Source organism: Mytilus edulis, chromosome 3 (genome assembly GCF_963676685.1).
Source record: "Mytilus edulis chromosome 3, xbMytEdul2.2, whole genome shotgun sequence".
Taxonomy (NCBI): domain Eukaryota; kingdom Metazoa; phylum Mollusca; class Bivalvia; order Mytilida; family Mytilidae; genus Mytilus; species Mytilus edulis.
The window spans coordinates 37,889,636-37,961,724 of NC_092346.1; the positions used below are offsets into that span (position 1 = coordinate 37,889,636).

At 32.3% G+C, this 72,089-nt stretch overlaps 4 protein-coding genes across 5 annotated transcripts; all 4 read left to right on the forward strand.

Annotated features, from left to right (window-relative positions):
* The first annotated feature begins 2,087 nt into the window (after positions 1–2,087).
* Positions 2,088–38,129, forward strand: LOC139516430 (selenoprotein N-like). Of its 2 annotated transcripts, XM_071306534.1 has the most exons (7): positions 2,088–2,264; positions 19,232–19,351; positions 26,550–26,902; positions 30,426–30,577; positions 33,323–33,567; positions 36,385–36,594; positions 37,385–38,128. In XM_071306534.1, exons 2-7 carry the CDS (start codon positions 19,292–19,294, stop codon positions 37,604–37,606), a joined length of 1,242 nt encoding a protein of 413 aa, XP_071162635.1. In that variant the 5' UTR covers positions 2,088–2,264; positions 19,232–19,291; the 3' UTR covers positions 37,607–38,128. The 2 variants fall into 2 exon arrangements, with proteins under 2 accessions (XP_071162635.1, XP_071162636.1); XM_071306535.1 differs by lacking the exon at positions 36,385–36,594 and having other exon boundaries at positions 37,385–38,129.
* On the forward strand, positions 13,085–14,026 carry LOC139515234 (uncharacterized). The gene has a single exon (XM_071304798.1). It carries the CDS (start codon positions 13,085–13,087, stop codon positions 14,024–14,026), a length of 942 nt encoding a protein of 313 aa, XP_071160899.1.
* Positions 14,086–16,421, forward strand: LOC139515235 (uncharacterized). Its single transcript, XM_071304799.1, has 2 exons — positions 14,086–14,229; positions 14,316–16,421. Exons 1-2 carry the CDS (start codon positions 14,086–14,088, stop codon positions 16,419–16,421), a joined length of 2,250 nt encoding a protein of 749 aa, XP_071160900.1.
* A 10,068-nt stretch (positions 38,130–48,197) lies between the features above and the next one.
* Positions 48,198–57,732, forward strand: LOC139516427 (tripartite motif-containing protein 2-like). The gene is made up of 2 exons (XM_071306531.1): positions 48,198–48,323; positions 54,696–57,732. Exon 2 carries the CDS (start codon positions 54,706–54,708, stop codon positions 56,371–56,373), a length of 1,668 nt encoding a protein of 555 aa, XP_071162632.1. The 5' UTR covers positions 48,198–48,323; positions 54,696–54,705; the 3' UTR covers positions 56,374–57,732.
* Positions 57,733–72,089: the final 14,357 nt, after the last annotated feature.

The window sequence follows — 72,089 nt, forward strand, 5'->3', positions numbered from 1 at the left end:
GTGACAAATATTTCATGAATGTTCCGGAACAAATTAGCAATAAATGCAACAGGGAGAGAGTGTGCATAATGAAGACATATAAAACCTTTCAATTAGTTTAATTGAGGTCTGGAGCTGGCGTATGGCAGTAACTGCTAGCTTTATATGTAGTGTAGTTCTTTGTTAATTTATTATCATTGTCATTTTGATTAGTTTCTTTTGTTTCCTATTCTGACATAAGACTTGTATTTCCTTTTCAAGTGCGCTTTACTGTTCGTATTACTGTGTGTTTTTCATTCTTTATTGGCTAGAGGTATAGGGGAGGGTTGTGATCTCACGAAACATGTTTAACCCCGCCGCATTTGTGCGACTGTCCCAATTCAGGAGCCTCTGTCTTTTTAAGTCTTGTACGATTTAAATTTTAGTTCATTGTTATATTTCGGAGTTTAGTATGACGTCTATAATCACTGAACCAGTACACTTTTTTGTCTAGGGGCCAGCTGAAGCACGCCTAACACAACTTTCATTGCGACACTATACATTAAGTATTCCTTCCGTATCATTTCTTGGAACTGAAATGAATCATAAAAGGCAATATATTATCGTCATGCAATCGATAAAAAAGAAAACAAAACGTTTAAAGTTGCATGCGACCGAAGCGCTTTTTCTGGATCTACCTTCATCGGGAACATCAAAAAGGCGAATAATACTATTTGGTTTACTGCGAGTTGGTCAGTTTTCACTGATACTTCTAAATGTTTGGCACTGGGAACACCAAATAGCTCTGAATTATTGACCTCAAACGCTAACCTTATATAAGAGATTTAAATCAACTTATTTGATTCCGGTTTAAATAGGTTTAATTTTTTTTTGATAGATGCACAACCTTAAAATTTCCGGATACTGTTATCCCATGTGATGTATAATATGTTTCATTAAAAACCCGACTTCTTCTTTTCATTATTTATTTTGTAATTAAAAATGATTTGATATATTTCGTGCTATTTATTTATAACTAAGAATGATTGTTATCAGAGCCGTGTTAACATCAGTGTTTACAGGTACCCCTCTTTTTGCCCCTTTTCTATTTTTGATATTAATCATATTAAATTTAAAAAATCAAACTTTCAAAAAGTGAAATAATCAAAATTGCACGTTAAGTTTAGTATTTTAAAAGTTTGATCAAATTCCTAAACTATCAAATTTATAAACGATATTTAGAATTTTAATATTTTAATAATTTGGTTAAAATTTCAAAATTTCAAATTTTTTACACAATTTGAAATTTTGATATTTTAAAACTTTGATCAAAAATCCAAAAATCTAAAATTTCAAAACTTTTTAAAACTTTGAATTGTTACACGGACCCTTTTACACTAGAGTATAATCAATTCTAAATTAAAAGAGCAATATTGAAAGAACTAGTCAAAGTGTTTCATAAAAAATTTAGGAAGGAATATTCATACTTTGTAAAAATAAAACACCAGTGATTCGAGGAATAAATATCTGAGGGGGAGGACAGGGGGTACCCTTCTCCCTTCTCCCACCCTCTTCTCCTTTCTCCTACCCCCGTTCTCCTTTCTCCCATTAGAATAAAACATCCCCTTTTGAGATATTTTTTCTTGAAATATTAGATCATTTTTTAAAAGGAGAGACATTTTATTTTTTCTCCTTTCTCCCAACCTTCCTCTCCTTTCTCCTACCCCTTTCTCCCTGTCTCCCTTCCCCCTGTCCTCCCCCTCATATCTGGTACTGATCACCTCATCAGCATGCTTAAATTTCTCATTGACAACATATTTGTAACGTTTCGAGGAATTTTTTAACAAACAATCGGCATGCCAATCTGAACTTATTTTGTTCCTTTGTTTCATAGAGAAAAAACTTTATACAGGAGTTTCTTTTGAAGAATAAAAAGAATTTAGCTTTGTTTTTAACTTCATCAGACAATGCTTTAGCTGCCTGATATCTTGAATTCTAACAACAGACCATTGAAAACTGAATAAAATGATAAACTAATGTGACCTTAATTCATTTTATTTTGTTGACCCACATCAAATTGTAGCGTATCACCGGTCACGTGATCTTTTACGTTAACGTCATACCGCCAACCGACAGCGTTTTCACGTTGTGCACAAAGGACGTGTTTGTTCAGAAACTGTACCGTTAAAATTATCATGGCTATCAACCAACTGTTCGGTTAGTCTTGTGAATGTGCATTCATTCTTGACAATGAAGTGTGTGTGTTATCTGTACGGATATTGTGTTTCTTTTTTCCGACTTTAAAGGTAAGTTTGTGTTTTGTTTGTGTATTTTTCTTACATCTATCGTCTCGTATTGTGTTTTTGACGGTCTGACGTTTTCGACCTAATTCTACTTTCACTTCCCGTATGCTGCGCATGCCCGCATGACGTCATATTCGGCTGCTATACTTAGTAACAATACACCTTATCGCTATTTGTCCGCCATTGCTGGAAATCACACAGGTTCCCGTAAAATTTTGACGTCATAAAACAAAATGTCTGACGCCACAATGGAAAAGTGATTGTTGTTGACGTCAAAAGTTCAAGCGGACGGGTCAGCCGGGAATAGCGATAAGGTGTATAGCAAATGATACGGTGAAGATTTTTCAAATAAAGTTATTATATTAAGTATTTACGTTTTTTTATTTGATATCACATTTTTGTACCCTTTTCACTAATGCTAGTTTTAGCTTCCAAAAGAATCGGACTAAAATAAACGAATTTTCTAAACTTATGGCAGGTCTTTTTGCATGCAAAGTTAACTTCAAGGTCATTGAGTCACATGACTGTCAGGTGGTTAGTTGTAATACTTGAAGTTAATTTGAATACGGAAAACGCATGCTCCTTACAGCTTTTTACCGAAAAAATAAAATATCAGTTAAATTTTATTTACAGAAAAAACAGTGTCAGTGGAAATCACAGACAATACTCACCAACCTCACTTCACAATGGATTAACCAAAGTATTTAACAAAAACATGAATGTATACAAGACCATATACGCTTCCAAAGTGCCTCATTCTGAAATGTGTACAACATGTCCAAAAAAGACATCAAAATAATATTTTATATCTCTTATAGTTGTATATTTAACCATTTAATTCTTTAAGTTATAAGTTTGATCGCCTCTAACACTTTGATATAAACTTTAGTATCAAATTTATAACCAATTCCGGATTTGAACGACATGTTGTTTCCGACTTTTGACCCGTTTTTTTTTTAGATAGGTCGAAAACACAAGACGCTTGTTTTTGTCAACAAAGGTGCCATCAATCTAATGAACTCAAATGAAAAAATAAATTAAAGATCGAAAAATATTACCGATACAATTATTTCATGCACAAGTATACTAGCGACTCTCAAAATATTAGGTATGACTATGTTCAAACATATAACAGGGAAATTCGGAAAAATATGTTAGTAGTCGAAAATACAATACACGAGGATATTTCATCCCCTGCAAACTCGTAAACTTGTTTGCTATACGGTGTTGAACTTTTTTGCTCAATATATTTATCCTCCGGTCCAAAATGTCTAAGCTTAGAGTTGAGAAAAACGTTTTAGCTGAAGCCATGTTCAGTTTGTACAATATAAAATTCCAATTTTACAGCATGCAATATTTTATTTATTTCCAAACTATAGAAAAATAAATTTTCACACTGTTTTTACAAATAAAATTCTTTTAAGATCACCGGACGAGCCCCCAATGTCATGGGAATCACTATTCCCGAGTTCTCTGATTTTAAAGAATCAAACCGAGTAAAGTTTCAATGATGATTTATTTGACATTCTACAAATGGAACATTTGTAATACACTATAATTAAAGCATACAAGTTTACGGGAGTGCATGGTGGTGTCTTAAATAGCTTAAATATGCTTAGCTGGTGACCTTATAAAACTAAGTGTTTATATTGTTGCTTCTGTAATAGTTTTCACTGGTGTATCGATCGTCTGCTACCGGGTTGGAACTGCCGGTCACAATACACCTTTCCGCTATTTGTCCGCCATTACTGGATATCACACAGGTTCTCGTAACATTTTGACGTCATAAAACAAAATATCTGACGCCACAATGGAAAAGCGATTGTTGTATGTGTCAAAAGTTCAAGCGGCCGGGTCAGCCGGGATTAGCGATAAGGTGTATTTTGCTCCAATATATTCTTTGCCATAATACTCATTAGTTACTAAAATGTTTTTCAAATGTGTAACATTTTTATATACACCGTGTATCATCAGTACACCGGATATAGGTACTAACCAGGCGGGGATGATCAATTTTGACCTTACAAGGTAACGAAGATCTTTGTTTTGCTTTATCAATATTCAATGAACATTTTTCAACATTTGAAATTCCTGCTCCCAAATAATTTTTGCATCGATTTTTCCTATTCATAAAACAACTTTGATATTCAAATAAGAACAATTAACTTATTCATGCGCAAATAGTTGTGAAAGTCAACACCCACTTTCAATTTCGATACAGTTGTTGAGACATTTACATGTTTTATCTGAAAGAAGCCTAGCTAATACAGGGCTACAGTTATAGTTACTAATCATAAACCTACCTGTGATTACTCATTCCTTGAAACTGTTTTGGTAATAAACGAGTACTCATTCCTTGAAACTGTATTGGTAATAAACGAGTATGAAAATAAAATTTTTGGGTGTACAACAACTTAACTATGCACCGTACATAAGGATTTATGTGGTCAGCTAAACACCGTACACAACGCATCTTTAGGGATAAAATATCGAATAATAACATATGTATGAAAGATTTCAATGCCAATTATTGAAACAGCTATACTTATTACACACACACATTGACCTTCTATCAGAAAAAAAAGTTGCAATGAATATAGAATTATATCGGATGAGACGAGGGCCAACTTCTTTTCAGGGCCGTAACTACATTGAGGCAAATGAGGCAATGCCTCATGTAAAAAATTATTTAAAAAAAAATGAAACAAAAGGTTGTTTTCATATCAAATTGTTTTCACGGAAAGTGTCTTGCAAGAAGCAAGTTCTCTTCACTCTCTGGTGTATCCCCTGGATGTTTTTCGTTATCCATGTTTCTATTTTCCTTTTAGTTTTCAGAGTTGATGGTCTATTGTTTGTACTTCTGTGTTCCGGGTTTGTCTTTTGTTCATTTATTGTCCTACTTTATGACTATAGTCTGACCGTTGGTTTTCATTTGTAAACGTGGTTTTGCAATGTTGCATGTCCACCGATGTCCAGAATTGTGCGAGAAATATATTTTAAGAACATGCGAAGTTACTCCGTGGACAAAAAAAAAATTGTCCTTTCTGCATGGATAATTGAAATTGATATCAAAGAATACAAAAAAGTTTGTTTTATTGTAAATAAAACTAGATAGCTGACATGGTTTGAATTAAAATAAGGTCACATATTTCACGGTATCAAATAATTTGAAGAAAAAAAACAAGGTATTGCCATATATGACCTTTTACATCGAAAGGTTAAACTTGCATTAAGTCGTGTTGCGACCGTTTAACAGATAATAAAGGAGTATGGGGACATAATCGCACACAAAGTCAATGCATAGAAAAATACAAATGATCAATGGTCAAAGTTTGTGTTCCTGCTCTTCATCTTGATAGTTCTTCAACAATACGTTTAAAGAATCATTAATACCGTAAAAGATCGTAAAACAAGGTGAAGATGGTCCCTAGTATGGACTTGAGCAGTACTTGTACTTAAAGTATAATACTGCAATGTCACTATATTTAAATAAGAAAAATCACCAACGTCTAATCACAATACAAGACAAGAACAGACAGACAGATACGGTATTAATAATTATGAGAATTACGAATTTTGCTTTATCCTACATATCGGTCTTTTAATGTTGTCTCTGATACCTAAAAGTCTTAATTTACAATGAATCTTTGTTTTTGCTTTGGGACCTGATTGTCGAAAAAATATCTAAAAATTAATTAAACCGTTTCAATGCAAGAAAGAGTCTGGGAAACGCTTAGAATGCACGATTTTGAGCTATTTTTCTCAGAGCTTATGGGGGCGCCCCCCCCCCCCCCCCCCCCCCCCCCCCCACCCAGACCCCTCGCCCAAATTTTTTTATTAATATATATTTGCCTCACTATAAAAAGAGGTTAGTTACGGCCCTGCTTTTACAAGTATTTGCACATGCTTTTAGTAATCCTTCTTGTTGTGGGAAAATAATGAGGCCCCTCATGGGGGGTCCTAGTAATCACATAATCACCATTTTTTTGCCAATATAATCACATAATCATTAAATATTCGCTTATCTTTAGTAATCAAATAATCATAAACTAAAAATACAGTCCTAGGTAATCAAATAATCATGAAATATTTGGCTTAATAATCAAATAATCATTAAAAAAACGGCCAAGTAATCACATAATCAAAAACCCCATGAGGGCCCTCAATAATGAGACATCTCTAATCATCAACCTACGACCATATCATTTCTTAAAACAGCAATTATGTTTAGATTGAAGTTGACATTGATATTATGTGAACAAAACAAAGATTTTTTGTTACCGTGTAAGATCAAAATCGCTCACGCCCGCTTGGTTAGTACCTATATCCGCTGTACGATGATACACGGTGATATGCAAACATCAAAATACGCACGACGATATCAATGATAAAACGTGCTTGGTATTTTTAAATATTCAAAGCTTAATACACCTTTGTTTCGTTACACCTTTTTATACTGTACGCTTCGTTGACACAATATTGCGTTTTTCAATGAATTTTGCATATATTAAATTATGCTTTGGTATTATGATAACCAATATGCATGTTTGAAAATAATAATTTACCACCATAACATGCAGACAGCAACCCATAATATCCGTTATATTGTCGTTACACTCTTGGAGGAAATTTGTACATGTAAACAAATCCTTATGTATACGAAATTCGAAAGTGTAATTGGTAGGAATAGTTATCAAAGGTAGGAAAATACAATAACCCGACAGGTGCAAATATGGCTAAGCATACAGATACACACGTCCGATTTCTAATATGATAGTATTTTTGAAAGTGTTTACCATACGACATTTAATGTATGGTTAGGTGGTGGGTTGAGTGCCCGCTAACTGAACATGTTTAATCCCGCCATACTCTGTATGTGCCTGTCCAAAACCAGGAGCGTGAAATTCAGTGGTTATATATTTTTTGTTTACTGTTTTGTGCATAAATTGGGTCGGTAGTTTTCTCGTATGAATTGTTTTACATTTGTCATTTCGGTGTTTTATACCTGACTATGAGGTATGGGCTTTGTTCATTGTTGAAAGCCATACGGTGACCTATAGTTGTTCATTTTTGTTTCGTTTGGTCTCTTGTGAAGAGGTATTTCAGTACTACATTTTTTTTTATATAGACAGCAATCAAAAACAATCAATGGGTTATAGGTTAAGCCTTTTGGCCTGAATCTCCGAGGCGGGTTCTCGGGGTCACAGATTACAATAGAGTTACATTAAGGCTAAAGAATATATGTGTATACAATAAACATGTAACTAATAGTCATCAACATTTACTTAAATTATGTGAAGATATAAAAATGAAGAGATAATTCTTCATATTAACTGGTTTGCTTTTTCAATTATGTTTTTTTCTGTTTGTTTAATTTTTAAGGTATAAAAGATTATGCTTAATTTCCTCGATTATTACAGTCTTTCTACTGTGGTGCCAAAATCTAAATGATTGGTCATTCTGGTTATTATAAGCACCTTAAAGTCTATACCCACCCATATGCATTTCATTCAAATTTTACTTATTTCGGAGAAGACCAAAGGGACCATATTTATATTCCCCAGTTACCCTTGGCGTCATGGGTCAATTATGCAGATGAGCAAAGCATCAATCATAAACCTCACCTTAGACATTTGCTGTGTTTCTTCTTTCATGTCCTGATAGTTAGCAATAAAAAATGAAACGTTTCGCATTTGGTATACTGAACAATTTCTGGACCCCTTTATTTGTTAATGACATGCGTACGTAATGGTTGATTGTTAGTTGCTTAACGTTCACTTGCAAATATGTCATGCATGTTCAGGATCAGCACAAAGTAGCAACACATACTAAATGTAGGTCCTGGAAGGAGGCCCTCCGGAATTACGTTAGGGAAGTTTGGACTGCCACTGGATAAAATGAGGTATATTGAATAAGGACACAAATGTTGCCTTTCAACAGGTCATTTATGGACCTCTCATAAACTTTTTGCAGGGGTTCGTACAGTGTAGTTAGCATAGTACTCTCTTTTCACAAGACATTGGATCTTATATTCCGATTCGGACTGGACGTGACTGCGTACTTTTACATCCCACACATCTAAACGGGTGGCCAACTTCGGTCAGGTTTTACTGCCGGTGTCATATGGTATTTTGAACCCCCTAAAAAGTTAACCCGGGGTCAAATTACCATGCGGTATAATGACCCCGGGGTCATTTTTCACATATGGTATTTTGAACCCCCCTGCGGTATATTGAACCCCCTGTTTTAGATAAATAGTATTGCAGATAATCTAATTTTCAATATGTTGGCTATTATTTTTTTTTTGATTTGAGGTTTTTAGTAGGGGGTTCAATATTACCGCAGGGGGGTCAAAATACCATGGCAGAGTAAAATTTTCAAAATATCTTTTCCAGCATGTTAAATTCATACAAACTACTTATTACAGTATTATTACTATGTAAAGGGGTTAGAATAGCTTGATTTTTTTAAATTCAAGGTCTATCGACGGGGTTCAATATACCGCATGGGGGTCAAAATACCATGGCAAAGTAAAATTTTCAAAATCTCTTTTTCATCATGTTAAATACATACAAACTACTAATTAGAGTATTATTACTATGTTAAGGCAAAATTCAAGGTCTATAGTAGGGGGTATATAGATATTTTTAAAATTTTACTTTGCCATGGTATTTTGACCCCCTGCGGTATATTGAACCCCTTATCTAGACCTTTAATTAAAAAAATTCTGGAAATTTGAACTCTTTTATGTAGTAAGAATACACCAATAAATAGTTTATATGTATTAAACTTGCTGGAAAAGATATTTTGAAAATTTTACTTTGCCATGTATTTTTACCCCCCTGCGGTATATTGAAATCCCTATATTAGACCTTTTATTTAAAAAAAATTCTGGCAATTCTAACTCTTTTATGTAGTTAGAATACACCAATAAGTAGTTTGTATGTATTAAACTTGCTGGAAAAGATGCTCTGAAAAAAGTTTACTTTAACATGGTATTTTTTACCCCCCACCTGTGGTATATTGAAATCCCCCTACTCTAGTCCTTTAATTCAACAAAATCTGGCAATTCTAACTCTTTTATGTAGTTAGAATACACCAATAAGTAGTTTGTATTTATTAAACTTGCTGGAAAAGATATTTTGAAAATTTTACTTTGCCATGGTATTTTGATCCCCCCTTCTCTAGACCTTTAATTTCCAACAGTCTGGCAATTCTAACTCTTTTATGTAGTTAAAATACACCAATAAGTAGTTTGTATGTATTTAAGTCTCTGGAAAAGATATTTTTTTAAATTTTACTTTGACATGGTATTTTGACCCCATCCCCCTTTTTTACCATTGAAAATCAAAACTACCCCTATATATATAATTAAAGCATTCAAGCTTCATATGATCTAATTATGATGTGCCAATAAGTGTTTTGAATAACATTTTGTTGGTAAAGACTTCAGAGCATTTATACCAAGCAAAGATATTTCTTTTAATTAAGCATGGAAAATGTACCTCCCCTCCTTGTATGAATGATTTTTTTCCTTGTATGAATGATTTTTTAATCTATGATAAGCTTTAGAATAATGTATAATGTTCTAATAATCATCTAGGATGAAAAAAACAGGGGGTCAATTTACCATGGGGGTTCAATTTTCCATACAAGGGGGGTCAATTTACCATGGGGGTTCAAATTACCATAGCGGTTCAAAATACCATATATGACACCGGTTGGAAAAAAAACCAAAGTGACCATATCTAAAAGTATATTTCCCAGTCACCCTTTACCAAATTCTTTCATGAATAAAAAAAAATGGCTACAATATAATAAGTTATGCTGTACCGGTTAATCACTTAACATTATTTCAATATATGCACACTTATGAGAACTCATAATACCGTACATCCTCTCGATTCTGTTTATATTTGGCATTGCACAAGTTCATGCGTTTTATTACATCTTTACCTAAAAGCATTGGATATATACTGATTTATACTTTAGATATATGATTTACCTCTTAGTTGTAATTCGCTTTGAAATAGCTATCAGTTACTAAAATTACTCCTTTGTCGATATTGTATATGGTTTTTGTGCCCTGTACCAACATTTTGAGTTGAGCCATTTGCAACTTACAGGTTTTTTTTATCACATTGTGCTGTTACACTAGTGTCCCAGGTTAAGGACCAATCTCCCATGCAGAGTTGTCGGTCCTTGCTCTCTCTCAATTGAGAGAGAGCAAGGACCGACAACTCTGCATGGGAGATTGGTTAAGGACAGGGTTGGGGGCTCACGTGTTTAATCCCGCCGCAATTTTTGTGTCGGTCCAACGTCAGGTGCCTGAAGTAGATTGGTTATATAGATCTGTCATTTTTTCTTCTTCTTTAATACATAATTCATAAGTTATAAAAATATAACCGTCAGTTGCATCGTTTTAATTTTTTTTTTTGTATCGGGGCCTTTTTTAGCCGACTTTATGGTATAGGTTTTCCTCCTTGTTAAATGTTGTACATTGGACTATTTTTTTTTATCTATTTATACATGTATCCCATGTTTATATCTGAAATAAAAAAGAGATTTTTGGCCTTAGTTCTGTTCTGATATCTACATTTTTAAGTGCAATATGCCAGGCAATGGGCTAAGCGCGAGAAGGAAGACGTAGACACTCTTTCCGAATGGATTAAAGCAGTCAGGTCGTTGATACAAATCAGAATTAAGAAACTGAATGGGTCTATCAATGCCCATGCTACGTCAATCTTTAAAGACCCAAATGTTGCAAAACACCTATCCTACTTCCATGACAAATAATGTTGTTGTCCCCGCAGATATTATAAAGCCCCAAACAACATCGTTTTTGTATGTAAAACTCATTACATTAACTGCTTGATAAACGAATTAGGTATTGACAATTCACTTGGAAACTCAACATATACCCTCACGACACTTACCAAAGAGGAAATCCTGGATAATCATAGGTCTGTTCTGTGTTCCTTTGGAATTTCAACCAAAGATTAAATACTGGATCTGCCATCACTGTATTTGATACTTAAACTACATAAGTGTCCTTACAAACAACGGTATATTGCTGGGTCTTCCAAGTGTTCATCGAAACCTCTTTCTAAATTATTAACATCTATTTTATCAGCAATCAAAGACGGGCTTCAAAGTTATTGTGAAAACTGAGGGGGCGTGAATCAGATGTGGATACTTAAAAATTCCAAAGATCTTTTAGAGTACATACAATCTAACTCTCTTTCATCTTGTAACAGTATTAAAACATTTGACTTTTCTTCTCTGTACACTAGTATTCCACATTCCAAACTAAAAGACAAATTGAAAGAGTTGGTATTGCTTTGCTTCTTAAAAAAGAATGGCCAACGTAGATACAAGTATCTTGTCTTAGGGAGGGATAAATCCTACTTTGTAAAGGATAACTCTGATTCGAACAAAAAAGTCTCTGAAACTGATATTATCAAGATGCTTGATTTCTTGATTGACAACATATTTGTTACGTTCGGAGGACATGTTTTTCAACAGACTGTCTGCATTCCAATGGGAACAAACTGTGCCCCTCTACTTGCCGACTTGTTTCTTTATTATTATAAGGCTGACTTCATGCAGGAACTTCTTAGGAGGAAGAAAGATAAGAAGTTAGCAATATCCTTTAACTCTACTTTTCGCTATATAGATGATGTCTTTCACTAAATAATTCAAAATTTGGTGACTATGTGGAACGCATCTATCCAATCGAGCTAGAGACAAAGGATACTACAGATACAGTTAAGTCGGCCTCATATCTTGACTTACATCTAGAAATTGACAATGAGGGTCGGTTGAAAACAAAACTTTACGACAAAAGAGATGATTTCAGCTTTCCAATTGTGAACTTTCCATTTATAGTAGCAAAATTCCAGCAGCACCTGCATACGGGGTATGTTCACTTCAATATTTCCACTTACCTGCCTCCTTAGCTAATTGCAATTTCCCTCTACTTCCCCATACGTTCGTGGAGTTTTTTAATATAAATACGGTGACACCTCTAATTATCTCCCTTGCGTAACTTTTCAGTTTCTCTCGGCGGCAGCCATTAAAGCACATGCGTTGCTTTCCCTGTACGTTTATTTGGATTATAAGAATTTGTATCGTAAGATGGAGAAACAAGAAGATAAGTTTAAGAAGTGTGTAAGGTGTCCGGACAGGATGAATACTCTGGATGAGCACGATGAATGTTACAAACATCGTATTTGTAACGAGTCATTCCCATGCAAAATTTGCAAAAATTGGTCAAAGGAGCATCGGAGTTTGATCATGAAAATGATTGAAAAAAGTGTTCAGTAGACAATTAAATTGAATAAACTGTCTCAACCCGTCTGTGTAGATGGGTTGACAGATTTCAAAGACCACCTGTGGAGGCGGCAGTCGGAGCTTCAAATGACGACACTGTCACTGAAAATACACCTGACAACAGCACTTGTATGGTCGATATTTCGGCCATTGTACAAGAACAGGTACAATTACAAATACAAAACTTATTCAAAAAGAAATTGATTGATATCAATGCTAATGTTCTTGAAGTTCAACCTCTTGAAAAGCCTAGTTCTGTAACTTTGCAAAACCAAAGGCCACATTTTGACAAATTCAAAAGCTATGACGATCAAATGTCTTTAATGACAAATGTTGATCAAGATCAAGTTTCTTATCTTAATCCAGAAGAAAAGATTGATGGGTCTGCATCGCCACGATCTAGTCAAATGTATACATGCACCCCAGTGGAAGTACCATAAGGGGCACCTGGTGCTTCTGATCCAACTGAGTGGGTTTATTTTATTAATAAAATGGCAATAGTTCTAAGTATAGAGTCTGAAGCTTCAGAGACTCATCAGGAACGCCCTTCTTTTGTTTCGGCAAGACTAAAACCTGACAAGAATGATAAAAAATCAGCAATTAAATTACCTTTGGAAGAAACAATTATTGACATGGTAAAATCTGTAGAAAAGAAAGCTATCTCTGGTCATTTGAAAAATAAGGCTTTCATGGTTAAGAAAGATGATTTTAATGCTTTCTGTAGTCCTCTTAAGTTAGATGACAATATTGAGGAAGGGCTACCTATTGGTCATAAAGGCAATTCTTTAAAATCTGGAGTTAATATTCCACCTTTTCACAGAGAATTAGATAATGATTTTCGTCGTATGGACAATTCTGCCAGGACACTTTTTAGAGCAGTTTCATATGGTACTATGATTTCTGCCTTTTTGGATGAGGCAACTTGTGAAGATGATAAAATTGAAGGACATAAAGCATTAATTTATTGCTTTAGAAGTATGGCTGATTTATCAGGCAGAATCATGGCAAATTCAGTATTAAGTAGAAGAAAACTTTTTCTGAAAAATGTTAACTTCATTAGTAAGTCGACAGAAAAGAAGTTGTTAAAGTTGCCCGTTTTTGGCAGTCAACTTTTTAATGGAAAATACTTTGACACACTGCATACATCAGCAGAAAATTTACGGGATGCTAGAGAAACCCAGAATGTTTATAATAATACTGGTAGTTATAGCAAGAACTTTAACAAGTCTAGAGATGATCGCACTCCGGTAAATGACTTTAACAGAAAGAGGAAAGGTGACTATTCTGAAAATTCTGAAAGTGGAGCTAAAGTTGCCAGAACTAACACTCACTCCAACAAAGATAATTTTCGTCCAGGAAATTTTTCAAGGAAAGGAAATTTTTTTCGGAAAGCAGCTGGGAGCCCAAAGGGTTTCCCAGCTCCAAGGAAATAAGTTCAAAGAACCTTGTACAAACTGTAAATATAAGTCCCCAGGTAGGGGCACGTTAGCTAATGTTTCACAGGAAGTGGACAAAGATCACAGGAGATCAATGGGTTTTAGAAACTTTACTGGAAGGACTTAAACTGGAGTTTATGAGTCATCCATGTTTAAACATAAAAGAGACAAGTGTTTCAAGATATGGTATTCACGAGTCGGTAATTTTAACAGAAATAAGTGTTTAATTTGAAAAAAATGTTATAGAACATGTTCCTGTTGGCCAAGAAAACTTGGGTTATTATAGCACAGTTTTCGTAGTTCCAAAACGACAAGGAGGTCTGCGACCGATTCTCAATCTGAAACCTCTAAACCAAATAGTAGTGCCTCATCATTTCAAGATGGAAACACTCCGTTCAATTATGAAAGCTTTAAAAAAGGGAGACTATGCAGTAACTTTGGATTTAGCAGATGCATATTTTCATATCCCAATTCACACAGATTACAAACAATTCCTGAGATTCCGATTTCTAGGTCAGAGCTACCAATTTCGAGTAATGCCATTCGGGCTCAAATCTGCCCCAAGAGTGTTCACAAAGATCATGGCTGTATTATCAGAATACCTACGAAAGTTAATGATTCAGATATTCATGTAACGAGACGATTGGCTGATCAGCAATTCAGACAGAACAGCTCTTGTAAAGCAAATGCATTTTTTACTCCGTCTAGTTCAAGATTTGGGACTTATAGTAAATCAGAAAAAGTCAAACTTTATACCAACCCAACATATAGAATTCTTGGGAGCCCTTTTCATTCTAGAGAAAGGGATAGTAACACCAACAGAGACAAGATTTCAAAGTATTTTGGAAATAATACATGCATTACTAAACAGTCAACAGATTCAAGCAGTAGTAATTTTAAAATTACTAGGTCTGATGGCTTCATGCATTTACCTAATACCCATGGGAAGATTACATATGAGGCCAATCCAACTTTATTTGTTAGCACTATGGTGGCCAAACATCCAACCATTGAATCAGTTCATTCCTGTACGAATGAGCTTGACAGTACATTTAAGATGGTAGACAAATCGGACAAATATTTTCAAAGGAATGCCTTTACAGGAGCCGACAATTCAGTTGACATTGATCACAGATGCCTCAGAACTAGGATGGGGAGCTCATCTAGGAACTTGGCAGACATCAGGAATATGGCCAAAGTCTTATCAACTAAAACATATAAATTGGTTGGAATTGAAGGTTGTACAGTTAGTTCTTCAAGAAGCTGTACAAATCGTGAAAGACATGAATATTTTAATAAGGTCGGACAATACAACAGTGATAAGTTATATCAACAAGCAGGGAACCCATTCGCCAGAACTGTGTTACCTAACTTGGGACCTTTACCAATGGTGTATTCAGAACAAAGTAACTATCCGTGCAGTTCACATTCCGGGAAAGATAAATCTACTAGCAGATGCTCTTTCGAGGGGGAAAAATCTTTTCAAGATGACAGAGTGGACACTCAACAATATGATAGTAAATATGATATTTCAGAGACTGGGAACTCCAAGTATAGATCTGTTTGCAACAGCTCAGAACAAAAAGTCAGTAGTTTATTGCTCTCCGGTTCCAGACATAGCACTAGCAGCATTTCAAGTAGATGCTCTAACTGTAAATTGGAGCGGCATGTATGCATATGCATTTCCTCCTCCAATCCTTGTTCCTCGGATATTACAAAAGATTCGAGAAGAAAAGACAGTTGTTCTTCTAATAGCACCAATGTGGCCAAGACAATCTTGGTATCCTCAGATGTTGGATCTACTGATAGATATTCCAATAAAACTACCACTTCTGCCAGAAACATTGAATCTTGTGGCATGGAAATTATCAAATTGCGCCATAAGTCAAAAGGATTTTCTGAAAAAACTGCAGAAATTATGGCAAATGCCAGAAAAACATCTACTCAAACAGTGTATGATGCAAGACTCAGAATATATGACAGTTGGTGTAAAGAACAAAATATCAATTCCACTTCTTCAACTATACCAGAAGTAGCAGAATTTTTGTTATATCTTTCTACTGTAAGAAAATGCAAAGCACAGACTATTACAGGTTACAAGTCAGCCATAGCATTGATTCATAATAATGGATTAGAAATTTCAAACAGTTCTGAGTTATCATCATTGATTAAAGGATTATTTAATATGAATCCACCAATTCGTCAATTGACCCCAAATTGGAATTTACCTTTAGTTTTATTGATGCTAACAATACATCCTTTTGAACCTTTAGATTCAATTGAATTAAAGTTTTTAACATTCAAAACAGCTTTTCTAGTAGCTATTGCACCCGCCAGTAGAGTTAGTGAAATTCATAGCTTATCATTAGATGATGGACATTTTAGATTTTAAAAAATGGAATTAAACTATTACCAAATATGCAGTTTCTTGCAAAAACACAGACTTTGAATAGGCCTTGGGAGCCATTAATTATTCCTTCATTTAATTCCTATGCGACTGATTCTGAGGATTTGAAACTATGCCCTTGCCTTGCATTAAGGATTTACATAAATAGAACAAAATCTATAAGGAAATCAAACAGACTGTTTGTTACTTATCAAAAAAACCATCATAAAGAAGCTTCAAAGGATTCTATTGCAAGATGGATTGTTAATACAGTGCGATATGCATATGAAAATGCAGATGAAGACACTTTAAAAACATTAAGAGCACATGATACAAGAAGACTCTACTTCATGGGCTTTATTTTGTGGTGTATCAGCTGAAGAAATTTTAAAAGCAGCTCACTGGACACCTGAAACTACTTTCACTTCATTCTATTTGAAAGATGTTCCAGACCACCAGTCCATTTTTGCCAAGTCAGCAATTTTGGATTCTTTCAAGAGAGGAAGACAGAAATAGGTGAATATAATTTTTTAATTCCTTATTTAATTCCTTTCCCACCTCCTTTAGTAGGGCTGCAAATTCTTTTGCAATTAGTTAAGGAGGCAGGTAAGTGGAAATATTGAAGTGAACTAGGATTTTTGTGGGTAAAATCCTTGTTCATGAAATATTTACACTTACCTGCCTCACCCGCCCTCCTCCCCTCTCGAGGAATTACTTAATATTGGTCTCGAGAAACTGAAGAGTTACGCAAGGGAGATAACTGGAGGTGTTACCGTATTTATATTAAAAAAACTCGACGAACGTATGGGGAAGTAGAGGGAAATTGCAATTAGTTAAGGAGGCAGGTAAGTGTAAATATTTCATGAACAAGGATTTTACCCACAAAAATCCTAATATCTCTCAATTGATACAATATTCCCGTGCTTGCATTTCCTATCATGATTTTCTTGATAGAGGGTTGCTGCTCACAAGGAAGCTATTAAACCAAGAGTTCCAAATGGTGAAGTTGAAATCATCTCTTCGTAAATTTTACGGACGCCATCACGAGTTAGTTGACCGTTATGGAATAACCGTTTCACAAATGATATCGGATATGTTCCTTACGTCGTAACTACAATCCCCTTCCCTTTCATGAATGTGACCTACCGAATTAGACTATTTACCGGATTTGTTATCACATAAGCAACACGACATGTGGAGCAGGATCTGCTTACCCTTCCGGAGCACCTGAGATCACCCCTAGTTTTTTGGTGGGGTTCGTGTTGTTTATTCTTTAGTTTTCTATGTTGTGTCGTGTGTGCTGTTGTTTGTTTGTCTTTTTCATTTTTAGCCATGGCGTTGTCAGTTTGTTTTAGATTTATGAGTTTGACTGTCCCTTTGGTATCTTTCGTCCCTCTTATATATATGTATAGAATTATAAGAATTGATAACAAATTCTGGCCAACCATAACCAAAGTTAAGAGTCACTCAGTGGATTTTTTTTTTTTTAACAATAGGACTTTAGTCCTTATTTTTTCCATAATGTTATCATACTCTGCAAAACCAGTTGTTAAATTACTTAAGTTCTAGTCAATTTACAATGTCAAACATAAGGTCTATCAGAAAATACTGAAAGAACGAAATAGATATTAAATTTTACTGTTTCATGTGTTTGTTAAGAAATTAATTGCTTGCATTGATTATTGCAATTTTTAAAGAAAGGATTTACAAAACTGCTGAATTATTTTTTTTCTGATTTCAGCAAAATCTGAATACATAGACAATAACTGTTTAGTGTCTTTAAATATCAGCTGTATTTGTAGGAGGCTAGGAAACAAGGTGTATGCGAGCTTTTAGCGAGCTATTACACCTGTTTCGAACCAAGTACAAATACAGCTGATATTTAAAGACACTAAACAGTTATTGTCTTTATCCTGCAATTAATTCTGTATATTATTTGTGTTTTGAAAGACACAAAAAAAGCATGTTTTGCATTTATTTTCGATTTGAAATCCCTTGAGGCCCGTGTAGTAATAAGATACAGTAATCACACATTCAGCTGAAGACGGGTTCGCAAAAAAGAATCTTGAATTGTCAACAATAATACGTCGCTCAAGGTGAATAATTATCTATTTTGAAATAACAACTAATTTCAACTGTTACAGTAAAAACAAATAACAAAACATTGTCCAATTTGAAACAGGAGTGTACGAGTTGTCCTACGCTTCAGACTCGACATTCTCTAAACATGCATGCTGAAATTGACATCATACACATTCAAGTTTTGAAATCGGTAGTTGTCATCGTAGAAAAGGCTGCTGTTCATGTGTGTATGTTATCAGAAAATTGGTGTGATTATTATTGCTCTTAAGAAATGCTTCAAGCAAACAGAACATATAAAACATGTAAAAGTCAATTAATACGTCATTGGAATGCGAGTTGCAACACACATTTTGAGGTCATGCAGGTTCATACAATACTCAGTCCACCAGTGGGCGGAGCTTTTAAGCGATATCTGTATAGTATATAGATACAGAATAGCGATATCTATAAGCCTGAATCTGTATAGTAGAGCACCCAATTGCAGGATAAAAATATATGTCATGTATGTAGGGAATATCAGAATGCATGCTCTTTTTATAGTGATACTCAACCAATGGCAGTCTTTGCAATAATTTCTTAATTAACAATATACATTTGTACAAGCAGTCATATGTTTTAAGAATGCCATGCAGCCCAAGATTTAATTTCGTCTTCATCCACCAGTAAAAAGAAGATAATATATTATTAATTTCACATATATACAATGTTTGAATTTGAATTGTTTGTTTGTTTAGTTGACAGAATTTGAGTACAATCCAGAACAAGAAATAGAAGAAGATGACCAGTTTGTGACCATGAGAGCTTATTTTACACCATTGGTAATAGAGACTATGACAAAAGATTTGGAAGAATCGGTAGGAAATTTAAGAGTAAGGTGAAAAACCTGCTGCTCAAGTGCTAGTGGCTGTCTGCTTTTCAGTCAATTATAAAAGTTATTCATAAAATATTTGCTTCACTATCTTGTGTTGTTTTTTTGTTTTTTTTTAAGGAGGCTCGCGGGTATAAGATTTTCAGAAAAAAAATAAACTTTTATTTTTCATTACAAATTTTATTTATTACCTTTAGGAGTTGTTACTTTATCATGTGGTACAAAAATCATTCCAAAAATCAATTCGTGTTGGCCCCAGGTGACTTTGAAAATGTTTATATCATGAAAAAAGGTCCAAATTATCTCCCTTTGGTGCAAAAATGCTATTTTTTTGTCATTAAAATTGAAATATCTTTTTTTACTCATCGGTGACCTATATTTTTTATTAGTGTTTTCAAATAAGCTATACATCAACTAAACAATTGTAAGATTTAAGCGATTTCTGTAAATTCGTTTTTTATTTCGATATTACCTCTTTTTCTCCTATTAGTTCAACAGAAAAAAAGTACCTTTACAAAAATGTATGCTTCTTGCGAAGGACGATTGTGAGCGTAAATGATCGGTGAACCCCCTTTTTTATTTTATTTTTCTATTAGGTATAAGATAAAGTTCATTTATAGAAAAAATTAGCGAAATCTTATATTAAATAAAAAATTTGATTTAGACCAACGAGCCCCCTTAATTATCAACCTGGTTCTTCCAAATTTAAAATATTATGAACAACATTGTAAATTTAAAATTTTCAAGTAGATATAAATGTACTGGGAAAAAGCTTTTATTTATGGGCTATTAATGGTTGTATATTCAATGTTTTATCAAGTCAGAAACAGAGTATGAATTTTTTAAACCTTTTAAATGCATTTTCTCATTGATTTTATATCCTGTGCATTGTATGAACATAATGCAAAAATTAATGAATTAATGATTTTCATTTCCACAAACCAAAAAAAAAAAAACAATTGAAGTTCATAATTTTATAGAAAAATATTAAACAACTTCTTTCATATCTATTTAAAATTTGTACTTGTCAAACAATTAGTTAAATGGATTTTATATTCAGAAATGAAGCAATTTAGAAGTTATCTTTTTTTTTATTGTTTAAACTCTCACTTTTGATCAACTAGTCTATTAAAGTTTGTATTGATCTTATGAATTGTATTTGTTCTGAAATGGTTGAGTGACACCACATTATACATGTATGTATATGTTGATATTGATATCATATAGATTGTTTTACCCATTGGAAAATTTATTGCCATGATATGTAAAGATTTCTTATATATTATTCTTTAATTTGATATTCTACACTAAAAATGAACTCAATTAATTTGTTTACTTATAGTAAATGTTTTGATTAAGTTCTTTGAAGTTTTGGATCTGTTTTGATCATGTATTAACAGTAAAAATTGGCATATTTATTGATTTGCAGAAGTACTGTTAAATCCTATAGTTGCCATTGTTTGAATTTTGTATTATTATAATGTACAGCATGCCAGAACACATTTTACACATAAAAATAAAAAAAGTATTTACCAATGGGCAATACCAAACCATTTATAGTCATAGCATAACACTAACAGCAGTCCATAGCAGGTTCATGACTTCACATCTTTTGTTAATGGTGACGTCATCTATTGTTGTTGTGTTTTATAGTTTAATTATCTACTAAACATTGCAGAATAAGTACCGTGTGCAATAAATTTGTTTTATTATATACTTAGTAGTAAATACAGATAAATCGTATGTGTAATACAATCAATGGCAAGCGTGCTGTATCAGCCACCCGTGATGATATCGATATCAGCACAGTTGCAAAAGCTTGATCACACCTTTAATCTGTATGATGTCACGTCATCGATTGCAGTCATGTCTGTACCAAGTCAGGAATATGACAGTTCTTGTCCATTCGTTTTTGATGCGTTTTGTTATTTGATTTTGCCATGTGATTATAGACTTTCCGATTTTATTTTCCTCTGAGTTCAGTATTTTTGTGATTTAACTTTTCACTGTTGCAAAGCTTTATCAAATCCCTAATCTGTATGACGTCATGTCAAACCTATAATTTGTATGACGTCATTTCAAAACTCCTTATCTGTACGACGTCATGTCACATAAAAAACATCTACTTGAGGTAAATGTATATAATAAAGTGTATATTATATATGGCTTTTTGAATATCACACACCGTATCAACCCTCAACCAATATAATCCCTCGAGCAGAGCTTTTTGGATTATATTGGTGGCTCGGGTTGATACGGATGCGATATTGAAAAAGCCATATGATATTCTATATTCACGGTTCATTACTACCACCTACTAACCATAGCGGGTGAATATAATCCTCTATGGATCTGTAGGGGGTCAGTAACAAACCATATAACTTATAATATTGGTCTCAGTGCTTTGGTAATCTAGACATCCAGTGATCATGTACATGTTAAGATTATGCAGTCTGTCACATTTTGTCCATTTTTGTTAATCAGATATGAGTTTTTTGCAATGTAGTTTTCATTCTCAGGTGGCAGAAACCAGTTATTTTACAATAAATCTTTAGAATTTCATGGATTAATGATTTAATTTTCTTGAAAATTCATTTAAGCTTATATACAAATGAAATGTATGGTTTCAAGGAACTAAGATGTGTGCGTGCTTATGTAAATATATAGAAAACCTTTAAATTTGGGTGTCTGTGCAGCATGGAGATTTTAAAATTTATAAATGCATTGCAAATAAGGCAAAAAATATGATGCTCTGATACCAATCTAATCCTCACCTGCAGAATCCTGCTAAAAGCCGACAAGAATTTTAGCCAAAATTCAAGAGAGAAAGGATATTCAGTGAATTAGAGCCTTGTCGGAACCTATTCAGTTTCTTACCATCAAAATCTCAAGATATTTTTGTTTACATAAAACTGAATTTTTTCCCCACTTTGATTGGATGCCGTCAAGTGAGGAGACCACAATTTTGACATTTGATTGGACCTTTATGTGAAGGAAATCCCTAACCTGCGTATGCAACTACTTACTTGTGTAGTACGATAGCCTAGAATTTACATTCATTTATTTTTTTCAGTCCACATGATGCAATTATATACCTCAATACTTAACTATAACAAAATGGGACACATGTTCTGGTACACCAAAAACTGGTACCTGCCACCTCAGTAATATAAAATATCTAACAGTATTTTTTTGAAAATAAAATATCTGGTTTAATCTAGGGAAATTAATGATTACTATATGTATAACACTTTTATTTCTTAATTTAAAGTGAATATGACTTAAGGTAGCACAATACAAAGATTTTTTCACTCCCAATCAGACAACTTTAAAAGAGGGACGAAAGATACCAAAGGGACAGTCAAACTCATAAATCTAAAACAAACTGACAACTCCATGGCTAAAAATGAAAAAGACAAACAGAAAAACAATAGTACACACGACACAACATAGAAAACTAAAGAATAAACAACACGAACTGATGTAATTCATTTCATCCTTCTTTATATTTTATAAATGAGGCACCAAAAGAAAGAAGAAATATTAATCTTTCAAATTGTGATAATTTCATTATGATATAATTATTACATAAATTAATTATTATGTAATTAGTTGCAATATTGTGATGTCCACACTTGAAGGAATTTAGCGTCTTTATTCTTTATAACATCCCAAAATATTTTATAGATTCTTGTACAACACAGCTTGACATCCAAAACTGTGTCTCAGATTTCTAAAAACATCAATAGAACAAATTTTATACCCAATTGAATTTAGTGGTCTCTTATGAATTGATGTTGCAAACTTCATTAAAGATTTATGAGAGAATGAAATACAATAGGAAAAATCTGAGACACAGTTTTGGAGGTCAAACTGTGTTGTACAAGAATCTATAAAGTATTTTAGGATGCTATGAATAACAAAGAAGCTAAATTCATTTAAGTATGGACATCACAATATGGCAACTAATTACATTACAATTAATTATGTAATAATTATGTCATAATGAAATTATCACAATTTGAAAGATTAATCCTTCTTCTTTCTTTTGGTACCTCATTTATAAAATTTAAAGAAAGATGAGTGGAATTACATCAGTTTAAAGATGTCTGATTGGGGGTGAAAAATCTTTGTATTGTGCTACCTTAATTCAAAAGGTAAATAAAACTTTGGAAAAAAAAATGTCGAAATTGTTTTGACGTCGCGTACGGTGTTGGTGTTAGTTTTGGTAACGTTAATTTTACGTTATTTTTCATGCATTTGTATGAATAACGTCGTATTTATTTCAATTCGTGCAGCTCACAGCATAATTTATATGAGCGGTTTGCTTGACTTTCTTTGTATAGAACCGAAAAGCAAAAGCAGCACATATTTCTTAAAGTGCAGTTAAATTAAAACAGAAAAATAACATTTACTTATAAAATATCACCTTGGAGCAAAGATATGTTCTCTTTTTTTTGATTGTAACAGGAAATGTTTATTCTTTAAACCACTGTCTTTTCTGCTGCTTTTTTTATCCGCTTTTGATACATAGTTTCTGGATGAAAAAACTATGAGTTGAGGCATTTATTTCATTACCTGTATTAAAGGTTGAGTATCAATCGTGAAAGCAAATTCAAACTTTACAAAAACAAAAATATTTTAATCTAATTTTCCAACTGCATATATACAAAAGGAAATTCAATCTCAACTATAAACAAGTAAACCGAAAGAGTGGGGTGCTCATTTTCGCCATATCTTTCATGTTTTCTACAGTTTATGTTCAGGTCTATATGTTTTTGAAGTATACTGATATTTCTATATGAAGATAACTTCAAATGCAAAATATTCTTAAGCTTGAAAACGTGTTTGTTTGAAAATAATCATCTGAAAAGTTAGATTAAAGGGTGTTTGAAATTGCCTGATTTTGGTCAATGGGGGACACATATTCGCCATTTTCATACATCTATTTAAACTCAAATAACTGCAGCTTTAAACAATATTTTTCAAATCAATTTCATTATAGATGGCAATAGCAGACATTTTAAAGGTGTACAGAACTGAAATTTAGGGCAATCATGCAAAGATTCACTAAGAAATGCTTCTTTGAAATCGTGTTATTCATTCAGAAAATTAGCCGAAAAATCGTTATTTTCGGTCCTTTGCAGTAAGTGCCGCAATTTTGTCGTAGTTTTAAAAAAAATCATATTTGTTATAAAAATCTAAGTTACCGGCATATTTCTTCCATTCAAGCCATTTTTTGAAGTATTTACAACTCAAAATTATAAAACGGCGAAATTGTGTCCCCGGCGAATATGCGCACCCCACTCTACAGATATTAATTTTGATTAGATTCGATGAAAATCTGTTGCGAAATTGTATTAAAAAAATATGAAAAAAAAAAGTTATTGTTTTGCATGAGATATTTGCGATGTAGGGAACTACATGTCAAATTATACAGAACGTAACGTCAAAACGAGTAAAAAAGCATGGTGTGACATTATGACTAGACAAAAGTAGTCACTGACTGTGTCGTTCATACTTTCGACATGTAGTCGAAAATGGGTTCAAAGAAATCCCTGAAATGTATAATTAAATGTTATATAGTATTTTTTGTGCTTTAAGTATTTCAAAAATGTCTCCCTCCAAAACTGTATTATATGACTTATCATATTTGTAACAAAAATGTAAAAAATTGCGTTTTGTGACATTTTGACTAGACACAAACAAATAGATCGCGTTTATTTTCCTTTTAATATTTTCCCTTGAAACTTCTACATATTTTTTTTAATTCACTTAAAAAACATCTTTTAACGTTTAAATAAAATTTCAGATCTTAGAAAATACCGCAAATGCTTATTGTTTTTAATAAGACACTTAACAAATAGGCCAAAACGTCAAAAAACGGCAGGTGTGACATTTCAACGGATTAGATAAAATTGACAATTTAGGACATAATTCAAACAATATTTACAAATAGAAGACATAGAAAGTTTTATATGTATTGTATAATTTTGACAAATGAAGGGTTGATATGTAAATTGTTATTTGGGTCTGCAGCATTCGTTTGAATTTTGAAGAGCTCTTTGTAAAATGAGAGATTTGGGCAGTTTGTGACAGAAATAAAAAAAATCCAAAAATCATAAATTCTGCCACGATACTTTGAAATGTTGTAACAAAACTGTTTATTTTTTTTCCTTGTCATATACGGAATAAAATGATTTTCGGAATAATCTATTTGAATTAATTTTTAATATCACTCTTAACTTCTATCCTATCCACATTTTTCACTTTTTTCGGCTTGGCCACAAAACAATGTGAACTCTTTGTCCGGGTCAGACGCGTCCAGTTAACGATTACGTCATAAATAAAACATACGCCATGAACACCAATAACTGCTCTTTCTAGGGATATAACTTTTTTTTAATAAGTTTTAATAAACAATGACATGAATAGCTTCAAAACAACGCTGGTCATATGTTGCGGTGTTACTTGTCCACACGCGCAAAAACAGTTATTTGGGATCATTGAGTTACAAAATGAAAATAATGTATTGATTTTAAGGCATATTCCATTTCTACTTTTAATTACGCACATCTTTGATATATACATTTATAAAGTAATCATTTCCAAAACATTGAACAAATGCAATAAAAGCGAACTGGAACATGTGGAAAGCAAAACGTCGTATTATCACCAACATCGTACGCGACGTCTTTACACAATGTGTGTAAATTCTAATTCAATTTCAGGACAACTCGTAGTATCTACTCTGTATTTAAAAACATGCATAATGAAAGGAAGATTTAGTTTTGTAAAAATTGAAAGCTGTGTTTTATTAATTTATATGTATCAACTTGGTTTAAGAAACAAAGTGAATGTGAGGGTCAGCAGTTTGTTCTATGATTATAGACCTTATTGATATTTGAAAATCTAAGCCACTTGACCCAAGAATCTGTGCCGGTTGAACCGTTGATGTCATATGGCATTCACTTTTCCATTGTGTTGTCAGTTATTCTATACTATGATGTCAACATTTTACTGGAACCTTTTTGAAGTCCAACAATGGAGGACAAATAGCGATAAGGTGTATTTACTTTAATCTGACCACATCTATTGTATTGATAAGTTGAAATTCCATCTAATTTGAGTAAACAAAAGTATATTTTTCCATTGAATTCCATGGTAATTTTGTATCTTTTCAGAATTTTGGAAATATCGATTCCCTGTCTGCACTAAAAGAATGGACCAAATCTAATCATGAATGGATGAACTTTGGTGTTAGACATTTTACTATGTTCTTCCCAAAGGAGAGAGTCCAACACGGCCATATATATGATCTTTATACTGAAGAAAGATCATTCATGTCATCCATGAGTGCACCACATTTATCAAGTAATCGTTTTTATCCATCCAAAATAGATGACAAGTTGATTGGATTATATCGTATCCTATCAATGTTTCATCCAAGACCATTTTTGATGATTAGATTTCCACCAAAAGGTGGCGTTGCTCTTGTTCGAGCTCAAAATGATGATTATATTGAAATTGTTTTTAGGTAAGTAAAAAAAGATGATACTTAAAGCGTCCTTGAGTAACATTGTAACATTCTATAATTAAGAAATACTTCATGGGGGTTGGCCGCTTGAATATATTGTGATTTTACCACATGTTGGCCCTTTATGACAAATAATTTACCCTGAGCGATAGCGAGGTGTAAAATATCGGCATAAAGGGACAACTTGTGGTAAAATCACGATGTATTCAAGACCCCATGAATTATTTCGATTCTAATAGGACAAATACGGCAATTCTTTTGGATTGAAGCTCTCTAGATGGAGCAAAATATTTGCCGTTCCCATAAATAAACTCACTATTAAATTGGCATAAAAGAACTAGTCTAAGCAAACTGAATTAGTGGCATGCTTAAACTATTTACAATAACATATTTAGATAGTTTTGGATGAATTTAAATGATAGTTTACTTTTATGTCTTACTAGTATGCTATGTATAAAAAAAGTTGGCTTATACCACATTTTAGCATCGTTTGTAAACATTTCCTTGTTGTGATGATTTTTGGTTTCACAAACGTGTATTTTCCCATAAAATGCTTATATTCTATTTCATCATTTTATGAGGCCAGGTACCTCACTTATAAAAACGCATCTGACGTGGGAGTACGATCGGAACAGCCCAGGCAATATATTCAAATTTTACCACGGCTGTGTAGGTTTTGAAGGATGTCATGTTCAGTGGGATTTCCAGTGACACTAGAACAATAGAAAAATCACTCTTCTTATGAAAGAGATAGAAAAGGTAGAAAAAAAGGAGAGACAATTTACGCATAAAAACCGATATGCATAGGGATGAATATCTCTTAAAACACAAAACCATTATATAACTTTTATACAACCACTATAAATAAAGTATATGCCAAAGCTAAATTTGTTAATATATGAATTTTTAATTGCCAAACATGCTGTTAATTGAACAATCTATTGTTCAACATAGGGGTGTGTAAAAAACTGCCAGATTTGACTGCATATTTTTCTTTTTTTTGGAAAAAAATATATATCAAACCTTAATAATGCAGCTTTCTGAGTATCCAATTTTTAACGTGTTCCGACATGTAGTTTCGTCCCAAGAATTTTTCAAAGTTGGGTCATTTTGTCTATATGAATGTCGGTAAATTCGTATGATCGAGCACACCGACAAGTGTATCGTTGGGACAACTCGATATAATGTAATCAATATACGTGACAAATAACCTAATGTGAAGTTTATTAAAATCATCATAACATAATTGATCAACACATTATATTTAAAAACATGAGTCCTACAATATAAGACTTTAAAGGTTCATATCATTTACATTCAACGTTTTTATTGGATTTTTTTTACTACAATGTAACCTCGAGGTTAAACGTTGGTAGTAAAAAAAAATCCAGAAAAATGTTGTCAGATTGATATTGTAAATGATATGAACCTTCGAATTCTTATAATATCGGAATAGAAAATGTGATCCGAATTAACCATGCACGTGTATTGAAGAAAACTTTGCACTTTTATGAAGTACAGGGGTAAGGTGTTTTTCTTAAACAATATTATGATCCCAAATTTGAGGAATTTTGTTGGCAATACTTTTAAAGAAACACTACATATAGGAAAGTATATGTTAAATCTCAATGTATTATTATTATGAAAAAACCTTCCCCCTCCCCCGGTTTGGCATGTAATAGTTGAAACCTAAGGTGATTCGCACTAACTGCCTAAAAGGGGACCCGCTTCAGTCTTGCGTCAGTGATTTAGTATATACTAGTAATAAACAAAATATTGTCTCATACTGAAAGGGGCGGCCGAGCAACCTGCACAGCCAAGCTTGTCTTGCAAAACAACCAAGATTTACAAAACATTTCCAACAAAAACCTTCAGTTGGGCAATCTGACTGGAATCTAATTATCTCTACTGATAAATAATGCAACACTAATGACACATTTAAGTTTTGGAAGGATTTTATTCACAAAGAATGTTTCTCATTGATGTACATTTCTATGCTCTTGTCTTTACGAAGTCTATATTGGAAATTAAATTGTTGCATGAAAGAGTCTAGCTCCACATTCCTATGCATATGATTGTCATATGTACGTGAGAATCATTCCATAAAACATCCGTTTGATATCCTTTCAATGCCAGACACTGTATATACATAGTGTGGAAAATCTGGCTAAACTTGTGCTGGATCAGACACTTGAATCTTACATCGTTATTGATGTTAAGCAATTAGTTTAACGGGCCATCCGGAACTGTTAGATTTTATGACAGTTTTCCTTCCATACAGAACATCACTGCAAAATAATTTGAACATTCAATTAGGTGATTATAATATTATTTGGCAATCCAAAGAGAACCTGAAAATATTAGACCAACGTACGTTTGAACAGAGATGCTAAAAAAAAATCCACCCAAAAAACCCCAGCCATTTTACTTTACAATCAAATTGAAAAAGTTGTTAGTTGCATGTCCCATTATCCTTTGGTTGTAGACCCCAGATAAATATAATCTAAATTTCGTAGCATTTTTTCACCCTCCCCTCCTTTTTTTTAACTGAGTGTGTTCAAGGTATAGTGGTTTTACCCCTTTTCAGATTTCAGTATGTCATGTTGTATATATTTTATAAATTAGATGAATTTCTAGTAAGTTTCTACAATATTCTTTATCATTTGACAAAATACTATGCCTCTGAATTAAATTGTTTACTATTTGAAAAAGCGCGCCTTCTTATACTTGAATTTACCTCCCATTATTTCACATAGCATCACAAATTAAAAACTGCCAATCTTTGCTGCATATCAATTTTTTTCCTCGATAAAAATATATATCATGCAACATAATCAACTTTACAAATTGGGAGAAAATCAAGGTGTTCCGACCATTGGATAGTATTAAAAAAAATAATGAAAGGATGGCATGATTACATGTTTGATCCCTGACAACACTGAAAATCGAAAATTAACGCATTTACCTATCATATGATGATACGATGAGGTGATAAACTTAACAAGAAATAATTTACCTGATTCGTTATCATATTCACATTATGTTGACACGTCTTAGTTCGTTTATGCTAGCTCATTTTAAACAAGCTTAACAATTACAGCATCATCCGGTTTTTTTTTACCGATTACCTCTAGTCAGAAGAGCGCACTGTTTACAGGGGAGATACTATTTTGTCACCAGTCTGCCCACTGATGTTAGAACGGTCCATACATTGTATATTATTTTTAGTATAAAAAGATGTGCCTTCCCATGCATGCAAAAATATTTATGAAACCTGGCAAGGCAGTCAGAAAACTAAAAATACCTTGTAAAGTATAGTACCATACTTTGAACAATGGTTTTGTAAAGGCAGTCTAAATTGAAAAAAGTTGCACATCTGTAGATAGTTATGATACTTAATAATGTCTTTAAGAAACAAAAACTTCTAAATTTCTAGTATGAATACCGGTTGTCATTTCGTATCAATTTTAACATGTGTATACATATGGGAAAAAAACCCAGAAATTTCTTATTTCTATTTTAGGTTCCATGCTGAATTCCAGTTGAATGAGCCGCCACATAATCCCTTCTGGTTTACACCAGCACAGTTTACAGGAAGTCTTATTGTTTCTAAGGATTATACAAGAATACTTAACTTCAACTTATACGTACCATCAGATAAAAAATTAAATGTTGGTAAGTAAGAGGAGATAACTATTATTACAATGTCAATATTTGTTTTTCTTTGTGAAAAAATGCTAATACTTATAATCTTGTTCGTCTATTGTCTGTGGCAGTACAGCATATTACAAATGTTTGATTAAACATCAACCAATACATGATTGATTGATTATTGATGTTTAATGCCACCTTTAATAATACATATGAAAAATCGTACATTTGCAGTATAAAGTCTTGTGCACTTCACTTGACCATCACATTTGATTTCAATCTTAAACTTTTAAAAAGACTAAGTCAGACCCATCTTTATTCTAGAAAGTACATATTTTGTATTCCATTCATGCAACTCTGTTTCAATTAATGAAAGCATTTTTTTTAGGGGGAAAAAGAATATAAATCAGTTCTAAATTATTTCATGTCTACCTGTGCGAATTTCAAACGCGCAATTTTACACTTTTTCAAAACCTTCCTTCCTTGATGGGTTCATTTTACTTAGACAAATAAAATCGTATAATATAATCAAAATGAGGATGTTAATTTGATGTGTGCTTCTTCGTTACATTTGTTGTTTTTATAGTGATTAAGATGATAACACAATGTTGACTGCTGTACCCCTATTTTTGACATTTTTAACTATTGTGTCTGTTTGTTTTGTTTACACATCGGTGACAATATAATGGAATGTGATACGACTGTCATACAAGTGAGAGGTTTAGCTAGCTATAAAACCAGTTTCAATCCACCATTTTCTACATTTGAAAATGCCTGTACCAAGTCAGGAATATGACAGTTCTTGTCCATTCGTTTTTGATGCGTTTTGTTATTTGATTTTGCCATGTGATTATTGACTTTCCGAATTGGTTTTCCTCTGAGTATTTTTGTGATTTTAATTTTTTGTTGAAATACGAAAAGTTATTTATTATCCAATAAAAAGCTGACTTTCTTGTTCCATTTGTTTATTGTCTCATTGATATGTGCCCAACATCTATGCATAATATTTTTAGCTCTGGCGGGCTCACCTGCCCCAGAGGGCCAAGTGAGCTTTTCCCATCACTTTGCGTCCGGCGTCGTTAACTTTTACAAAAATCTTCTCCTCTGAAACTACTGGGCCAAATTAAACCAAACTTAGCCACAATCATCATTGGGGTTTTATAGTTTAAAAAATGTGTCCGGTGACCCGGCCAAGCAACCAAGATGGCCGCCATGACTTAAACTAGAACATAGGGGTAAAATGTAGTTTTTGGCTTATAACTCAAAAACCAAAGCATTAAGATCAAATCTGACGTGGGGTAAATTGTTCATCAGGTCAAGATCTATCTGCCCTGAAATTTTCAGATGAATCAGACAACCCGTTGTTGGGTTGCTGCCCCTGAATTGGTAATTTTAAGGAAATTTTGCTGTTTTGGGTTATTATCTTGAATATAAATATAGATAAAGATAAACGGTAAACAGCAATATTGTTCAGCAAAGTAAGATTTACAAATAAGTTTGCATGACCAAAATGGTCAGTTGACCAATTTAGGAGTTATTGCCCTTTATAGTCAATTTTAACCATTTTTCGTAAATCTTGGTCATCTTTTACAAAAATCTTCTTCTCTGCAACTACTGGGCCAAATTATTTCAAACTTGACCACAATTATCTTTGGGGTATCTAGTCTGAAAAATGTGTCCGGTGACCCGGCCAACCAATCAAGATGGCCGCTATGGCTAAAAATAAAACATGGGGGTAAAATGCAGTTTTTGGCTTATAACTCAAAAACCAAAGCATTTAGAGCAAATCTGACAGTGGTAATATTGTTTATCAGGTTAATTTCTATCTGCCCTGAAATTTTCAGATGAATTGTACAACCCGTTGTTGGGTTGCTGCCCCTGAATTGGAAATTTTACTGTTTTTGGTTATTATCTTGAATATTATAATAGATAGAGATAAACTGTAAACAGCAATAATGTTCAACAAAGTAAGATTAAGAAATAAGTCAACATGACCAAATTAGTCAGTTGACCCCTTAGGAGTTATTGCCCTTTATAGTCAATTTTTAACCATTTTTCGTAAATCTTAGTAATCTTTTACAAAAATCTTCTCCTCTGAAACTACTGGGCCAAATTAATTCAAACTTGGCCACAATCATCTTTAGGGAATCTAGTTTTAAAAATGTGTCCGGTGACCCAGCCATCAAATGAAGATGGCCGCCACGGCAAGAAATAGAACATAGTGGGAAAAATGCAGTTTTTGGCTTATAACTCAAAACCAAAGCATCTAGAGCAAATCTGACATGTAGTAAAATTGTTTATCAGGTCAAGATCTATCTGCCCTAAAATTTTCAAATGAATCGGACAACCCATTGTTGGGTTGCTGCTCCTGAATCGGTAATTTTAAGGAAATTTTGCTGTTTTTGGTTATTATCTTGAATATTTTTATAGATAGAGATAAACTTTAAACAGCAATAATGTTCAGCAAAGTAAGATTTACAATTGATTCCCTAAAAAGTTATTGTCCTTTATAGTCAATTTTTAACAATTTTCATAAAATTTGTAAATTTTTAACATTTTCCACTGAAACTACTTGGCCAAGTTCATTATAGATAAAGATAATTGTAAGCAGCAAGACTGTTTAGTAAAGTAAGATGTACAAACACATCACCATCACCAAAACACAATTTTGTCATGAATCCATCTGCTTCCTTTGTTTAATATTCACATAGACCAAGGTGAGCTACACAGGCTCTTTAGAGCCTCTAGTTTATATAAATATTTGTGTAGATATGGAATGGTTAAATGGACCAAGAGAAAATAGAAATATGGAAGTTGATATTGGTTATATGCCTCTAATGACTGCCAACATTACTGCTAAATCACGATTAAGAAGGCATTCACATGATACAGAGGAACCAATAGAAGTAGACGACACGTTACAAGATACTGACAATAACATTATTTGGACTCATGAAATAGGTTTAGATGATGCCCTTCAACAGCTTGAAGTCAAAATGTATCCATTTAAACAAGTAAGTGTTTCTTTAATATAGGAGTTAAATTTAAACATTTTGGAAAAAAATGACTTGAGGGAATATTTAGATAAATATCTTGCTTATTTTAAATTAACAGTTTGTTTTGCCACAAATTATTGAAATGAACTTTAATTATTAGCCCTGAATATGCATGGACTTTTTGCCAGTGGACATTAAGCAACCAACAATCAATCAATAATTATTAGAAATATAATTGATGTCATATGCCTAAAAAAAATCAACCACCATTTTAGTCTGTTCTCCTTGAAAGTGTACTGTCTATTTATTTCAAATGAAAACAATTTTTATTGGTGAAACTATGTAGATATAGGAAGATTTGGTATGAGTGCCAATGAGACAACTCTCCATCCAAGTAACAATTTTTTAAAGTAGACCATTATAGGTCAAGGTACGGTCTTCTACACAGAGCCTAGGGTCACACCGAACAGCAAGCTATAAAGGGCTCCATAAATTACTAGTGAATAATCATTCAAACGGGAAAACAACAGTCTAATCTATATAAAAAATGAAAAATGAGAAACACTTATGAACCACATAAACAGACGACAAACACTGAACATGAGATTCCTGACTTAGGACAGGTGCAAACAGTTGCAACGAGATTAAACATCTTAATGGTGCATGGATATTATAAAGTAATCTTCCTTATATTTTCATAGTATATCATATACTATGAAAATATAAAGAAGATTACTTTGATGTCCAACATGTTGATCAGTGATGTTAAGGACTTTTTTGTCATACAAGTTTGGAGTATTCAAGGGAAAAAATGCATTGGGGTTTGACAACACCTTTGATAAGCAACCATGCAGCCATGGTAATTTTTGTTTTCATTTGTAACAAAATTGTAACTGTGTCTAATTCGCTGTTTCAGAATTTAATGTATTCTGTGTAATATTTTTTATAAGATTACACCAAAATGTTGTGAATGGTTTAAAACGTACTAAACAATGGAAATCCATCCTATGATGCGACATTATTTTTATTTTGCTGTACGAACAATGAAAATAACCCACAGTCCTTTAGATTCTCAAAAGGTGAATTACCCACAAAAAAAAATAATTATGGAATGTCCAACCCTCCAATGCATTTTCCCCGTAGAATAGCCCTGAGCTTTTCCTGCAATTAGTACTTTTAACTTGAAAAGATTAGTAGTCAATTTTTGTATATATTTCTATTAACAACATATAAAAAAAGCTTTATACATTGTACTTCACATTAGGTGATTCATTAAAAAAACACACTTGATAGTGATTTTCACACTGATAGCTGCAAGTTTTTATTAAATCACTCTGACATATCTCTCTGTATGATACATAATATATATTAGGTTTGAAAATCAAAATGTTTTCAAATTCAACAATCACCAGTAATCATTCTGTTTGACAGTGAATCATGAAACACCAGCAAGAGTGTGTTTTAGTGAATCACTTTGTGTCTACTATAACATACAGTTGAAGCCATTTTGGTCTGTGTAGCAAAAACTTATTGACTGTTACTCAGTGCTATATATAAATATACTTTTAGTATTTTTTATGCCCCACCTCAGGGCTTTTTTTTTTTTGTTCTGTGCGTCAGTTCATTTGTTAATTTTTACATCCATCTGTCCCGCTTCATGTTAAATCTTTTGGTCAAGGTAGTTTTTGTGATGAAGTTAAAGTTTAATCAACTTGAAACTTAGGGCATACGATACAGTTTTGATCCTGTATTTACAGTTTGATGAAAATTTCTATATAGGCTAATTTTTACCTGATTAAATCAAATATGTAATAAAAAATATACCTTCATGTGCTACTTTTTGAGTTAAATGAGGTCGAAATTTTGTATATTTGCTAAAAATTCGGATTTCTGGCTGTATTTTCCCGTTCGAAAGAAATCCATAACTTTTTTGTTTTAAAAGATAAACCGAATATTTTTTTGTTAAATAATTTGTAATTTCTGTATTTTATAAGTATTCTAATAATTTATGCATTTTTTAATAAAAAATAAGTCATATTTATCAAATGGTCATGAATTGAGAAAAAAACGTATTTTTTTGCTGTATATTTATCAAAATTAAAAAATTTGCACTATTTACAGTTTGATAAAATTTGGTCCACATAATCTCCCTGCAAAATGAAAAAAATGTCGTATTAAAAAATAGGGGTTCACGTACTCGTTTTCAAATCAAATTAGTTTGAACGATAAAAATCAGTCGAAAAATGCATCTTTTCCCGCTATGTCATAGTTTGACGTCGCGAAAATAACATTTTATGTTAGCAACGTCATTACCTCCCCTGAAACTGTATCGTATGCCCTTAATACACATGTTCCCAATGATAAAATCTTTCTAATTTTAATACCAAATTAGAGTTTTGACCCCAATTTCAAAGTCCCCTAAACATTAAAAATGATAATACAAGTGAGGAATCTGTGCACATTCTTGTTTTGGAAGAAAAATTCTTTGTTTTTTGCTTAAAACCGTTATCCAAGTTTAAGTCTGTTACTAACACATAGTGAAAATAACTTTACAGTGGGTCTTATCGGGGTCTAAGCGTGACGCGGGATTGACGATTTTTTGTAAGCGTGACATGTGAAAATCAAATTTTTGTGCCGTGAAAACGGAAATGAAGTCTAGCGGGACACAGGAAAGTACAAAATAAAAGAGAATTGCTTACCTACATAGTGTAAGCGGGATATGTGAATCTGACAAAACAGTAAGGAGGATCCGGGATCAAAACCCCCCAATGAGACCCCCTTTACATTTGGAAAATAAAACCTGACTAAATTGTTGCTACTTAATGTTTTTTGCAGATCACATACTACAATTTGACAGAAACTATAAAGAAAGCACAACAGGAAAATAAATTAATACATTCTATATTATTATGGGGTGCTTTAGATGATCAAAGTTGCTGAGGTTCTGGGCGAACTCTCCGGGAAACGTCCCTGGAAAGTTCGCCCGTAATTTCTCTTCTTGAAAAGAGATTCATCAGTAACTGGAATTTAGTGGTTGATTTGAAGGTAAGTTGGAATGATATTTAAACAGTCTAAAAAGGATTCTTTTGATTCTTTTTAATTTTTGAAGTTGAGACTGTAAGGTATAAATTGAAGTGTTGCAACCAGATACAATATCAAGTTTCTGATTAAATGTTACCACTGTAAATTTCGTTTTTATGCCAATGCTGTGACAGAGTGGCATTTAGTTTTACATTTGTCTGTATGTACATTAATACATCTGTATGTCCCAAAACTAGTTTCCCTCTAATATGAAAGTTATACACAATTCTTATTACAACCAAACTTAGATCAAGTTTTAATATGGGTGGTGTTCCTTTTGTCATTCTGGAGTTATGTCCCTTTTTATTTAATTAAATATTTGGAAATTAACCTAAACAACAGCAGAAAATGAGGTAAACAATAAAAAAAAAAGATATAGCACACAATGATGAACAAAAAATCAAATCAAATAGCTGCTTGAATTTATTTAGCATGCCCTGGTAGAAGTTTATTTATGGAAGTAGTGCACTTTCTTGGCAGAATCAGTTTCTATATAAATATAGATAAGTTCAATTTTAAGTAAATATCCACTGTGATCTGTCAAGAATATAACATCACCAAGTGTGTATGGCAGGGAAATATTTCAAAGTGACATCATTAGTGTCTTGCAAGGGTTGTTATAGATATATTATAGATTCTGATTCATCCTTCAAAGTAAAAGTAAGCATTTAGGACAATTTGAAAAAAAATCTTAAACACAAAATGCAGATTTTTGTTAAAATATTATCTAATGACGCACTTCTCTTTTTTTTAGGAATTTGAAAAAGATTCCTCTCAACCAGAAATCCAGAAAATAGCTGCACATTTTTTGGAGAATTATAAATTCCCAGCTATGATGTATGTAACTTTTCCTAATGGTACAATAGTACATAAAGTCAACGCAAACGATTGTATGGACCAAGGAAAGGGTTTTATGCAAAATCTATACACTGCATTCCTTAAAACTGGCATTGCAAATGCTGAAAAGATGGCATAATGCTATGATCTTTTTAAGGTCTATTCAATTAAAATGTATGTGGGAGAGTAGGAAGGGATTTTCAAAATATCCCTACAACCAAGAACCATTTTACCATATTTTGTATGATGGTAATACATGTAGAAGCATACTGAAGAGACCCATGACTTAAATTCAAAAATTGAACTTCCCTTCTTACCCTCCCACATACATTTTAATGGATTAGCCTTAATGTTAAATCAAAATATTTAAATCTATGCAAAATCAAATGGTATTCAGGTATATGTTTATACAGTCACATAGTTTTGTAGTTGTTGGTTTTTTTTGTGGTTGATTCATATTTAATTCATAAAAATTATTATTATTGTTGATTGTGGTACTTTTTATTTTTATGGATTTTTTGGTTTTGAAATAAATTATTAAAAAAATTTCTTTTTGAAGGTATTGCCATAGGTACTTTTCTCTGAAAATATAATTACCTTCAAACTGTAATATAACCATACTGTAATATAACCATGTTATATTAAAGTATTTAATATAACTGTGTTATATTATATTTAATATAACTGTGTTATATTAAAGTATTTGGGTAATTTTTCTTCAGAGACAAGTACCTGTTGGTATTGCAACTGTTTTGAAATAATAAAAAAAAATCTTTTATCTAAGTATGGATCTTCTGTCTCATGCGGTTGGAAATATCTTAAACTTGAGGTATTAGTCCCTTTTATAATTAAATGTCTCATGTACAATAGTGTACAGTAATAGTTATGAATTGTGTAACACAAGAATAGTGATGGTTTCAATTGTGCCTTTTTATCTGACTTAATCATGCAACCGGTGTGGTAAAACACATAGAAGCAGGCTGTATTTAAACATCAATATAAAAATTGTTAATCAAGGAATTCATTAATTTCTATCTTATAAATTGTAACACACAATTTATATCTATAATGACCTTTGAGTGTGTTTATCAATACTTAATATTTTCTTTGTATTATGACTATGATAGAATTGAAAATCAAAAGAAAATATTTTGTTATGCATAATATGTGTTATAAACCCTGTTTACACTGACAAAAAAGATCGATATTTGGTCCGGTGTAAACTGGTAAGATCGATCTTCAATCGGACTTTAAAAGTCTACCTCTAGAGGTGGTTTTAAAAAGATCGAACTTATTTTAATCGATCTTTCTATTAGTGTTAACGCTTAGATCGATCGAGATCAATCTTTTTTCAGGTGAATGTTATATTTAGATATGAAAATAAAAGTCAGACCAGTTCTTTTTATGTTGCAGTGTAAACACATTGGATTAAATACGGTCGATCTCAATCGATCTTGCTTGTGCAATGTAAACACGAACTGGTCTTTTCAAGATCGATTCAAATAAAGATCTGTTCTATTTCTTTGCCAGTGTAAACAGGGTTAAAGAGAAATATCTCAGATTTTGTTATTTTATATTTCTGCTTTTGAAAGGGGTTCTTTAAGTGGCATTTTAAGTGAGGTTATTGTTTCAAGCATCTTTTAAAATGCATTCTAGATGTTTGATTGAACTGAGTGAATATGTTTTTAGTTGAACAGTAGATATGTTGATATTTTTGGAATCATACATTTACATCTTGTTAGTCAACAGTAGATTGTAAAACACTAGTGTTTGTTGAAATAAAAGAAAACTGATAACTTTGTGGTCAGTAAATTAACAAGCGAGGCAGTATCAAGTGTCATAGAGTCATAAAAGGTAACCATACATTTCTTTTGACACCATCCTTTATAGACAAGATTTTTTTTTTTTAATCACACCGTAATAAAATTAACGGTACCAATTTCCTTGCACCAGATAAGTGAATCTTTGAGAAATAATTGTCCTTGACATTTATGCCTTTGCTTTGATATTTTTTCATCTCATATCCTGGATAGAAATTCTACAATTGTTCATTTGACCTTATTAACTTTGTATAGATAAAAACATGCCAAAATCAAGCTGTCATGCACTATTTTACTGACCTTCAACTTTCCCTTTTAAAAACAAAGTCTATTTGTATATTAAGCCAAATATCATTCCTTACCACTAAACACCATTGTTGATTCATTAAGTGAACCACTTCCCAAATATATTTGGATATGAGATTTCATTCAAATGGGACTTTGATGGAAATTGGTATCACAGGTATAAGCAGCATTTTAATAAAAGTGGTATCACTTCAGCAAGGCCGTAACTACCCTTGAGGCAAGTGAGGCAATTGCCTCACTAAAATTTCGACACTGATTATTTATTTTATACACATATATCATGAAATATAATAGTCTTTTGTTGTTCTGCCTCAACCTTAATTTCTATAACTTGTCATCATTCCTTTTAAACTATTCTTCCTGGATATAACCCAGCATCTCAAGGGGTGATGTTTCTCGATTACATTAACCTTATAACGATAATCATCATGGATCTTTAGTTAAAAACAGGCTCTTGCAGAAAAAAGAAAAGCGACACTAATGTAAAGAAGGAATAATTCTAGTAAACTAGTTTTTTTGTGAACAGAGTCTGAGTATTGCATATAACTTCATTAGGATAAGTAGACTGACAAATCAAGTACTGGTCTTCGGAAGGGGGCATTCCTGTCTGCGTATTCATTTCACGAACTTTAATCTTTCTCTTTACAGATAAATAAAATATAAATAATATGAAACATGAATGCATGCATGGATTAGCTTTTATCCATGTTTCTTTAACCTTAAAATTTGAAAGAACATTCCATATTCCAATTTGATATTATTGAGGAATGGTAAAACCTTTAACACAGGATTTTGTCTTTACTTATTCGGGACTACGGAATTTCGTTTCTTTATATTCGGGGTTTCGGAATGGGACACCCCCAACCCCTAACCCCTAAATTTATAGATTCTGGAACTAAAATACCACCAACTATTTCCAGAAATAATTTGAAATTACGGAACTACATGTAAACGTCAAAAACTCCATTCCAATTCCGATGTACCCATATCATATATACTAACTCTATAGATAGAATCACATACATGTATCTTATCTCATTCTATCCCTAGTTTGTCTACTCTTTGTCAGCATAAAAGCGAGTTTAATATTTTGTAACTGCGACTGTATGATGGTGCTTACAGGAAAGCTTAATTCCCTTTTGCAAACAAAACTGTTACTACCGATGCTGCTACCGAATTGCTGATAGAGAAGGAATTGGAAGAAGACATTGATCATTTTGTTGATGATAATGTGCTACCTTTAGAAATACAGACTGCCCTGAAACGACTGAAATCTTTGAAAAGAGCATGCATGAGTGGCGAGAGATTGTGCGGTCTTGCCATGCTCAATGTTCATCGCGATAAGGATATCAGCAGACAAAATTATGATTCTGAAACGATTTTACTGAACCGGCCATAGAAAAATTTGGCAAACTCTACTGAATCGATGTTTGTTCTATGTTCTGGCAGCAGACTCAAATCAGTGATATTTATCTTACTTATAAATTTAAATAAAGTTGTTAAAAATTTGGTGTTAGTAATTAGTAGTCTTAAAATATGAAAAATTTATATAAAAAGTGTCCAAATTCAAAACATTATCAAACTCTCGAAAAATGCCTAGAATGCAGGATTTTGCACCATTCATTTCATACCCTCCAAAACAAATTTTCGCCTCGCTTCGCTCGGCTCAATTATTTTGCCTCACTAAAATAAGATGCCTAGTTACGGCCTTGCACTTGAAAAAACACCTCTGATCTTTTTGAAGTTCCATTAAAAGTCATTTACCAGAAAAGGTCTTTGGATGCAGACAAATAAAGTGCTATTTATTTTTTTTAAACCAGAATCTTGTTATTAGACATTTCAATGTATTTCTTTTAATAAAATTAACGGTACAAATTTTCTTGCACCAGATGCGCATTTCGACAATACATGTCTCTTCAGTGATGCTCGTGGCCAAAATATTTGCAATCCAAAGCTTATATAAAAGATGAAGAGCTATAATCCAAATGATTTGGTAACTTGTTCAGTTGTGGATGAACTGATTATGAGAATAAGTTGTGCTATGGTTAATTCTAATAATTATCTATAAAAACTTATACAAATTGTATGCTATCAAGTCTATCATTTACACATGTATATATATATTTAATATAGTTTTGTAAAGGTTTATTAGAGTGACTTGATTGTTAATGTTACTCTCCACAGATTGCAGTATGAAATTACAAATATACTTTAATTTTACTTTATATATAAGGAGATGTGGAATGATATCAAAATAGTCAACTATCCATCAAAGTTCAAATGGAGTGGGAGTGGATGTAAGCAATTGTTGGCAACCGCATCACCTTCATTATTTGCATTAATATTTACATGCTTAACATTGATGACTTTTTTGTGCTTCTTCTGCAGCAGATAGCTAAAATATCTTACCACTTGAACAGGGTTTGGAAACATATTTCAATTGGTTTTGAAATAACCTGCAATAGGAGGAGAGAAACAATAATCATCAAGTCAGAGTAATGTTTTAGCATTAGATTTTTTTTTGTCGCGGAAACACAACATATTATCACCATGGTAACAGTGTATGAAGACAATGTCATAAACCATTCTTGGCTGGATATTGTTTGATGTTTTACTAGTTACCATGGTTTTAAGGTGTTTTGTTACCATGACAACATATATTCCACTAGTGATTTTTTTTATATGAAATATATTATAATTATTAGTATTCATAAGTGGGTGTTTTGAGGTAATGGTAAATTTCTGTGATTGATAAATCTATTTTAATTATTTTGCTATTAAAATTTTGTTTTTGTTACATTTTGTTTTTCACTTTTCTCCATCTCAACTATAGATGTATAATGGTAATGTAGGCTATTAGGAGCATGGTATTGTTGATGATTGTCCATCTGTCCAGTCCCTATGCATCTATCCAAGCAAAAAGTAAAATAACAAAAATACCGCACTCCAAGGAAAATCCAAAATGGAAGTCACCAATCAAATGGTAAAGTAAAAAGCTCAAACACACCAAACGAATGGGCAACACTTACACACTCTCGACTGGGTACAGGCATCTTCTTATGTGAAAAATGGGGGATTAAACCTGGCTTTACATCTCGCCAAACCGTTCATCTGCATGACAGACGCTTACCTGGCGAACACACTTGGTTTCACTCCTTTTGGAGTTTCCTGAAGTTTTGGTTTATACTTTGATTTATATCTTCTTAAATAATTTTTTAAATTTTGAACATGTTGCCACTAGTGTGTAAACTGAAGGCAATGTTTTATGTTTTTCCGGTTAAATTCTAATGATAGTCTGTCAAATGATATATCATGGTCATTTTTTTTTATCCTATATCCGGAACCGTTTTGATTTCTCCTTCTGTACCTCGCCTTTATTTTATCTATCTGGTTAGTTTTGAAGCGTGCAGCATTCAGAAAACAAACATAGAGTTGAGACAATAATAGTTATCTCTTTGTATAGCATTAATAAAAAATCCAGAGGGCGACACATAGTAATCCTAGATTCCGTAGTAGTCATTGCATCATCAACATAAAGGTTCAGTTTGTTTAGGCTGGGAACAGTATATCTATATCAATATATATGTTCCTGGTTTAGTCAAGACACTGTATTTCATGAAATCTTTAAAGTTTTGGTCAATGATTACAAGTGGTTAATATATTGGTCCCAATTTCTTTGACTTGGTCTGCATATACTCCACCTTAATACTTAATTTTTCAAATTGTAAAGTTTGTATTCCAAATGTCACAAATATATTAAATTCCAGTTCAAAACAATTAAGGTGGTACCCAACACTTTAACTAAAATTAATTTGGCTCGTTTAATTTTCTTAAAATTTTGACAAAGTATTTACTTTGACCCTTTTACAAAAATATAAAAATTTCAAAAAATTTTAACCAACCGTTTTATCAGAAAAATTACACTGGTTATATAGCAGTTTGACAAACACTTATTTCGATCATTGAGAAGCTTAATATTCCCTTAACAACACAACGTAATTAAAACGTTTAGCTGATTTTACAGAGTTATCTCCCTGTAGTGTTAGGTACCAACTTAAGATATCCATTATTTTCAAATAAACATAAGAGGGATACATTTCATGACTTGACCTCATACGACTAAATACGCTAGACTAGTGAACTCTACGATCTGCGTGCGCATCTCTTGGTACTCTCAGCATATAGGTTCAATAAAATGCTTAATTTTTAAAGCATGAATTCATAAATCCATAAATCCGTAGGCAGAACTTTTATTGAAAATTAATGTGATTCAGTCAAAGACTACTCAATGCAATGGCTAAGAGCCATAAAAAGACTGGGATACTCTTTCTGAATTGGTTAATGGTGTGAGTTCATCAACATAAATTAGAATAAAGAAACTGGGTAGTTTTAAGAACAATCATGCTACTGTCTTCAAAGGTCGATACAATATTAAACACTTGTCTTGCCTACATGAAAAATATATTGTAAATACTGAAAAGCCCATAATTAAACAGTGCTTATGCTTAAATCGCGTACATTAAATGAACTGCTTGATACCGAAATTAGTTATTGATAGTCCACTTGGAAACTCAACATATACGGCCACGACTATTACCAATGAGTAAAATGCTTTTAGACCTTTTCAATTTTCCTTTGAAGAGCTTGTCTTTCCTTCACTGTACTAAATACCACGTGCACATAACATAAAGTGTCTTAAAACAAAATTATATTGCTAGGTCAAAAAAGTCTTTCATGTTTTAAACAATTAGCATGAATTTTATCGGCAATAAAACAAAATTCAGTTATTGTGTGTGGCTCTTACAAATCTTAAAACGAAAGATCTAATCAAGTGAATACATTCCAAGTCTTTTTCTCTTGTAAAAGTATAAATCGTTCGACTTATCTACCGTTTACACTAGTGTATACGCCTTTCTTAATTAAAGGGGCACTAGCTACGATATATATAAAAAAATCTAATATATATTTTTTTTGGCTCAATCATTAATGAAATGCAAATATTGAAATAATAATTCGCTTTAGCAACAAGTATTGTTCAATTTTGTCAAAATAAGCTAAAAAAAAAACCCATTGATTATGAATTATTCACTTGCAAGTCAATAATTCGACCTCATAATCATTGAATCCGTATTAATGTGAACTTCAATTTAACCCATTAGCTTGAGATTGATAACACGTGAATTGCATGTGTAAAGTTATTTTAAGGAAAAAAAATGTCAACATTGAAAGTGAAACTAAGATAAATCATTTGATTGACTGATTCGATCCACAAAAATATCATTCTTATAAGGTAAAAACGATGATAAACATTTATTGTTCATCTATAATAGGAAATTTGATAGACCCAGAATAATCCAACTGCAAGAGGTTGCTTAATTTATTTATATATCTACATTTATGTTTACATCGCTTATATGGTCATCGGATGACTTTAGATGTCAACTCGATAGTTTTAATTAGATGGCGTCTAGACTCAAATACACACGAAACGAAGTTACGTATTTTCATGCCCGTGCCCTGGTAATTGTTTATTTCAGACTTTTAATAGTTTGGATAAATGTTTTACATTGTTATAAATCAAATATGAGAATTTGATTAAAATCGGCGAACATGAATTTGACAGCTAATGCCCCTTTAACTAAATGATCAATTGAAATTACATACATACACATTGCCTGTTTTATGAAGGAATAATCATACCTTGTAAAAAACACCAGTGAATCGAGGAAAAAATATCTGGTATTGACCCCATCAACATGCTATTTTTTTTAATTTACAAATAAAAGCAATACATGTATACAGCTGTTCAAGAGACTAGACCCAAAAATGAACGAAAAACAAATATGTTACACATACACAAACGACAACCACTGAATTACAAGCTCCTGGCTTGGGACAGGCACATACATACATAATGCTGGTGGTGTTAAATATGTCAGCGGGATCCCAACCCTCCCATAGGACATAAGACAGGAGTGTAACAGTACAACATAAGAACGAACTATAAAAATCAGTTGAAAAAGGTTCATCAGATGAATACAAATACAAATACTACACAGAGTGGACGTGGCCGGATACTTCCATATCCAATCAACAAAAAGACAATAATCAGTTTGCTTTGAATTTACTGATAACAAAATCAATATTAATACCAATAAAATTATATATTGTTTGTTCTTACAGTATGTTGTGACAAAACACCATTGTCCCAGTCCGCCACATTCTTTAAGTGTCTGTCCCACGTAAGAAGCCTGTAAAATGTATAATTGTCGTTGGTTCGTCTCTATCATATTTTTTGTTATAAATTAGGCCGTAAGCTTTCTAAATAAATCTTTTCATATTTTTATGCCGTGACATTTTATAGCCGACTTTACTGTATTGGATTTTCTCATTAATGAAGGCCGAACGATTGCCTAAAATTTCTTTTAAATAGATATAGGAAGATGTGGTATGAGTGCCAATGAGACAACTCTCCATCCAAATAACAATTTAAAAAAATGTAAACCATTATAGGTCAATGTACGGCCTTAAACACGGAGCCTTGGCTCACATCGAACAGCAAGCTATAAAGGGCCCCAAAATTACTAGTATAAAACCATTCAAACGGGAAAACAAACGGTCTAATCTATATAAAAAAAACGAGAAACGAGAAACACGTATAAATTACATAAACAAACGACAACTACTGTACATCAGATTCCTGACTTAAGGCAGGTGCAATCATTTGCAGCGGGATCAAACGTTTTAATGGATCCAAACCTTTTCCCTTTTTCTGAAACAATAGCATAACATCACAACATAGAAAAACACACGATAAAATATCAATTGGCAGGCTTAACTCAATCAAAAAACGTAAATCAATACACTATGAAGGAATAAATTTGATCTGCGGTATCTGAATACGAATGCACAGTTAATAAAATATTAGGGACAAACATTCAAGGCCAAAAAGCAAACAAGTCCAAACAAAGCCACGACAAGACACCACTGCGAAATATTTAACCCTTCGAAAATATTTACTTTAGGAAAAAAAAAAAAAAAATAAAAAAAATACGGTTTTAAGAAATACAGGTAAATCTTGAAGTGTAGTAAGAAGTGAAAGTTAGAAGATATTCCAAATAATCAAAGCTGGTATATAGACAAGCATTATAAACAGTATCACCAGGTCGAATTAACAAGAAAACACGATTTGAGAGTACTTGCAGTTACTGACAGCTAATTAAAAGCCAAAACAATTAATAATAAAAAAAATCATGCATCAGAGACTCAAATCAACTAAAACACATCCCAGGGATTTAGTATTTTAACGTCATGAACAGTCAGAGAAGAAATGAATTTTGCAATGCCAAAAATAAATGTTTCGACAGGTAGTAGGACAGTGAGGAGCGACTTCTATAGAGATAAAAGTTAACGTGTCTGTGTCTCTATACATCCCGCCTCAAAAGAAGATACAATTTAGTTATGTTTTAATTTGCTAATGAAAAAAAATCGATATTAGTGCCAATGTAAACTATATTCAGAGATCTAATTACAATATTGGCACGATAACCCTTACTTATAAGTTTGTTTAAAGGTTCGATGAGTTTACACGGATCACATATATAGTGATTTCCTCGTTTTAAGTACAATATTGCCATAAAATTTAGGATGTGAAATACCATTTTTAATAAGTTTTCTACAGGTATAGCCAAATTAACTTATCAAATATTTGTATCTATGAAAGAATTTAGTAAAAGTTTTAAGTAATTTATATCCACTTCATTTGAACCGGCTTTTGTGGATATCACATGACCTGATTTTTTATATACTAAACATAACTAATTGACTTACATAATTCGCAACATCATCAACTGGAAAAAAACTTAAAAAACGATATTACCAAATACATGGGCTTAAATTCACAAAAACTAGTTGAACAAATCTGTTTCAGAGGAAACTAAATAATTGCTTATAAAAGAAACCTTTCAATGAAGAAATTCAATTGTTGACTACAAACCTTAAAATAATTAATATGTGAGATACACACAAATACAAAACTTCTAATAACTAATGAAGCCAAACTCTGTGATATTCTTTCCTTAAACAAGACCGAAACACCATACCAAATGTTAGAGCTCATGGGTGAGCTCGGAAACTTTTATTGACACACAGGGGGCAATCATTGATATTTTTCTTATTTTCTGATATCAAAAAATTATTTCTTGATATCAAGTAATCGTCAGTATTTTTTGATATCAGAAAATCTATTTCTTGATATCATAAAATGGATTTCTGGATATAAAAAAATTGAATTCCTGATATCAAGAAATATTTTTTGATATCAAAAAAATATTTTCTGATATCAGAAATTCAATTTTTTGATATCAGAAATTCAATTTTTTTGATATCAAGAACTATTTTTTATATAAAAAAATTAGGAATGAGTAAAACGGCGCTTCATACAATTAACCCATACAAGATCATACAAGACATACATTGACTATCGACTATCGCCATGTAGATAAAACATGTTTTAAACTACATGTTATCAATGGGAACGTGATTATATTTCGTTTACCTGTGAATTACACTAACACAACACCGATTTTATGCCAATGTGAACACGGCCTAATACTACATCTTTTAAATGTATCTCTTAAAATATTAAAATATCAAGGTAACAATTGCGTATTATATCAAGCGACTGACCTCCTGATGTATGTAGATAGCGTCATTTATGGAATATTAAAGGTGAGTTAGCAAAATTTAACCTTGATTAGCAAAGATGAAGCTAAATGAATCTAATAAAATATCAATCGAAACGGTTAGTGTGTTTTTGTTAAGTTTTACATATTTTTAATTTCGAATTCCACTTATTCTAGGGAATTTCATTTCATGATGAACTTCCGTGTTTCAAATGCCACATTTTTAGCTCACATGGCCAATTTGTCGTCCGTCGTCGTTAATATTTACAAAAATCTTCTCCTCTGAAACTACTAGGCCAAAGTTAATCAAACTTGGCCCCGATTATCATTGAGGTATCTAGTTTTAAAAATGTGTCAGATGACCGGGTCAACTAACCAATATGGCCGCCACGGCTTAAACTAGAACATAAAAGTATAATGCAGGTTTTGGCTTGTAACCAAAGCACAAAGAGCAAACCGGACAGGGTAAAATTAGTTAATTAGGTTGAGATCTATCTGCCCTGAAAATTTCATATGAATTAGACAACCCGTTCTTAGGTTGCTGCCCTGAATTGGTAATTCAAAGAAAATTTTTCCGTTTTTGGTTATTATCTTGAATAGTATTATATACAGAGATAAACTGTAAACAGCAATAATGTTCAGCAAGGTAAAATCTACAAATAAGTCAACGACCAAAATTGTCAGTTGATCCCTTCAGGAGTTATTGCCCTTTATAGTCAATTTTCAACAATTTTTCGTATTTTTGTGATTTTTTACAAAAACCATTTCCTCTGAAACTACATAGACAAATTTAACCAAACTTGGCCACATCATCGTTAGAATATGTAGTTTAAAAATGGGCCCGATAACCAAGCCCGCGAACCAAGATGGACAACATGGCTAAAAATAGAACATAGGGGTAAATGCAGTTTTGGCTTATATGACTCTTATATCTCTGAAACCAAAGCATTTATGGGAGTAATTGTTCATCAGGTCAAGATCTATCTGCCCTAAAATTTCAGACCAATTAGGCAACCCGTTGTAGGGTTGCTACCCCTGAATTGGTAATTTTAAGAAAGGAAAATCCGTTTTGGGTATTATCTTCAATAATATTATAGATAGAGATAAACTGTAAAAATCAATAATGTTTAGCAAATTAAGATCTACAAATAATTCAAGATGACCAAAATGGTAAATTATTGTCCTGTATAGTCATTTTTTCTTTTTTCATTTTCATAAATTTTGTAAATTTTTATAAAATATTTTCCTCTGAAACTACTGGGGCACGCTCATTATATATGGAGACAATTGTAAGCAGCCAGAATGTTCAGTAAATTAAGATCTACAAACACATAATCATCACCAAAACACAATTTTGTCATGAATCCACCCGTGTCCTTTGTTTGATGCGACACCGGCTCTTTAGAGCCTCTAGGTTTCATATTTAGGCGTATTTTGTCAAATTAAGCTAAGAAATATTGATGATGAATTATTCACTTGCAAGTAAATAATACGACCTAATTGAATCCGTATTCATGTGAACCCAATTTAACCACTTACCTAGAGATGGATAATGCATGAAGTGTGCGTGTTCTGTTATTTCAAGGAGGTTATATGAGACTCCTTGGTTATTTAAAGGTAAAGAATGTCAAACTTGAAAGTGAAATAAAGGTAAATCATTTAATTGACCGAATTGATCCACAAAAAAAATCATTCGTCTACAGGTAAAAACGATGATTATGAAAAAGAAGATGTGGTATGATTGCCAATGAGACAACCGTCCACAAGAGACCAAAATGACACAGAAATTAACAACTATAGGTCACCGTACGGCCTTCAACAATGAGCAAAACCGATACCGCATAGTCAGCCATAAAAGGTCCTGACATACATTTTTAATCTATATAATATGAAATTAAACAGATCTAGAAAATTTAAATTGCACTTTATCGTTCTCTTTATATCTATATTTATGTTGATATCGCTTAGATGACCATCGGAGGGTTCGGGGGTTAAGAAAATAGATAATTAGATGGTGTCAAGACACACGAAATGACGCTACATATTATCGAGCCCATCTTGCTAAATTGTTTATTTCAGACTTTTGGAAAATGACGCTTCAGCGGCATTGTTCCGATACCATTGACCAGAACAACAGGATGTCGATTATTACAGGCTCCGCCTACCTCACTCGGTTTCATATTTACTATTTTACAAACTAACTGGTATCTGCTTGTATTCCGCTACACTCGAACAAAGTGTTGTAATCGGAAGGGAACCAGTTTACATACTTTATTTTATTTACAACAAAAATGTCCATATTAAAAAGTTCTTTCTATTTATTATCAAATTAAGACTGATTAATGTAAAAACTAAACCTTTCATTACAAATTTCTCGTTTCTTTTTAATGCATTTGAAATAAACTGGTATCTGCTAGATTGAAACGATCCAACATAGTAAAAAAAGACAGCCGTAAACCAGCTTAGAATTTGTAAACTACAAAACGTAATCGGTTATTGTTCATTCCGTTATATACAATAAAGACTGTTTTACAAGAGGATGGAACTGTTTTACTTTCAAAGTCGTATTATAGTGATATCTGTCATGTACGGATTTCGACTCTCACCGGTTAATTTCTTCTTTTACACGTGCTTTTTAAACTTCCTGTTTAAACATCAAGTTTCAAAATTGTTTTCTAAGTGAATTAAACTTATTTTAACAATCATGTAGCGTTCTAGAATCATTTTAAAGCAGTTTCTACTTCTGTTTGATGATGGAAAACAGGTTTTATCAAGAAAATACCACAAACGATCGCAGAGGATTTGAAACGTACAAGTGAAATCGGCATCTGGTTAAATCGACATCTAATCAAATCGGCACCTATTTGAAGTCAATTCGGCATCCAATAATGTTTGTTATAATATTTTCTATTCAATTGATTAATAACTTTTACCAATTACATAGTTAATATGCTGTTGTGTATAAAGGTAAACAACGAAGTCCTTACCCAAGCTGTTGTTTTAACAGGGAGACAATTAGAAAAATAAAATGGAAAACTATGAGTCCCTTTCAATGAATCAAACTTTCATGCCAAATAATTAGCAAATTTAAAGGTTTTTTTTTTCTTCAGGAAAGTTTATACAGCATTAAACCAACAATCCTGTAAAATACTTAACTGGTTAAAAAATGCATTAAGAATATCCAATACTTCATATATATGATAAAAAATACACATTTAGTTGAGAAAAATCAATATATACAAAATGTACATGAACCCCAAAAAAATGTGAAAGTGAATATTTTTGGACAATCCCTTCCTTAGGTATTTAACTCTTTTTGCTTAAATACTGAACACATATACGAATATCAATTATACGCTTACGAGACATGTTGCATTGTTAAACTAATTACAGTATGTGAAAATCAAGACTTGAATAAAAAATATCCCAATATTGGAGACAGTGGCGTCATTTTTCCTCAGAGCTTTCAACTCTTTGATTATAATTTGGATAAAAGAGGGACGAAAGTAAAGGGACAGTCAAACTCATAAATCTAAAACAAACTGACAACGCCATGGCTAAAATTGAAAAAGACAAACAAACAACAGCACACATGACAGAACATAGAAAACTAAACAATAAACAACACGAACCCAACCCAAAAACTAGGGGTGATCTCAGGTGCTCCGGAAGGGAAAGCAGATCCTGCTCCACATGTGGCACCCGTCGTGTTGCTTATGTGATAACAAATCCGGTAAATAGTCTTATTCGGTAGGTCACATTCATGGAAGGGAAGGGGATTGTAGTTACGACGTAAGGAACATATCCGATATCATTTGTGAAACGGTTATTCCATAACGGTCAACCAACTCGTGATGGCGTCCGTAAAATTTACGAAGGGATGATTTCAACTTCACCATTTAGAACTCTTGGTTTTATAGCTTCCTTGTGAGCAGCAACCCTCTTTCAAGAAAATCATGATAGGAAATGTAAGCACGAGAATATCGTATCAATTGGGAGATATATACCCCGTATGCAGGTGCTGCTGGAATGTTGCTACTTAGAAATGGAAAGTTCACAATTGGAAAGCTGAAATCATCTTTTTTTATCGTAAAGTTTTGTTTTCAACCGACCCTCATTGTCAATTTCTAGATGTAAGTCAAGCTATGAGGCCGACTTAACTGTATCTGCAGTATCCTTTATCTCTAGCTCGATGGGATAGATGCGTTCCACATAGTCACCAAATTTTGAATTATTTAGTGAAAGAACATCATCTATATAGCGGAAAGTAGAGTTAAAAGATATTGCTAACTTCTTATCTTTCTTTCTAAGAAGTTCCTGCATGAAGTCAGCCTCATAATAATAAAGAAACAAGTCGGCAAGTAGAGGGGCACAGTTTGTTCCCATTGGAATTTCGACAGTCTGTTGAAAGATACGTCCTCCGAACGTAACAAATATATTGTCAATCAAGAAATCAAGCATCTTGATAATATCAGTTTCCGATAATTTTTTGTTTGAATCAGAGTGATCCTTTGCAAAGTAGGATTTTTCCCTCCCTTAGACAAGATACTTGTATCTACGTTGGCCATTCTTTTTTTATGAAGCAAAGCAATACCAATTCTTTCAATTTGTCTTTTAGTTTGGAATGTGGAATACTTGTGTAAAGAGTAGAAAATTCAAATGTTTTAATACTGTTACAAGATGAAAGAGAGTTAGATTGTATGTACTCTAAAAATATAAAACAACACGTTTAATAATTTATTGCGTCCGAAGCGCTTTTCTGGATTGACCTTCATCAGGAACGCTCAAAGCCAAACATTTGAAATCCGAAGATGTATAAGTACCGAAAATCGTTGAAGAGCTATATGTTAAAAATACCTAAAATAAATAGCCAAATTCATCTAAAGCCAACTTTGCCTGAGGGAGTTGAAGCCTTAGTTTCATAATAATTTATAAATTTATAAACGGACAATTTTAGTAAAGTTTGTTTAATCATGTCAGTACCGAAGCACTGACTACTGAGCTGATGATACCCTCGGGGACTGATAGTCCACCAGCAGAGGTATCGACCCAGTGATGTAAAAATATAAAACAACACGTTTAATAATTTATTGCGTCCGAAGCGCTTTTCTGGATTGACCTTCATCAGGAACGCTCAAAGCCAAACATTTGAAATCCGAAGATGTATAAGTACCGAAAATCGTTGAAGAGCTATATGTTAAAAATACCTAAAATAAATAGCCAAATTCATCTAAAGCCAACTTTGCCTGAGGGAGTTGAAGCCTTAGTTTCATAATAATTTATAAATTTATAAACGGACAATTTTAGTAAAGTTTGTTTAATCATGTCAGTACCGAAGCACTGACTACTGAGCTGATGATACCCTCGGGGACTGATAGTCCACCAGCAGAGGTATCGACCCAGTGATGTAAAAATATAAAACAACACGTTTAATAATTTATTGCGTCCGAAGCGCTTTTCTGGATTGACCTTCATCAGGAACGCTCAAAGCCAAACATTTGAAATCCGAAGAAAAGATCTTTGGAATTTTGAAGTATCCACATCTGATTCACGCCCCCTCTAGAATAGGCAGTTTCACAATAACTTTGAAGCCCGTCTTTGATTGCTGATAAAATAGATGTTAATAATTTAGAAAAAGGTTTCGTGGAGCACTTGGCAGACATGGCAATATACCGTTGTTTGTAAGGACACTTATGTAGTTTAGGTATCCAATACAGTGATGGAAGATCCAGTTGTTCATCTTTGGTTGAAATTCCAAAGGAACACAGAACAGACCAATGATTATCCAGGATTTCCTCTTTGGTAAGTGTCGTGAGGGTATATGTTGATAAATGTTTTACATGGTAATAAATCAAATATGACATTTGCGTCAAAGCGGTGAACATGAATTTGGCAGCTAGTGCTATTCTAAAACAACAAGGTAACGATCTTTCGACTACATATATTCAAACAAGATTCAACATTTAACGACGAGAGGGAGAAAACAGAAGGGATACTTTCATGTTTCATAATCGACCCACTAACATGTTTAACCCAGCCACATTATTTAGGTATGTGCCTGTCCCAAGTCAGGAGCCTGTAATTCATTGGTTGTCGTTTGTTTATGTGTTGCATATTTGTTTTTCGTTCATTTTTTTTTTTTTTATAAATAAGGCCGTTAGTTTTCTCGTTTGAATTGTTTTACATTGTCTTATCGGGGCCTTTTATAGCTGACTATGCGGAATGGTCTTCGCTCATTGTTGAAGGCCGTACGGTGATCTATAGTTGTTAATGTCTGTGTCATTTTGGTCTCTTGTGGACAGTTGTCTCATTGGCAATCATACCATATCTTCTTTTTTATATTAATTTCTTGATTTATTGAAATTATATCATTCAGTTTTAGTAATCGTTACAATTATTTTTGTTTAAAACTTCACAGGTATTCCAGCATGTCGGATTTGATTCTTTGTGGCCCTTGTGGTAATGAAGACAATAATAGAAATGCAGTTAAATGGTGTACAGTATGTGAAGAGGGATTGTGTACAAATTGTGAGAAGGTCCACCAATCTATAAAAACAACAAAGAATCACAGTGTCATACCAACTGAAGACTATCGGCAGATAAAAAATATTTCTGTTAGTCTTAAATGTAAAGACCATGACAAGCGACTCGAACTGTACTGTAAAACACATGATGTTGCAGTTTGTTTAGATTGCGTTCCATCTCAACATAGGACATGCATTGACGTCATTCCTTTAGATAAAGCCGCTGAGAATGCAAAACATTCAACTGCACTTGCTGATTTAGAAGACACTTTAAGCAGATCATTAAAAAATCTTCAACAAATCATTAGCGACCGTGATTCAGCTTTGGAGAAATTGGATGATCAAAGACAAACGATCAAAAATGAAATCAATGATACACGAGAAAGAATAATAAAAAAGATAGAGGACTTAGAGCAAAAATTGCTTCTGGAATTAGACAGGCAACATGGTCATTGTAAATCCGAAGTTAGTAATCTTCAAAAGCGTTTGAAAAGTTCAGAACGAGATTTATGTTGTCTAAGAGAGCAAACTTCGCAACTGAAATCATTCGCATCCGACATCCAACTTTTCCTGGGTACGCGCCAGATAAAAGGAACAGTCTTTAAAGAAGTAGAATCCGTCAAAGAAGGAATAAAGTCTGTCGAGAACTCTGAAATTAACCTACAGTTCCATCCTTATGTCATGGCGTTACTGAATGAAGTAGAACCGCTTGGGGAAATATCCGTTAAGAATACTAAGAATAGTTTACCGTTCAAAGAAGCAAATGTAGATCAAGCTCAGGTACAACGTCAAGATCCCGAAATGAAAGGCATCGAAAGCGTACGTATCCAGTTGAAGAAGAGATTTGCAGTGAAGCAAAAAGGTTTTTTGACTTTTGAGCTGACTGGATGTGCCATGTTAACAAATGGTAATTTGTTGATGGCTAATTATCACGGAAATACTATACTAATGGAGTATAGCGAGGACGGCAATCGTGTCCGTGACATACCATGCTCTAGACCACCCTTTGATTTGACAATCATAGAAACTAATTATATTGCTGTTTCATATGGAAGTAGAAAGTACATCGAGATTTTGAATTTGGAAAACAATACTGTCGAAAGGAAAGTAAAATTTGAGAACGACTGCTATGGAATATCGTACCAGGACAGTAAACTTGTAGTTATTACAGGCGGCATTGTAATAATAGATATTGAAGGCAAAGTTCTGAAAACATTCTATTTTGATTGTGGAATATACTTAGAAACCACGAAAGATAGAATTTATTTTACCACCAAAAAAGGTCATACTGTAAATTGCATCTCAATGGCAGGTGAGGAAATATGGGTACATAAGGATGAATCATTAGTCAAACCACATGGTATCGCTGTTGATGATCATCAAAATGTATTCGTTGTTGATCCAAAGTCGAAATCGCTTACAGTAATACAACCTGACGGAAAGTTCAGTAAAACCTTAATAACAAAAGCTATTGAACTGAACCTGGCATCTTCATTACACTTCAACAAAGACAAACAAGTACTAATACTATGTACCGAGCTTGGGTATGCTGTCTTATACGATTTTTATTAATTTGGCAAAACTCACTTCATTCTGTTGAACATTTTTTCGTTCAGATTTCTTCACTTCTCAAGTTATAGAGAAACACCGCTGATAAGTTGTTTCAGACATTCTTTACTTTATAAATTCCATAAGTAGAATAGTCCTTTTTGTTCCTAATAACGAATTAATCAATACCGAGATTTTCTTTCAATAAGCAGAGTATTTCGACATCATTACAATGACTATACAAACAAGTATAAAGTTGGAGTGCACTGAAAACCCAAAATTCCGAAAAAGTTGTGCCAAATACGGCTTATGTTATCTATGCCTAGGATGAGAAATTAATATTTCGAATTATTCATAGTTTTGAAAGAAGGTTGACAAGTTTTCTTTTTATACGACCGCATCGTATATTGGTATCACGTCGAAGTCGTCCTTAGACATTTGGTTTTCGCACAATAACTTAACTATAAGTAAATAGAAATCTGTATGAAATTTAAACGCAAGGTTAATGACCACAAACGAAAGGTTGGGATTGATTTGGGGAGTTTTTGTTTCAACAGTTTATGAATAAGGGGCAAAAAAGGACCCAGATAGGCATTTTTCTTGGTTTTCACTTAATAAATTTAGTATAAGTAGATAGAAATCTATGAAATTGAAACAAACGGGTTATGACAACAAAATGAAGGTAAGGATTGATTTTGGGAGTTTTTGTCACAACAGTTTATGAATAAGGGGTCAATAGGGTCCAAAATTAAACCTTTCTGATTCCATCAAATTATTAATTTCATAAAAAATTGAATAAATGGGATATTTTGATATGCCGAATCTAACCGTGTATTAAGATTCTTAATTTTCGGTCCTGATTTTAAGTTAGTTCACATTAAGGTCCAAAGGGTCCAGAATTAAACTTAGTTTGATTTTAACAAAACAAATAATTCTTGGGGTTCTTTGATATGCTGAATTTGAACATCTACTTAGATTTTTGATTATTGGCCCAGTTTTCAAATTGGTCCAAACCGAGGTCCAAAATTAAACTCTGTTTGATTTTAACAAAAGTTGAATATACATGTATTGAGTTTTTGATATCCTGCATCTAACCATGTATTTAGATTTTTGATATTGGACCATAAAAAGTAAATGTCCAATTAAAAAAAAAATAGTACTTAGACCACATTCATTCTGTGTCAGAAACCTATGCTGTGTCAACTATTTGATCACAATCCAAATTCAGAGCTGTATCAAGCTTGAATGTTGTGTCCATACTTGCCCCAACTGTTCAGAGTTCGATCTCTACTCTACAGTCGTATCAAGCTGCGCCCTGCGGAGCATTTATTGTTTGATGTAAAACAAGATTCATCAAACAAAAATAAAACTTGTTTTGTGTGATTGACTTGTTTTACATCACTTGGCAATTTTGGTAGTCATCGTTACGCTCGTGCATGTACACATATATTGGACTTCATTAACAGGAGTGTGCTTCTTACACAAAAAGCTGTAAGGAAGCATGATTAAGATTGGAACTGAATAAATTTAACGGTTACTATTCCGAATTGGTTTGCCGATACGATTTGTGGGTGTCTCAACTCACTGACTACATGTTTTCACGCTTTTCGATCTTTAGATACCAATAAGGAAACTGATCCGTAAATAGTGTGTCCTATTCCCGATTGTGACACTTTTGACGGCGTGTGAATTCTTTCACGAGGTGGGTGGTGCATATTTAGGAGGAGAAGCTTTTTGTTTGTTTCTAGCTTCTTTTTTTTTAATTTTTTATCGTTTAACGATTTTAACATTGATAAACTACTATCGCCTTAATCTATTTCATTTTTATTTTCCTTTTGTTTGTACTAAAATAATTGCGGTCTTCAGTGTTTGTATATATAAATATATATATAATTATAATTTGTTGAGGATTGTGTTAACTTGTTATAACTTGTTTCAAATCTTGTTTTTTTTATCTAAACAATTATGCTTCGTACTTTATTTGGCCTTTTAAACATTTTTTTGATTCGAGCGTCACTGAAGAGTCTTTTGCGCGCGTCTGGCGTAAATGTAAAAAAATTAATCCTGGTATCTATGATGAGTTTATTTGGATGTTTTTTTTTTAACTTTTTTATTTTTGATTATTAATGAGTCTTTTGTAGAGGAATTGCGCGTCGGGCAAAAAATATTAAAGTCTGGTATCTATGATGAGTCTATATATGTAAACTTAAAAAAAAAAAAAAAAAAATGTTTTGATGCCAAAGTGTGGTCAGTGTTTTCCAAAAAGGAAATACTTTGGATTCATTTATTTTCGTTGGTACCAATTTTCTTGAAATAATGAACAAATTGTATATTCGTGGATATACGATTTCGTGGAACACAAAGGTCTGCATACAAGCCTTTTGTAAATTTGTACTTCATTGAACATTTGAAATCGTGGTTCACCTGTTCCAACTAAATCCGAGACGTACCAATTGACAGTTTCGTTAATTTCGTCGAAATAAGCTTTAAAAGTAAGTCAATAATTCAACTCATCTGAATCAGCTTTCATGCAACATTTAATTTTGCCTTAGTATAGGCTGCACATGTGGTCAACCGGCTCTTTCTTAATTTATCTAATGTTGGTTAAATATCACAGATTATATCAAAATACAAAATATAGTTAGTACACATTGTTTTCAAGCTTTAAGTTTATTGTAAAAAAATGCACAACATTTCCATTGACTGGTGATTTGATTGTAAGTAATACATTGTATATTCATTTAAACAAGATAGTATAATGATCAGGGATGGGGTAATTGAAAATGTAATGGTAATTAAGTGTAATGCATTACAATTTCCCATTTAATTGAATGTAATGTGTAATTGAGCATTTTTTAATTACATGTAATGGTAATTTAATTAATTACAATGAAAAAAACATGTAATGCTCAATTACTTTTGAATTACATTTCAATTACATGAACTTTTATAGTGTTAATGATAAGGATTTATGTTTAATAATATAAATTGTAAAATTTTCGAAAATTGATATCACATACTTTTTTAATATATAAAGTCTGTAATTTATTCTGAAGTTTTTATTTGACCTACAGATTTTTTTCTGAATAGCCTTATAATTTAAAAAAAATATGTGAGAATCATATATTAGTGTTGTTCAGTTTTTAAGAAAGATCTTACTTTAACTAAATGGATTGATAAGTTATTAATCACCTTGTTAAACAAATACAAACAGAATTGTGTGAAAAATCTTTCTTAAACAGTTCATTTAGAATTTAAAGTCACTGTACACAATCATTTTGTTAAATTAGTGTACACAAAAGGATTATAGAAATAAAAATTAACAGCTGTAAAAACAAACAGCAATTAATCTAATTAAAATATCCAGGGACAATGCCACTATTACATGTATTGTATCTAATTAGCAAAATATTGCTAATATTTTGACATTATATACTTTGTTTGAACTAACAAATATTTTCAATATTGTAACAAGCATACTTTTTAATATTCTTAAAGTAAAAATACTTATTTTTAATTTTTTTATTTATATTATGTTTAATTTAAATAACTTCAATACTGAGATGTCAAAATACCCCTTAATGTATTGACAAGTTAATAGGAACAAATTCCCTCTCCTATCAACACATCTTCTGATTATGGAAGTATTATATTTCCATTATCTTATCAAGCAATATCAGCCAAATTAGCTCCTGTCGAAAGACTATTTAGAGTTGCTGTCAAAGTGTTCAGACCAGAGAGATGCGGACTAAATGACAAAACATTAAAATTACTATAGATTATCAAATGCAAAGCTTAAACTATGCTTACATGAATGTTTTACACATGCATTATATATACATGTATAATATTGTAAAACAATATTATGATGAAATGTAATGTGTAATTTAATTAATTACTTTAGAAAGTAATTGTAATTTAATTAATTACATTTCAAAAACTGTGTAATGTGTAATTAGTGTAATTGATCATTTTTGCAATGTAATGTGTAATTTAATTAATTACATTCCAATGTAATTGACCCCAAGTCTGATAATGATGGACATTGAGGGCCATCATGGTGATCACACATATTGCTACCATTTGCCAGAGTATGATACAGGTCGTACTGTACTGTACGGCATAGTTATTTATTTCCATCTGAATAGGGCCAAAATATCTACTTTCCAAGTCAAGCCCCTTGTAAGAACCAAATGGTGTCCACCTAAATATGGTTATATTATGAAGAAGACAGATTTTTAAAGTAGCAAGCGTGTTTTCATATATCACACACTTTCACAGGACTAGTTACAATCAGGTTATCTTTAACACTAGAGCAATTTTCAAAACATCTCATATTTAAAGAGTTTTGTAATTTAATCTTTGGTAAAATATTAATCAAGCAATACTATTTCAATTTATCATCATCAACTTTATATCAAGGACGACACTTAAGAATCTTAGGAAATACTTTTATAAACTCAGTCAAATTCGGTGTATTGTTTACTTTTTAAATTTCAGATGTTGTCAAACACTAAAAACGAAATGTATGAAGTAATAATGTTAATGCAGTCCAAACTTCACAATTCTAATAATCGTGAATTGTAACATTAGGACTAAAAAGTAGTATGAAATAAGTAATAATAAAATATAGATTTGAAGTTGCCTTTTTTCAATTAATGTTTTCATTTCTATTCTTGGAAAAACATTCTTCTTATAAAAAGAGCAGGATAATATAGATGTCACAGTATAATGTGAAAGGTCTTGAGGGAATATTCTAGTTGTTTTACTCAACAGGACAGTTTGTATACATATAGTAGGAAACTCAAAAGAGTAAAAAAAAATAGAATGGGAATTTGTCAAAGAGACAACAACCCGATCAAAGAGCACAAAACAGCCGAAGGCCAATAATAGACTCTCGACACCCGGAGGTGGGCTTATACATGTATATTGTACATGCACGATATACCGAGTTCCAACCGTTTCCTTACCGCTAAATGATTTCATTGAAGCAAAAATTCAACCATAATGTACAGGTGTCAAATTAAATCTATGGGAATACATGTACAATGTCACAACACGTTTCCTTAATAACTACCCAACTGCCTCTATCATATTTCAGGGAACAACTAATCTGCATTCAACATGTTCAGTTCAGAAGTATTGCAAGAGATACGAAGTTGTTTTCATTAAACATGTTAAACCCCGCAAAAATCTCCACGTGTCTGTCCCAAGTCAGTTGTCAAAAATAAGAAAAGACATATGGACATAATTTAGCAAAGAAGAATGATAACACACATTTTTTGAATAATTCTTGACCCCAGTAGATTACATTTTTATTGATTAGAAACAGTTATATTTATTCAAAATGTATAAAAAAAAAATAATAACTCAAAGCATATTTCTTCAGTTTACCGATTACGTGTTTTGTTCACGCATAGTTGTAAAAAAACGGAATTTGATGCAACTGTTATATAAGTGAGAGGTTTAGTGCTATTAAACTAGGTTCAATACACCATTTTCTACATTTGCAAATGCTTGTACCAAGTCAGGAATATGACAGTTGTTGTCTATTCGTTTGATGTGTTTCATCATTTGATTATAGGGACTTTCCGTTTTGAATTTTACCAAGAGTTCAGTATTTTTGCTATTTTACTTCTTGTATGATAGTTCTTTTCCATTTATTGTTATAATATTGATATTCATATAATATATGTAACAATAATAAAATAAATGTAGTCAAATATTGAATATTGGTTTTAATCTACCAAAACCCTTAATTCTCTAACCTGGTGTTGTTGTAAAGGAATTGTAAAAGCTGAAAAAGGGGAAAAAGGCAGGAGTCTGTTAATCATTGATTGTAGTGGGTTGTTATCTGTCATTTTCACTTAAATTCAGCGTAAATAATTGTCTCATTGGGAATCATACCACATCTCAATTTTAATCGTATGTCATTGAGTACACTGAATATCATATATTCTTTCTGCCATTGAAAACCGTGAAAAAAATGTAAAAAATTCAGCAGTTTCTAAAATCTCCTGTCAGACCCCACAACCCTCTCCGATTACACTATAAGTTTAAACAATTTGCGAACAATTATGATATATTCTTTAATTTACAATTTTCGATGTAGTGTACAGTGGATTTGCGTGTATATTATAAAGCATAATGATGATAATAACAAAAATGTCCTTTTCATTTCATAATGCTTTAAGGAAATGGGTTTGTTCGCTCACAATCTAATTTTATAGAATATCGATCTCTCATCGCTCCTGTTTTCTAATATGTCGCGTGGGAGACACGCGACATATTAGAAAACGGGAGCGACGAGAGATCGGTCTTTAATTAGACTGGTTTGCTCAGACACTTTCTCGTCTAAGTTGTATTTGCAGATACTTTCATGTGCCATTTTGTTTTGTTTTGAACTGATTTGTTTTATTGTATATACTAGTAAAAATATATAGTTTTCTTGAAATATTTAAACAAATGCGTAATTAATCCATAACTGTTTCTTGTGTCCTATAAATATGCGCTTGTGTAGGTCACTTCACGTTTAATACATGAATAAGAAAAAGAGAAACTAGATAAAACGCCTTGCAAGCCTTTCGACACAATACGGAGATCACTTTAATACTCATTTCAATGTGCACATTTTAAATTATTTGAGTGAGTGGGCATTAAAAGGAAAGTTTTCAAATTCATTGCTGCTTTGGCATAATAAAAGACAAAGGAACTTCAGTTATATCAATTACTATGGGTTGTATATTTCATCTTTTTATTATTGTTTCGATATCACTTTTTCACATTATTAGTATACATACTTATTTTCCAAACTGTGAGTGAATGTATCGAAGCTGATATTATCCGAATCTCTGTTTCCAACCATATTGATGATGGAATCTAAAATGCTGTTTTATTCAAACTTATTTTTAACTTGAAACAAAGGATGCATCATATATGTTTTAGGTTGTATTCATAAACGCGTTATTTTCATTTCTGCCTTGAATTATATTAAATAAATACGCCAACAAAAAAGGTTTTTGAAGTATACTATGTATGATATTAACTACTTAGTATGCAAGTGACCCAGTACGCTATATATGGGTCAGTAAATTTCATATGTGGTGAGAGCGAAACTGGATGCACATATACCGAACCTCGTATAGAGTCGTACGACCTAATGGAACTTTATAGTTAAAGTAAAATAAAGGTAAAACTATATATATAAAGCATATAAGATTTTTCACAGTGTTTGCACCGAGAATCTACAATTTAAGACCATACTGTAAAGAAGACCTTGAATATTAATCTAATAGGTCTCGGTTATTTCCAATGAACTTTTTGAAGAAGAAAAAGACAAAATATTCATTCACAAAACACTTGCTCGTCAATTATTTGCTCAGACACTGGTGCAGTTTTGCATATTCGGAGTAGCACTTCAAACTACTGTATATCGGACGAGTTGAAAAATGTATACCCAAAACTCTGATGAAGGTTCCGCATTGCTGCTAAAGAGAGGAAAATTTATAATTTCAAAAATGAACATAGATTCTGATATTGAGGTGACTGCCGTAGTCAAATTCGGGTATATATCTTGAATAATGAGGAAGATGTATATGTCGTGTCTATCATTCAGGACTATTAATGAGATCCAAGCAAATAGTTTTGTAGTGTTAATGGGAAGACGATTTATTAATAAATATTTAAGCAAATTGAAATAAATTAGAATCTTTGATCTAAGTTAAACCTGTTCGAAAACACAAACGAACACACATAAAAATATTTCCTAGGAAAACAACCAAACCCATTCTCGATTTCCCTTTTTGAATTTTCCTCGGAGTTTTGTATATTTTTTATTTTATTTTTCACTCATTCGTGGATGCATTTAGCATTATCGATACATATATATTTACATTTCGAAAATTTAGTGGAATATAATGAAATTTTATGTGACTGTAATACAAGTGAAAGGTTAAGCTAGATATAAAACCAGGTTTAATCCACCATTGTCTACATAAGAAATTGCCTGGAATATGACAGTTGTTATCCATTTGTATGATGCATTTTAATTAGTGATTTTCTTTTTTGAATTTTTCTCTGAGTTCAGTTTTTTTGCGATTTTACTTTTAATGCCCCGAGAGGTCTAATTATCTGGGATTCCTGGTAAGCATTGCCTCTCAAATGAGACAGGTTTAAATATTGGTCTATTGAGTAATGCATATACATCACCAAAGAAAAACATAATTTTTCGGACTCAATGCGTAATTACGTGATTCAATCAGTTACAGGTTTACCAATTGGTAAATGGTATGTTGTTTACTGATTAGCCAGGTTGGCAACGCGTTGTTTTTTCACGATCTAAATAATGCGTTGTCTGATCTTTCACGATCAATTTTAATTAGAAATCAACAAAATATACTTTTTCAAATAATATTTGGTACTTTTTCAAGTAATAACATACTTAATTGTCACAGACTCTCAGTAACACTTACGATTTAATTACAAATCATCATGAGCTGTTGAAATGTGACCATTTATAGATGCAAAACGTGATCTTTTAAAAGTGATTCTCCTGGAATTCTTTGTCGCTGTTTGGGTTTTCTTTAAAACGTGCGGCATTTGTCCTTTAACGTAATGCACAATACAATTTAGGAAGTTCAATCATTTTTACACAACATATATTTTTTTCTTCTCATTTGTTCCATCTTTTAAAGATGCAGGAGATCCTTTTACAGATTTTGAAGAAGAATAACACATAACTGCATTCAATATCCGATTGTAATGCTCGATCAACGTTAGTTATTCTTTCACGATCATTTTTTTTTCTCGATAAACCGAATGACACTCGTGTTTTTCATGTTAGATAACAATCATCCGGAACACACACCACTGTTTAAATATTCAAGTTGCGTTTTCCTTTTTGATCAGACAATAGATAAAAGTGCTAATGGAGGTAAATTATTTTTTTATAATGATATGATATTAACAACTGAAATTTTTTTTTTATTATTATTTTATTACTGAAATTAATTAGTTCAATTATGATTTGATGTAAACTGTTATAGTTGAATTTAATGTTTAAGGTGGCTCATGGGTACAAAAATTTTAGCAAAAAATTAAACCTTTATTTTTTCATTACAAATTTTATTTATTACACTATTAGTTGTTACTTTATGATATGGTACACAAAACAACCCCAAAAAATTATTTGGTTTGGCCCCAGATGACTTTAAAAATTGAAAAAGCTCCAAATTATCTCCCTTTGGTGCAAAAATGCCATTTTTTGGCCTTAATTTTGAAATATCTTTTTTAACTCATCGGTGACCTATATTTTTTATTATTGTTTTCAAATAAGCTGTACATAAACTAAATAATTGTAAAATTTAAGCGATTTCTTATATTAGGTTATTTTTTTATTTCGATATTTCCTCTTTTTCTCCTATTAGTTCAACAGAAAAAAAGGACATTAACAAAAATGTATGCTTCTTCTAGAGGCAGATTTTAGCTTAAATGAACGGTGACCCCATTTTTTTATTTCATTTTTCTTTTAAGTATATGATAAAGTTCATTTATGAAAAAATATAGCGAAATCCTATATTAGAAAAAAAAATTCATTTATACCCAGGAGCCCCCTTAACGTGTAGATTGTTCTACCAGGAATTGAACTACATGTACATGCACATAGATATAATTCTTCGTATGTGTTTTATTGTTTGTTTGTTTTTGTTTGTTTTTCATTTGTTTTTTTTTTTATTTATCTTTTTTGGGATGTTCATTTTTTTTAATTTGTTTTTGTGTGATGTAATCTTTTTATTACTTATGTAAAAAGTAAAATCACGAAAATACTGAACTCCGAGGAAAATTCAATCGTAAAGTCCCAAACAAATGGCAAAACACATCATACGAATAAACAACAACTGTCATGTTCCTGACTTGGTACATACATTTTTAAATTTAGAAAATTGCGTATTGAACCTGGTTTTATATCCCTAAACCTCTCACTTATATGACAGTCGCATCAAAGTATCATATAAAGTTTGACTTATGACATTCTATTTCATATCAACTTTCGAAAGTATACACATTATTACTACACTATCAGATTTTAATAAACTACTTCTCGTTTAACATACTCAGACTGACAAGATACAATTGGTTTGTTCTCACCAGTATTGTTTTAATGAATTTTACACTATTAAGTTATTATTCAGAAAGCGATTTAAAATTGTTGAATAATTTTAGTTTCAGATGTAGTTTACAAGTTTGATACAAACAATGACTATCCTAATGCATTGTCGTACATTGATGTAGAAACTACGAATACATACCGTCATGGACGACCATATAAATTGTTTGGAACGCCAGGCAAAAGTTCAGCTGTTCTTACTTTAGACATACCAAAGTATGTCTGGTCCTTAAATTGGAGATGACTTTGAATCATTGTAGAACAAACTGCAATGGAACTATTGATATTAAGATTAATGGCATATTCTTCCGTGAAGGCTATAGCTACGCAAGATGGGATAACTTTGGCGAGCAGACGTTTGAGATTCCGTTGAATCTTTTGAGAGATGGAGAGAATTATATAGTTATAGTACTGAACAAGGAGAGTCGAGGTGTTTACTGGCTGTCAGATATTCAATTTCATTTGAAACATACCTAGACATGAATTATTCAAATTTCAACTTCCAATTTGATATCATGTTAAAACTTTAGTTTTCCGAAACATCATCTATATTAACTTAGATTTATTACCAGTTACGTGGAGGGATGTTTTTATCCATAACTTAATATTCTTCCTTTATTCAACGAAATTCTGCATTTTAATACAACTAAAGATTAAATTGATTTATGGTAAACATTTCCTTGATTTAATAACTCACATGTAAAAAAAATATACTAAGTTCATTGAAATTTTTACAATTTATTTATCAATTCCACCATAAATACAACGGTATAATAATTCACAACACAGACATACTCTAGAAGTAATCTTGACTACCACGTTCTCGAAAATAATTTCTTTTGTTTGTCTGTAGTTTTGTTTGTTGATATTTCCACATTGATTCTTATCCATTTTCTTTGGAGTTTGTTTTTTTTTACAATGTGCATTTTAATTTATTTTTTTGTTGTGAAACATCAAAAGTTAAATCTTATTAAAAGTTGCCGTTGCTATGCAGAAAGATTTGTTGCTATGAAAAAATTAATCTGATTATGCCATGAAATATGTTATACACTGTGTTACATTTAATAAGTGTATATTATTAAGTGTAAAATTTACTACAAATTAAACAGGTTTGATTTTAAGTTTAGATATTTAGATTTTTTTAATGAGTTTATCTCCCTCATTATTGGTTGTTAGGCAACCGAATAAACGAGATAGATGTGGTATGATTGCCATTGATACAAATTTCCATCAGATACCAACTGACGAAGAAAATTATGACTCTAGGTCACCTTACAGTCGCATGATAAGCTATGAAAAGACCCGACAAGAAAAATGTTACAAACGAGAAAACTAACAGCCGTATTCGTGTACAAAACAAAACAAAAACAAGCACAAATATGAAACAGAGCAAAGGGCAACCACTGTTTACAGGCTCTTGACTTTGGACAGTCACTTACAGAATGTAACGGGATTAAACTTTTTTGCTAACAAGGGACAGTGGTGTTAACATACAAAATGAGACTTCTGTATCTTTATTATACTTTTTTTATCGATACAAAACAGAAAAAAAAACTCCAAAGATACAGAAAAGATATCTAAAGTATCTGTAACGCTAGTATTAAGTCTATTTGCATTTTTTCAAGACAATAAATGTTTTAAGTTGCCTTAAAGACATGTGAGAAAGTTAAACAGAACTGTTTTTGTCAAGTTTAATTTTAACACGTGGATTTTTGCATCCCAAAAAGGTCAAGATAAGGGATTTTGGTGAAATTTGAAAACAGAAAAAACCTCCAAAGATACAGAGAAGATATCTGAGAGTATCTGTAACGCTAGTATTAAGTCTATTTGCATTTTTTTTTTATACACATTGCCTCTTTTGTGTTCTCTTTGAAAACAAATACATTCTATCAATCATGAATCGTTTATCTATAACACATATTTTACAGAATGCCTTTATGTAGTGTTGATGAAATGAAATTATTTGTATATAGTCGTTTAAATAATTTCTATACAATTATAACAACCATCTAACATACCACTGATATTAAGAATTGCGCATGAAGGTGGCATTGGGTTGTGTAATAATGGGTTGGTTCAATTATGCAATATAACAGTAAGTTATTCAATATGACCAACTTAGATTAGAATTAATGAGGATTGAGTGGCTTACTCAACTACATAGTCTGTGTGGGAAATGCATTGGGAAAGAGATAGAACACTAATAGTAATTGAAAAAAAGTGTTTGAACCCTCTATATATACCTCTTGTAGCAAATTTTATTCAATTCGAATACGATACTAATAAAAGAGGAACGAAAGATACCAGAGGGACAGTCAAACTCTTATATTAAATCGAAAATAAACTGACAACGCCATGGCTAAAAATGAAAAAGACAAATAGACAAACAATAGTACACATGACACAACATAGAAAACTAAGGAATAAGCAACACGAAACCCCACCAAAATTAGGGGTGATCTCAGGTTCTCCGGAAGTGTAAGCAGATCCTGCTCCACATACTGCCAGATTTTTTATTTAAAGTAGAACAACAAAAATACCGCTTCGGTGAATATTGAAAACGGAAAGTCCTTAATCAAATTGAAAAATTAATAATTGTTACTCATCAAACGAATGATTAATTGTTTGATTTATGGTTGCTTTTCGGCGCATCAGCACAATAAAGGCTATATCTCGGCGATCATACGAACGAAAAACAACTGCAAACTTCTAACAGAGTAGAGGCATTTTATTTATTTAGAAAACAGTAGAATTAATCTGGTAATTGCAAGCGAAACCTCTCACTTGTATGAAAGTCGCATATAATTTCATTATATCGACAATAATATTTCAGCAAAACAAACAAATATAAAGGGTAAAAATATCAAATATTGGGGTACAGTAGTCAACATTGGGGTATAATCTTAATCAAACTAAAACCAAACATCTATGTCAATGAAGAAAAATAGATATTTCAGCAAAACAAACAAACATAAAGGGTAAAAATATCAAATATTGGGGTACAGTAGTCAACATTGTGGTATAATCTTAATCAAACTAAAACCAAACAACTATGTCAATGAAGAAAAATAGAATGGCATATAGACACTCTATATATAGACGAAGAGCATACGCAAAAATGAAAGATAGAAATACAAAAAAGGACCATAAGAACAATAACTTAACGGCGGGATGTATAAATAACCAGTCATAGTCCATTCAAACTAAGTTTTAACCTCAAACTTATCGCAACAGAAAATGTTTAGCATTAAACCCTAAATATGCACAGAAAAAAGTCCCATAAATCTAACTTGAGGGAAACTGAAAATCAGCAATTTTTATTTCCTATGAAAAATAACATTGGAAAGAGGAGATAACTCCGCAAAAATAAGTCTTTTTTGTCCGTTTACAGTTGATTTTCTTAAAATTCATGTAAATGATGATACTTTGATTGTGTAACAAGTTCGTTTTTTTGACTATGTTATATAATCTTCTGTTCATGAAATGTACAAAACTGAAGTGTTATGGGTATTTTTAATTTTGTTTGCACAATTTTTGGCTTTGTGACCGTTTTGAAAAAATAATGTGAACTTTTACTATTTTTTATTTCTGTAAATTATATGTGTTTAGCATCTACCTTGTTTAAAGAAACTTTAAATCAAAAAGAACAATATATGCTTAATTATTTTTATAAAATTTGAGATTCTTTACCTTGACATGTTAAACAATTTAGTAAATAGTCGACCAATAATTTACGAAATCTAGGTTGTAGATTGATAAAAGATGTTTGTTATACTCTAAAGACTATATATCAAGAATCAATACATTCTGCTAAATAAAAGGGGTAAAGTTATAATTTTGGATCAGTTTTTATTGATATTTCTGCCTTTTCTCCAATTTCAATACAAATCTCCCTAGGAATTTTAAAATCGTGATTTTTTAGTCCCCTCATGTTAGATTTTATTGAACTTTTTTTCTTTGTATATTTGGGGTATAATGCTAAAGATTAAAACTTAAACATCTTCTGTTGCATTTACTTTAAGGTTAGGGTCAAATTCACTATCACGCCAAAATGATATTTCCAAAAATGGTCGACTAAACAGAAAGGTTACAAGTATAGAAAAACAAACAAAACAAAACACTCCAACACATAATTGAGATGATACACAACGTCAGTACATATGATCTATACTTCAAGGACATTTTGTATCATTTGTGTAGTTCATACGGAATATTCATCAATAAGTTTTTGGTGTCTGAGCAGAAAAAGTTGATGAACCAGGGGTTAGTCATAGAACGTCTCGTCCTTTTTCTAAAAAAAGTACATAAGAAAACACCAAGACAAAATTTAATAAATATTCCGTATCAACTTCACAAATAATACACGACGGTGTTGAAGTATAGATTATAGGTACTGACGTTGTTTATCATCTTGATAACGTGTTATAGTATTCTTTTTTATTTGTGGTAGTAAAATACTACTTTAACTGTTTAGTCTATGTTTTGGTAAAATTTATTTGACGTGACTCGGTACTTATACATCCCGTCAATCTCAATGTTTTATTGTGCTATGGTAAATTTTTGTATTCTTGTCTTTCGTTTTGCCTATGTGCTTTGTCAACAAAAATAAAAGCCTTTTTTTTGTTCTTTGATGGCATATTCGGATGTTTTTAGATTCCAGATTATAACACAAATGACTGCTGTACCCCTAAGCTAGCTGTAAAACGAGGTTCAATCAACCATTTTCTACATAAAAAATGCCTGTATCAAGTCAGGAATATGACAGTTGATGTAGCTGAGCTTTTGATTTTGCCATTTAAGTAGGGACTTCCCTTTTTGAATTTTCCACGGAGTTCAGTATTTTTGTTTTTACTTTTTTTTTTGTATATTGCTGCTAAGGTGGGGGACATTAATAAAATTAAATTCGTCTTGTTTGTCATTGATTCTGGAATTGTGATGACCGTATATGCCAAAGTCAAGGTATAAGGAAAACGTGTAAGTTATTTCTTTAATTTCTAGTTCTGCAGGATATATCCATAGAACCAATGGAAAGAACATAACCAATATATCTGAATGTGACATAAAAGTATCTGGTTTCATCCATATTCTTGTAATGGAGTGTCTGAAGAACTCAGACTCATATGCAAATTAAAAGTAGTCGACAAGGAGAGGCGCGAAGTTAGTTCCTATAGGAATGCCGACAATAAAAAAAAAAATAATTGAGAGAGGAAATGGGGAATGTGTCAAAGCGACAACAACCCGACCACAGAGCAGACAACAGCCGAAGGCCACCAATGGGCCTTCAATGCAGCGAAAATTCCCGCACCCGCAGGTGTCCTTCAGCTGGCCCCTAAAAATATGTATACTAGTACAGTGATAATGGACGCCATACTAAACTCCGAATTATACACCAGAAACTAAAATTAAAAATCATACAAGACGAACAAAGGCCAGATGCTCCTAACTTGGGACAGGCGTAAAATTGCGGCGGGGTTAAACATGTTTATGAGATCTCAACCCCACCCCCCCCCCCCCCCTTATACCTCTAGCCAATGTAGAAAAGTAAACGCATAACAATACGCACATTAAAATTCAG

Coding starts and splice junctions, on each gene's coding strand:
- LOC139515234 (XM_071304798.1), top strand. CDS start 13,085: ATGGCAATAGTTCTAAGTATAGAGTCTGAAGCTTCAGAGACTCATCAG.
- LOC139515235 (XM_071304799.1), top strand. CDS start 14,086: ATGTTTCACAGGAAGTGGACAAAGATCACAGGAGATCAATGGGTTTTA. Junction 14,230..14,315: donor GATATGGTATTCACGAGTCG/GTAATTTTAACA, acceptor GGGTTATTATAG/CACAGTTTTCGTAGTTCCAA.
- LOC139516430 (XM_071306535.1), top strand. CDS start 19,292: ATGAGAGCTTATTTTACACCATTGGTAATAGAGACTATGACAAAAGAT. Junction 19,352..26,549: donor CAAAAGATTTGGAAGAATCG/GTAGGAAATTTA, acceptor GTATCTTTTCAG/AATTTTGGAAATATCGATTC. Junction 26,903..30,425: donor TATATTGAAATTGTTTTTAG/GTAAGTAAAAAA, acceptor TTTCTATTTTAG/GTTCCATGCTGAATTCCAGT.
- LOC139516427 (XM_071306531.1), top strand. CDS start 54,706: ATGTCGGATTTGATTCTTTGTGGCCCTTGTGGTAATGAAGACAATAAT.